The sequence below is a fragment of the Apodemus sylvaticus genome, chromosome 13, assembly GCF_947179515.1.
Source record: "Apodemus sylvaticus chromosome 13, mApoSyl1.1, whole genome shotgun sequence".
Lineage (NCBI taxonomy): Eukaryota > Metazoa > Chordata > Mammalia > Rodentia > Muridae > Apodemus > Apodemus sylvaticus.
Genome location: NC_067484.1, coordinates 277406 through 349494, shown reverse-complemented (window position 1 = coordinate 349494; position 72089 = coordinate 277406). Strand labels below are relative to the sequence as shown.

Below are 72089 nucleotides of genomic sequence, written 5' to 3'. Positions count from 1 at the left end.
GTGTGCATTCTTCAAAGAAAAACAAAGGCTGAGTGGGCCTTTGCACTAGCTTTTCTTTTCTCCCAGCTTCCTGGCAGCATCTTTTGGAAAAGAAATGTTTTGCAGCCAAGAGGTTCACTGTGAAAGCATCCTGCACCCCAGGCATAAACTTGCAGCAGCCTCCTTGGATAGCTCAGCAAGGGGACTTGGTGAAGGCTGTAATTTGGGAGGGAGTGCAGCCTAGTGCACCTGGGTGAGTTAGGGACACCATATGTTTCTGTGGTGACACTGGGGGTGCCTGGCCAGCTTATGGGCTCCATACATCCCAGCGCTAACTGTGGATGGGCATGCATAAAGCTGACTCTGCACTCCTTTGAGCACTCTGGCATTCTGGGCAAGGCCATAAACCTCAGCCAGGCTTCTGGAAAGGCTGGGCAGAGGTTCTCAGCCTGCTGTGTTGGGTGTTTGGTACTTTGAAGCAAATGGGAAGTCAGCTTCCCATAGAAGATCCAGGAGGTTCTCTCTGATACCTGACTCCCTGGTTGCAATCTTATTCCTCCTTCCCCGGGCCCCATTACTGGATCTCCGTGGCTGGGAGGAGTGATGAAGCTTTAGTATGCTCTGGGGCCACAGTTTCAAGGAAGCAGCAGATAATTACTAGACAGTCCAATTCCTCAAGCACTGAAACAACTAGGGCTAGGTGCTCTGAGCAAAAGGAGAGCTGTAGTTATGCTAGGGTTAGGTGCCTAGGTTTCAACATTCTCTGCTTGTTTTTAACTAGATCTCTGGTTTCCTGCCAGGATGGTCCTATAACACTGTGTGGTACCCAGGAGTGGGCTGTGGGCCGTGATGACAGCTCACCAAGTAGAGTAGGAATCAGTGCAGAAGCAGCCAGTACCCTCTGTGTAGCGCTCAGATGAGAAGGCCCATCTTTGGGAGAGCTGGGGTTTCCATAGTTACACCAAAATTGGGCATAGAACAAGTGTTACCCTCCACCCCATGCGCTGGTTATCCCCGAGTCATGGTTGTTCACATCCTACCAAAAAGGGATTATTCTTGCCTGAGGATGCTCACTGGACCATGTCTTGAGCCATGGGGAAAGTGACAGTCTCAGGTAACACTTCTGGAATACAGATGTGGCCAAGAGGGAGTTAACAAATCGGGAGGCAGGCCTCCCTGCCACCATGCCCAGGGCTGGATGAACTTGTGGGTGCCCTGTACCTTCTCTTGTAGAACACTGCAGTCTGCGACAGGTCAGGTGGGACAGTCTTTCTGTCTGAGGAGCTCACATGTTGACATGCAGAAGAACCCTGTGCATATGCAGGGCTGATGAGGCCTTCTGTATTGTCTTCTCCCCAGCAAATTCTTTTAGGCTTACTGGCTTTGGGAAACATTAATCGTAGGGCACAGGGGTCAAGAAAGGTAGTCGCAGAATTGGCTTCAGCGCTGGGGGACTGTAACACGTTTGATTTTTTTTTTTTTTTTGGACCTACACTGCAGCTGGCCCTGGTGGTGCTGTTCCCATCAGAAGAGGGGGGTGGGCCTCCTCTGTCTGTGTGTGGGGGAAGGGATCAGGGACTCTAGTCAGGGAAGGTGGACAGTGACTCTGGGCTAAAGGGCCTTTCTCCTTTAGGAGCAGGTGCCTCGAACTCAGGAATCTGCCTGCCTCTGCCTCCCAGAGTGCTGGGATCACAGGCGTGCGCCAGCACCGCCTGGCTACCCAAGGACCTTCTTGAAGTAACTTCATGAAACCCTGAGCACCCTCGATCCCATAACTTCCTACCCAAGCTGGGGTTTTTTTTTTGTTTTTTGTTTTTTGTTTTTTGTTTTGTTTTTAACTGTAATCCTTAGAAGTGGTGATGGAGATTTGGTTTTCTTTTGAGAGAGAGTCTCATGAAAACCAGGCTGTCTAGGAATCCACTCTGTAGTCAGAGATGATGACCTTGAACTCCTGACCTTCCTGCTTTGTCTCCCAGGTGCTAAATTACAAGTGTGTGTGCCCCCACTTCCAGCCCTGGAGGCTGAGGTTTAAAATAAGATGAATCCCATATAGACATGGATATATTCAGGCCCCAGTGATACTGCTCAGGGTTAGAGCTCATACCTCAACCAAGAGAGAGTTATATACATGAGGATTGAGGCTGGGTAAGTTGAAACATGTAGCCACCCTGACGGACTTGAACATCAGCGCATCCATCCATCCATCCATCCATCCATCCACCCATCCACCCATCCACCCATCCATCCACCCATGCATCAATCCACCCATCCATGCATCCATCCATCCATCCATCCATCCATCCATCCATCCATCTGCCCATCCACCCATCCACCCATCCACCCATCCATCCATCTACCCATCCATCCACTCACCCATCCATCCATCTACCCACCCACCCATTCATCCTTCTATCCACCCACCCACCCATCCACCCATCCACCTACCCATCCACCCATCCACCCACCCACCGGTCCATCCATCCATCCATCCATCCATCCATCCATCCATCCATCCATCTATCCATTTGTCCATCCACCCATCCACCCATCCATCCACACACCCACTCACCCATCCATCCATCTACCCATCCATCCACTCACCTATCCATCCATCTACTCACCCACACATTCATCCTTCCATCCACCCATCCACCCATCCACCCATCCACCCACCCACACTCCCATCCATCCATCCATCCATCTATCCATCCATCCATCCATCTATCCATCTGTCCATCCACCCATCCACCCATTCATCCACCCACCCACTCACCCATCCATCCATCCATCCATCCATCCATCCATCCATCCATCCATCCATCTATCCATCTGTCCATCCACCCATCCACCCATACATCCATCCACCCACCCACTCACCCATCCATCCATCCACCCATCTATCAACTCACCCATCCATCCATCTACTCACCCACCCATTCATTTTTCCATCCACCCATCCACCCACCCACCCTCCCGTCCATCCATCCATCCATCTATCCATCCATCCATCCATCCATCCATCTACCTACCTACCTACCTATCATTTGTTTTGGAAACAAGATCTTAGTATATATAGCCCTATCTGGCATGGAGCTCACAGAATTTCACCTGCCTCTGCCACAGTAGTGCTGGATCATTTGGTCTTGACCGTGTGAGGATGTGGCTATGTTGACCTCACTAATTTACATTCTAATCCCCACAGACACTTGCTATAGACTTTCATAAAAGGATGTCAAGTAAAGTGCGCTCCAGGAGACACAGCTAAGAAACTTTGGAGATAGGACACAGTTGGGGCTGTCTTCTGACTTGAGGCCACAAACCACTTTCTTTATTGTGTTTTGTTTGTTTGTTTGTTTGTTTTAGGTGGTTATGAATCTCAGCATGGAAAGGGCCTTTATCTGCACCAGCCTGTGTCCAATCTGTAGATAAGGAAGTTGGGAAGAATCCCCCCACCCCCTTTTCAGAGGCAGAATGGTCCTTGTTCTGTCTGAACATGCTGTGGCATTGGGTGGTGCCCCCCTGCCCGGGCATTAGTCTAGGGAATGTGTCTTTCCTGAATTAATGCAGCACCATTGTTCTGCCTGTTGCCTGTTTTCATGTCGTCCAGGAGCCACCAGCTCTAAGGTCTCCAAAATGCGGCTCAGACTTTTGCCTCAGAAACACGGAGGCAGGAAACAGAGTTGTCTGTGCAGGATGGATGCCTGAGGCTGGTCAGGGCTCTCAAGGGGACAGGCAGGCAGGATGCTGGGTGTCTAAGCAGGGAAGGGCCCTGGGGGGCCCTGGGGAGATTGAGGTTTCCTGCATTTGGTGTATTGGCCAGTCCAGTTGTTTCCTGCTAATAGAGTGGTAGACAATGTCACAGTGACTTACCTCTGCTGTCCCTGTGAACAATGGCAGCTTTGCCTGGGTGAGGGTAGGGGTGGGGGGAGGGGGGTGTCAGCAGGGCAGGGTTGTTATTCTTGTCACATGCTTGGTCCTGCTGGGAGGAGTCACTGTTCCTTGAGCCTCTTCCCCACTGGCTCCTCCTGGTACTCCCAGACCCCTGGTCTGGCCAGCTGCTTCTTTGTGGTCTGCTGTGCCTGTCCTCGCCCCATCTGTGTGCAGCTCACTGGGAGCTCCTGGACTCCACTCTGACCAGCTGCCCGCTGCCAGACTGGCCATGCTTACTGTCCTCCCTTGCCCTGGGGCTGAAGTTCAGGGTTTGGCATGCACCTCACGGTTTGAGGCCCTGCAGGCATTTGGGACTGGATAAGTGTCAGACAAGTGAGACAGCTGTGTGAGTCTTTAATCTCCTCCAGTGGCAGAGGATTAGACAATTTTTTGGTGGTTTTGTTATGTATTATAATTTTTTTGAAAGAACTATCATTTGTTTTGTATCTTCTAGGTTCTTATCACAGTGACTGAACACTTCTCACTTTCCATCACTAATCTTTCCAGTAATTCCAGAGGGAGGTAGCCTTACTGTCATGTCACAGACTAGGACTCTGCAATACCAGAGGCTGTGTCCAAAGTCCCAGATCTTTCTTACTTCAGATTCCTTGGACATGTGACTTTCTGGTAAGGACAGGTATATGAAGAGTTTAAAACTAGGTGGTGGCCCATCTGCAGTCCAAGCTACTTGGGAGGCTGAGGCAGGTGGATTTCTGCAAGTTTGAGGCCAGCCTAGCTTACATATTGAATTCCAGGACAGCTAGAGCTGTGCAGAGAGACTCTGTCTCACCCCTTCCCTCAAAATAAAAAATAAATAAATAAATAAATAAAAGCAGGTGGTGACCCACCTACAGTCCCAGCTACTTGAGAGAGTGAGGTATGGTTGCTTGACCTCACGAATTTATAGCCAGACTGGGCAGTAGAAAACTGTGACTCTGTCTCTTTAAAAAAAAATGGGGCTGGGGAGATGGCCCAGTGGTTAAGTTGTAAGAATTCCAAATTCTTTGTTTGCTTTTGCATAGGACCTGGGTTCAGTTCCCAATACCCACATTTAATTCAAAACCAGCTGTACCTCCAGTTTCAAACCCTCTTTTGATCCCCAGGGGCTTATATGTGATATACTTAACATCACTTAACAATGGAATTGCTTCAAGTTTCTTTCCATTTAGTTTGATGTTGGCTACCGGTTTGCTGTATATTGCTTTAATTATGTTTAGGTATGGGCCTTGAATTCCTGTTCTTTCCAAGACTTTTAGCATGAAAGGATGCTGAATTTTGCCATGTGCTTTTTCACCATCTAATGAAATGACCATGTGGTTTTTTTTCTTTGAGTTTGTTTATGTAGTGGATAGCATTTGATGGATTTCTGTATAATGAACCATCCCTGCATCCCTGGAATGAAGCCTACTTGATCATGTTGCATGATCATTTTGATGTGTTCTTGGATTCGGTGGGCAAAAATTTTGAGTAGTTTTGCATCGATATTCATGAGGAAAATTGGCCTGAATTTCTCCTTCTCTGTTGGATCCTTGTGTGGTTTTGGTATCAGCATAATTGTGGCTTCGTAGAACGAGTTGGGTAGTGTTCCTTCTGTTTCTATTTTGTGGAATAGTTTGAAGAGTATTGGTGTTAAGTCTTCTTTGAAGGTCTGATAGAATTCTGCACTAAAATCATCTGGTCCTGTGCTGTTTTTGGTTGCAAGGCTTTCTATGACCCCTTCTATTTCTTTAGGGGTTATGGGACTGTTTAGATGATCTATTTGATCCTGATTTAATTTTGGTATTTGATATATGTCTAAGAAATTGTCCATTTCCTCCGGATTCTACAATTGTATTGAGTATAGGCTTTTGTAGTAGGATGTAATGATTTTTTTGAATTACCTCAGTTTCTGTTGTTATATCTCTTTTGTCTTTTCCGATTTTGTTAATTTGGCTACTGTCTCTGTGCCCTTTTGTTAGTCTGGCTAAGGGTTTATCTATCTTGTTGATTTTTTCAAAGAACCAGCTCCTGGTTTTGTTGATTCTTTGTATGGTTCTTTTTGTGTTTACTTGGTTGATTTCAGTCCTGCGTTTGATGATTTCCTGCCTTCTACTCCTGGCTGAATTAGCTTCTTTTTGTTACAGGGCTTTCAGTTGTGACATTAAACTGCTAGTGTATGCTCTCTCCCGTTTCTTTTGGAGGCACTCAGGTCTACAAGTTTTCTTCTTACCACTGCTTTCATTGTGTCCCATAGATTTGGGTATGTTGTGCCTTCATTTTTGTTAAATTCTAAAAAGTCTTTCATTTCTTTCTTTATTTCTTCCATGACCAAGGTATCCAATCAATGCAATCCACTACATAAACAAACTCAAAGAAAAAAAAACATATGATCATTTCATTAGATGCTGAAAAAGCACATGGAAAAATTCAGCATCCTTTCATGCTAAAAGTCTTGGAAAGAGCAGGAATTCAAGGCCCATACCTAAACATAATTAAAGCAATATACAGCAAACTGGTAGCCAACATCAAACTAAATGGAGAGAAACTTGAAGCAATCCCACTAAAATCAGGGACTACGCAAGGGTGCCCTCTCTCTCCATATCTTTTCAATATAATGCTTGAAGTTCTAGCTAGAGCAATTACACAACATAAGGAGGTCAAAGGGATACAAATTGGAAAGGAAGAAGTCAAATTATCACTATTTGCAGATGACACGATAGTATACTTATGTGACCCAAAAAACTCCACCAGAGAACTCCTACAGCTGATAAACAACTTCAGCAAAGTGGCAGGTTTTAAAATCAACTCAAGCAAATCACTTGCCTTCCTATACTCAAAGAATAAGCAGGCTGAGAAAAAAGTTAGGGAAATGACACCCTTCATAATAGCCACAAACAATATAAAGTATCTTGGTGTGACTCTAACCAAACAAGTGAAAGATCTATATGACAAGAACTTCAGGTCTCTGAAGAAGGAATCGAAGAAGACCTCAGAAAATGGAAAAATCTGCCATGCTCATGGATTGGCAGGATTGATATAGTTACAATGGCCATCTGGCCAAAACAATATACAGATTTAATGCAATCCCCATCAAAATCGCAACTCAGTTCTTCACTGAGTTGGAAAAAGCAATTCTCAAAATTATCTGGAATAACAAAAAACCCAGGAAAGCTAAAACTATTCTCAACAACAAAAGAAATTCTGGGGGAATCAGTATCCCAGACTTCAAGCAATACTACAGAGCAATAGTGTTAAAAACTACATGGTATTGGCACAGGGACAGGCAAGTGGACCAATGGAATAGAATTGAAGACCCAGAAATAAATCCACACACCTATGGTCACTTGATCTTTGACAAAGGAGCTGAAAACATCCAGTGCAACAAAGATAGCCTTTTCAACAAATGGTGCTGGCTCAACTGGAGGTCAGCATGCAGTAGAATGCGAATTGATCCATTCTTATCTCCTTGTACTAAGCTCAACGCCAAGTGGATCAAGGACCTCCACATAAAACCAGACACACTGAAACTGATAGAAAATAAACTGGGGAAAACCCTTGAGGATATAGACACAGGGGAAAAGTTCCTGAACGGAACACCAATAGCTTATTCTCTAAGATCAAGAACTGACAAATGGGACCTCATAAAATTACAAAGTTTCTGTAAGGCAAAGTACACCGTCAAAAGGACAAAATGACAACCAACAGATTGGGAAAAGATTTTCGCCAACCCTACATCCGATAGAGGGCTAATATTCAATATATACAAAGAACTCAAGAAGTTAGACCCCAGGGAACCAAATAACCCTAATAAAAATGGGGTACAGACCTAAACAAAGAATTTTCACCTGAAGAAATTCAGATGGCCAAGAAGCACCTTAAGAAATGCTCAACATTTTCCCCAGTTTCTTTTTCCTTGATCCATTTGGAGTTGAGCTTAGTACAAGGAGATAAGAATGGTTCGATTCACATTCTTCTGCATGCTGACCTCCAATTGAACCAGCACCATTAGTTGAAAAGACTATCTTTTTTCCACTGGATGCTTTCAGCTCCTTTGTCGAAGATCAAGTGACCATAGGTGTGTGGGTTCATTTCTGGGTCTTCAACCTTATTCCATTGATCTGCTTGTCTGACATTGTGCCAATACCATGCAGTTTTTTATCACTATTGCTCTGTAGTAAAGTTTAAAGTCTGGGATACTGAATCCCCCTGAAGTTCTTTTACTGTTGAGAATAGTTTTAGCTATCCTGTTTTTTTTTTTTTTTTTTTTTTTTTTGTTATTCCAGATGAATTTGAGAATTGCTCTTTATAGCTCTATGAAGAACTGGGTTGGGATTTTTATGGGGATAGTATTGAATCTGTAGATTGCCTTTGGCAGGATGGCCATTTTAACTATATTAATCCTGCCCATCCACGAGCATAGAAGATTTTTCCATATTCTGAGATCTTCTTTGATTTCCTACTTCAGAAATCTGAAGTTCTTGTCATATAGGTCTTTCACTTGTTTGGTTAGAATCACCCCAAGATACTTTATGCTGTTTGTAGCTATTGTGAAGGGAGTCATTTCCCTAATTTCTTCCTCAGTCTGCTTATCCTTTGAATATATAAAGGCTACTGATTTGCTTGTGTTGATTTTGTAGCCAGCACTTTGCTGAAGTTGTTTATCAGCTGTAGGAGTTCTCCAGTAGAGTTTTTAGGGTCACTTAAGTATACTATCATATCATCTGCAAAGAGTGATAGTTTCCAATTTGTATCCCTTTGACCTCCTTATGTTGTCTAATTGCTCTAGCTAGAACTTCAAGAACTATATTGAAAAGATATGGAGAGAGGGGGTAGCCTCATGAGCACAGGGGAAAAGTTCCTGAATAGAACACCAATAGCTTACACTCTAAGATCAAGAATTGGCAAACGGGACCTCATAAAACTACAAAGTTTCTGTAAGGCAAAGGATACCGTCAAAAGGACAAAACATCAACCAACAGACTGGGAAAGGATCTTCACCAACCCTAAATCTGACAGAGGGCTAATATCTAATATATACAAAGAACTCAAGAAGGTAGAACCCAGAGAACCAAATAACCCCATTAAAAATGGGGTACGGAGCTAAACAAAGAATTTTTAACATCAAGAACTTCAGAGAGCTGAGAAATACCTTAAGAAATGTTCAACATCATTAGTCATTAGGGAAATGCAAATCAAAACAACCCTGAGATTTTACCTCACACCAGTCAGAATGGCTAAGGTCAAAAACTCAGGAGACAGCAGGTGTTGGCAAGGATGTGGAGAAAGAGGAACACTCCTCCACTGCTGGTGGGATTGCAAGATGGTGCAACCACTTTGGAAATCAGTCTGGCGGTTCCTCAGAAAACTGGGCATGACACTTCCTGACGGCCCTGTTATACCACTCCTGGGCATATACCCAGAGGATTCTTCAGCATGCAATAAGGACACATGCTCCACTATGTTCGTAGCAGCCCTATTTGTATTAGCCAGAAGCTGGAAAGAACCCAGGTGTCCTTCAACAGAGGAATGGATACAAAAAATGTGGTATATTTACACAATGGAGTACTATTCAGCCATTAGAAACAATGAATTCATGAAATTCTTAGACAAATTGATGGAGCTGGAGAACATCATACTAAGTGAGGTAACACAGTCTCAAAAGATCAATAATGGTATGCACTCACTGATAAGTGAATATTAGCTTAGAAACTTTGAGTACCCAAGACATAATCCACATATTAAATGATGTCCAAAAAGAATGGAGGAGTGGCCCCTGGTTCTGGAAAGACTCAGTGCAAGAATATAGGGGAATTCCAGAACAGGGAAATGGGAAGGGGTAGATGGAGGAACAGGGGGAGGGAAGAGGGCTTATGGGACTTGCGCGGAGTGGGGACCCAGAAAAGGGGAAATCATTTGAAATGTAAATAAAAAATATATCAATAAAAAAAAAAAAAGAAATGCTCAACATCATTAGCCATTAGGGAAATGGAAATCAAAACAAGCCTGAGATTTTACCTCACACCAGTCAGAATGGCTAAGTTTAAAAACTCAGGATACAGCAGGTGTTGGCTAGAATGTGGAGAAAGAGGAACACTCCTCCACTGCTGGTGGGGCTGTAAGATGGTACAACCACTGTGGAAATCAGTCTGGAGGTTCCTCAGAAAACTGGACATGAGACTTCCAGAGGACCCTGTTATACCTCTCCTGGGCATATACCCAAAGGATTCCCTGCATGCAATAAAGACACATGCTCGATTATGTTCATAGCAGCCTTATTTATAATAGCCAGAAGCTGGAAAGAACCCAGATGCCCCTCAAAGGAGGAATGGATACAGAAAATGTGGTATATTTACACAATGGAATACTACTCAGCAATTAGAAACAATGAATTCACAAAATTTTTAGGCAAATGATTTGATCTGGAAAATATCATCCTAAGTGAGGTAACACAATCACAAAAGAATACATATGGAATGCAATCATTGATAAGTGGATATTAATTAGCCCTGAAGCTCTGAACACTGAAGATACAATTAGCATATCAAATGATTCCCATGAAGAAGGAAGAAGAGGGTCCTAATCTTGGAAAGGCTTGATCCAGCATTGTAGGGGAGTACCAGGACAGAGAAAAGGAAGGGGGAAAGATAGGAGAATGGATGGAGAGAAGAGGACTTAAGGGACATATGGGGGGGGGGGAGGACTGGGAAAGGGGAAGGCTTTTAGTATGTAAACAAAGAATATAGAAAATAAATAAAAATTTAAATAAAAAGATACTAAATAATCTCTAAACCAAAAAATGCTGTCTTTTTTTCTACTGAATGGTTTTTATCTCCTTTGTCAAATATAAAGTGACTGTAGGTGTGTGGGTTCATATCTGGGTCTTCAATTCTATTCCACTGATCTTCCTGCCTGTCTCCTTGCCAGTACCATACAGTTTTTTTCACTATTGTTCTGTAGTAGAGCTTGAGGTCAGGGATTGTGATTCCCCCAGGAGATCTTCTGTTTTGAAGTATAGTTTTTGATATCCTGGGTGTTTTGTCATTTCAAATGAATTTGCAGATTGCTCTTTCTATCTCTATGAAGAATTGAATTGGAATTTTGATGGGGATTGCATTGAATCTGTAGATTGCTTTCCGCACAATGGCCATTTTTACTACATTAATCCTTCCAATCCATGAGCACAGGAGATCTTTCTGTCTTCAGAGATCTTCTATGATTTTTTTCTTCAGAGGCTTGAAGTTCTTGTCATACAGATCTTTAACTTGCTTGTTTAGGGTCACATTAAGGTAGGTAATATTATTTGTGACTATTGTGAAGGGTGCCATTTCTCTAATTTCTTTCTCAGCTTGTTTATCTTTTGAGTAGAGGAAGGCTACTGATTTGTTTGAGTTAATTTTATATGTAGCCACTTTTCTGAAGTTATTTATCAGCTTTAGGAGTTCTCTGGTGGAAGTTTTGGGGTTGTGTAAGTATATCATCTGCAAATAGTGATACTTTGACTTCTTCATTTCCAGTTTGTATACCTTTGACATCCTTTTGTTGTCTAATTGCTCTGGCTAGGATTTTGAGTACTATATTGAATAGATAGGGGGAGAGTGGGCAGACTTGTCTGGTCCCCGATTTTAGTTGGATTGCTTCAAGTTTCTCTCCATTTAGGTTGATGTTGGCTACAGGTTTGCAGTGTATTGGTTTCACTATGTTTAATTATGGGCCTTGAATTCCTGATCTCTACAAGAATTTTATTATGAAGGGATGCTGGATTTTGTCAAATGCTTTTTCAGCATCTAATGACATGACCATGTGGTTTATTTCTTTGAGTTTCTTTATGTATTGGATTACATTAATGGATTTCCGCATATTGAACCATCCTTGCATCACTGGGATGAAGCCTACCTGATTGTGGTGAATTATAGTTTGGATGCATTCTTGGATTAGGTTGGCCAGAATTTTATTCAGTAATTTTGCATCAATGTTCATAAGGGAAATTGGTCTGAAGTTCTCTTTCCTTCTTTGGTTTAGGTATAAATATTATTGTGACTTCATACAATGAGTTGGGTAGTGTTCTTTGAGTTTCTATTTTATGGAATAGTTTGAAGAGTATCCGTATTAGCTCTTCTTTGCAGTTCTGATAGAATTCCCCGCTAAACCCATCTGGTCCTGGGGCTTTTTTCTTTTTTCTTTTTTTTCTTCAGTTGGGAGACTATTAACAACTGCTCCAATTTCCTCAGGAGTCATTCAACTATTTAGATGGTTTATCTGATCTTGTTTTAACGTTGGCATCTAGTATGTATCTAGAAAAATTTCCATTTCATCCTGATTTTTAAATTTTGTTGAGTATTGGCTCTTGAAGTAGGATCTAATGATTTTGTTGAATTCCCACAGTTTCTGTTTTGATGTCTTCCATTTCATTTCTGATTTTATTAATTTGGGTAGTGTCTCTGAGCCCTCCTTTAGTCTGGCTAAGGTTTTATCTATCTTGTTGATTTTCTCAAAGAACCAGCTCTTGGTTTTGTAAATTCTTTGTATATTTCTTTTTGTTTCTATTTGATTGATTTCAGCCTTAAGTATGATTATTTTTCGCCGTCTACTCCACTTGGGTGTATTTGCTTCTTTTTGTTCTAGAGTTTTCATGTGTGTTGTCAAGCTGTTAGTGTAAGCTCTCTCCATTTTCTATTTGGAGGCACTCAGAGCTATGGCTTTTCCTCTTTGCACTGCTTTAATTGAGCCCCATAAATTTTGGAATGATGTGTCCTCTTTTCATTAAATTCTAAAAAGTGTTTTAATTTCTTTCTTTATTTCTTCCTTAACCAAGCTATCATTTATTAGAGCATTGTTTAATGTCCATGTATATGTGTGTTTTCCATTTTTGTTTGTTTGTTTGTTTGAACTTAAAACCAGCCTTAGGCCATGGTGATCTGATAGGGTGCATGAAATTATTTCAGTATTTCTGTATCTGTTGAGGCCTGTTTTGTGACCAGTTATATGGTCAAGTTTGGAGAAGGTACCATGAGGTGCTGGAAAGAAGATATATTCTTTTGATCGAGGGTGGAATATTCTATAAATATCCGTTAGATACATTTTGTTCATAACTTCAGTTAGTTTCACTTAGTTTCTGTTTCCATGATTTGTCCATTGCTGAGAGTGGGGTATTGAAGTCTCCCACTGATATTTTGTAAATTTGGTTTTGTCATGGAATGTCTTGTTTTTTTCTGTCTATGGTAATTAAGAGTTTTGCTGGGTATAGTAGCCTGGGCTGGCATTTATGTTCTCTTAGGGTCTGTATGGCATATACCCAGGATCTTTTAGCCTTCACAGTTTCCAGTGAGTCTGCTGTAATTCTGATAGTTCTGCTTTTATATCTTATTTGACCTTTTCCCCTTACTGCTTTTACTATTCTTTCTTTGTTTAGTGCATTTGGTGTTTTGATTATTATGTGTCGGCTGGAGTTTCTGTTCTGGTCTAGTCTATTCAGAGTTCTGTAGCCTTCATGGGCATCTCTTTCTTTAGATTAGGGAACTTTTCTTCTATAATTTTGTTGAAGATTTGCTGGCCCTTTAACTTGTAAATCTTCTCTCTCATTTATTCGTATAAGCCTTATGTTTGGTCTTCTCATTGTGTCCTGGATTTTCTGGATGTTTTGGGTTACAGGCTTTTTGCATTTTGCATTTTCTTTGTCTGTTGAGTCAATGTTTTCTATGTTATCTTGAGCTCCTTTCAGATTCTTTCTTCTTCTCCTGCATTCTGTTGGTGATGCTTGCCTATATGACTCCTGAATTCTTTCCAAGTTTTTCTATCTCCAGAGATGTCTCACTTTTTGATTTATTGTTTCTACTTCAATTTTTAGATCTTGTGTAGTTTTATTCAGTTCCTTCACTTGTTTGTTTGTGTTTTCCTGTAAATATTTAAGGGGATTTTTTTTTTGTTTCCTCTTTATGGGCTTTTACCTGTTGACGTATGTTTTCCTGTGTTTCTTTTTTTTAATTTTATTATATATTTTCTTTTCTTTTCTTTTTTTAATTTACATTGCAAATGATTTCCCCTTTTCTGGGTCCCCACTCCCCACAAGTCCCATAAGCCCTCTTCCGTCCCCCTATTCTTCCATCCACCCCTTCCTACTTTCCTGTTCTGGAATTCCCCTATACTCTTGCACTGAGTCTTTCCAGAACCAGGGGCTACTCCTCCATTCTTTTTGGACATCATTTAATTTGTGGATTATGTCCTGGGTATTCAAAGTTTCTAGGCTAATATGCACTTATCATTGAGTGCATACCATGATTGATCTTTTGAGACTGTGTTACCTCACTTAGTATGATGTTCTCCAGCTCCATCCATTTGTCTAAGAATTTCATGAATTCATTGTTTCTAATGAATGAATAGTACTCCATTGTGTAAATATACCACATTTTTTTGTATCCATTCCTCCGTTGAAGGAACCTAGGTTCTTTCCAGCTTCTGGCTACTACAAATAGGGCTGCTATGAACACAGTGGAGCATGTGTCCTTATTGCATGCTGAAGAATCCTCTGGATATAGGTCCAGTAGTGGTAAAACAGGGTCCTTAGGAAGTGACATGCCCAGTTTTCTGAGGAACCGCCAGACTGATTTCCAAAGTGGTTGCACCATCTTGCAATCCCACCAGCAGTGGAGGAGTGTTCCTCTTTCTCCACATCCTTACCAACACCTGCTGTCTCCTGAGTTTTTGACCTTAGCCATTCTGACTTGTGTAAGGTGAAATCTCAGGGTTGTTTTGAATTGCATTTTCCTAATGATTAATGATGTTGAACATTTCTTAAGGTGTTTCTCAGCTCTACAAAGTGTTTCATGTGAAAATTCTTTGTTTAGCTGCGTACCCCACTTTTTAATGAGGTTATTTGGTTCTCTGGGTTCTACTTTCTTGAGTTCTTTGTATATATTAGATATTAGCCCTCTGTCGGATTTAGGGTTGGTGAAGATCCTTTCCCAGTCTGTTGGTTGATGTTTTGTCCTTTTGACGGTGTCCTTTGCCTTACAGAAACTTTGTAGTTTTATGAGGTCCCATTTGTCAATTCTTGATCTTAGAGCATAAGCTATTATTGTTTTATTCAGAAACTTTTCCCCTGTGCCCATGTCCTCAAGGGTCTTCCCCAGTTTCTTTTCTAATACTTTCAGTGTGTCAGGTTTTATGTGGAGATCCTTGATCCATTTGGAGTTGAACTTAGTACAAGGAGATAAGAATGGATCGATTCACATTCTTCTGCATGCTGACCTCCAATTGATCCAGCACCATTTGTTGAAAAGACTTTTTTTTTCCCACTGGATATTTTCACCTCCTTTGTCAAAGATCAAGTGACCATAGGTGTGTCGGTTCATTTCTGGGTCTTCAATCCTATTCCATTGATTGGCTTGCCTGATATTGGACCAATACCATGCAGTTTTTATCACTATTGCTCTGTAGTAGAGTTTAAAGTCTGGGATATTGAATCCTCCTGAAGTTCTTTTACTGTTGAGAATAGTTTTAGCTATCCTGGGTTTTTTGTTATTCCAGATGAATTTGAGAATTGCTCTTTCTAGCTCTATGAAGAACTGGGTTGGGATTTTTATGGGAATAGCATTGAATCTGTAGATTGCCTTTGGCAAGATGGCCATTTTAACTATATTAATCCTGCCCATCCACGAGCATGGAAGGTTCAGATCCATTTTCTGAGATCTTCTTCGATTTCCTTCTTCAGAGATCTGAAGTTATTGTCATATTGGTCTTTCACTTGTTTGGTTAGAGTCATCCCAAGATACTTTATGCTGTTTGTAGCTATTGTGAAGGGGGTCATTTCCCTAATTTCTTTCTCAATCTGCTTATCTTTTGAATATATAAAGGCTACTGATTTGCTTGCTTTGATTTTGTAGCCAGTCACTTTGCTGAAGTTGTTTATCAGCTGTAGGAGTTCTCTAGTAGAGTTTTTAGGGTCACTTAAGTATACAATCATATCATCTGCAAATAGTGATAGTTTGACTTCTTCCTTTCCAATTTGTATCCCTTTGACCTCCTTATGTTTTCTAATTGCTCTAGCTAGGACTTCAAGAACTAAATTGAAAAGATATGGAGAGAGGGGGCAGCCTTGTCTAGTCCCTGATTTTAGTGGGATTGCTTCAAGTTTCTCTCCATTTAGTTTGATGTTGGCTATCGGTTTGCTGTATATTGCTTTTACTATGTTTAGATATGGGCCTTGAATTCCTGTCCTTTCCAAGACTTTTAGCATGAAAGGATGCTGAATTTTGTCAAATGCCTTTTCAGCATCTAATGAAATGATCATGTGGTTTTTTTTTCTTTGAGTTTGTTTATGAAGTGGATAGCATTTATGGATTTCCTTATATTGAACCATCCCTGCATCCCTGGGATGAAGCCTACTTGATCATGGTGGATGATCATTTTGATGTGTTCTTGGATTCGGTGGGCAAGAATTTTATTTAGTATTTTTGCATCAATATTCATAAGTGAAATTGGCCTGTAGTTCTCTTTCTTAGTTGGATCTTTGTGTGGTTTTGGTATCAGGGTAATAGTGGCTTCGAAGAAAGAGTTGGGTAGTGTTCCTTTTTTTTCTATTTGGTGGAAAAGTTTGAAGAGTATTGGTGTTAAGTCTTCTTTGAAGGTCTGATAGAATTCTGCACTGAAACCATCTGGTCCTGTGCCTTTTTTGGTTGGAAGCCTATCTATGACCCCTTCTATTTCTTTAGGGGTTATGGGTCTGTTTAGATGGTCTATTTGATCCTGGTTTAATTTTGGTAATTGGTATCTGTGTAAGAAAATGTCCATTTCCTCCAGATTCTCCAGTTCTGTTGAGTACAGGTTTTTGTAGTAGGATCTGATGATTTTTTGAATTTCCTCGGTTTCTGTTGTAATATCTCCATTTTCATTTCTAATTTTGTTAATTTGGATACTTTCTCTGTGCCCTTTGGTTAGTATGGCTAAGGGTTTATGAATCTTTTTGATTTTTTCAAAGAACCAGCTTTTGGTCTTGTTGATTCTTTATATGGTTCTCTTGGTTTCTACTTGATTGATTTCAGCCCCGAGTTTGATGATTTCCTGTCTTTTTCTCCTCCTGGGTGAATTAGCTTCTTCTTGTTCCAGGGTTTTCAGTTGTTCCATTAATCTTCTAGCGTAAGCTCTCTCGAATTTCATTTTGGAGGCACTCAAAGCTATGAGTTTTCCTCTTAGCACTGCTTTCATTGTGCCCCATAGATTTGTGTATGTTGTGCATTCATTTTCATTAAATTCTAAGAAATCTTTGACTTCTTTTCTTTATGTCTTCCTTGACCAAGGTATCATTGAGTAGAGTATGGTTCAGTTTCCATGTGTATGTGGACTTTCTGTTGTTTTTACTGTTATTAAAGACCACTTTTACTCCATAGTGATCGGATAGGAGGCATGGGATTATTTCAATCTTCTTATATTTGTTGAGGTCTGTCTTCTGACCAACTATATGATCTATTTTGGAGAAGGTACCATGAGGTGCTGAGAAAAAGGTATATTCTTTTGCTTTTGGCATGAAAAGTTCTATATATGTTAACTCCAATTGGTTCAAAGCTTCAATTAGTTTCACTGTCTCCCTGTTTAGTTTCTGTGTTCCTGATCGGTCCATTGGTGAAAGTGGAGTGTTGAAGTCACCCACAATTATTGTGTTAGGTGCAATGTGTAGTTTGAGCTTTAGTAAAGTTTCTTTTATGAATGAGGGCGCCCTTGTATTTGGGGCATAACTGTTCAGGATTGAGAGTTCTTCTTGTTGGATTTTTCCTTTGACCGGCAAGTAGTGACCTTCCATGTCTCTTTTGATGACATTAGGTTGAAAGTCAATTTTTTCTAAAATTAGAATGGCAACTCCGGCTTGTTTCCTGGGACCATTTGCTTGTAGAATTGTTTTCTAGCCTTTTACTCTAAGGTAGTTTTTGTCTTTGACATTGAGGTGTGTTTCCTGTATGCAGCAAAATGTAGGGTTCTGTTTACGTAACCAGTCTGTTAGTCTATGTCTTTTAACTGGGGAATTGAGTCCATTGATGTTAAGAGATATCAAGGAGTAGTGGTTATTGCTTCCTAACATTTTTGATTTTAATTTTATACGTGTGTGATTATCCTCTTTGGGATTGATGAAAGAAGCTTAATATCCTGCTCTTTCCAGGGTATAGTTTCCCTCGTTGTAATGGTGCTTTCCTCCTATTATCCTTTGTAGGGCTGGGTTTGTTGAAAGATATTGTGTAAATTTGATTTTGTCACGGAATATCTTGGTTTCTCCATCTATAGTAATTGAGAGTTTCGCTAGGTATAGTAGTCTCGGCTGGCATTTGTGTTCTCTTAGAGTCTGCATGAGCTCTGCCCAGGATCTTCTAGCTTTCATGGTCTCTGGTGAGAAATCTGGTGTAATTCTGATAGGTCTTCCTTTATATGTTACTTGCCTTTTTTCTCTTACTGCCCTAAGTATTCTTTCTTTGTTTAGTACATTTGAGGTTTTGATTATTATGTGACGGGAGGTATTTCTGTTCTGGTCCAGTCTGTTTGGAGTTCTGTGGGCTTCTTGTATATTCATGGGCATCTCTCTCTTTAGGTTAGGGAAGTTTTCTTCCATAATTTTGTTGAAGATATTTGCTGGCCCTTTAAGTTGTAAATCTTCACTCTCATCAATACCTATAATCCTTAGATTTGGCTTTCTCATTGTGTCCTGGATTTCCTGGATATTTTGGGTTACAAGCTTTTTGCATTTTGCATTTTCTTTAACTGTTGAGTCCATGGTTTCTATGGTATCTTCGGCATCTGAGATTCTTTCTTCTATCTCTTGTATTCTGTTGTTGATATTTGCGTAAATGGTCCCTGATTTCTTCCCAAGGTTTTCTATCTCCAAAGTTGTCTCCCTTTGTGCTTTCTTAGTTGTTTCTACTTCTCTTTTTAGATCCTGGAAGTTTTTGCTCAGTTCTGTCATTTGCTTCTTTGTGTTTTCCTCTAATTCTTTAAGTGATTTTTGGTTTCCTGTTTCATAACTTCTGCCTGTTGATCACGGTTCTCTTGTATTTCTTTAAGTGAATTTTTGCATTTACTCCTTATTGACTTTTGTATTCTCCTGAATGTCTTTCAATGATTTTTGGTTTTCCCTTGAAAGGGCTTCTAATTTTTGATCCATTTTCTTCTGAATTTCTTTAAGTATGTCCTTCACGTGTTCCTGTACTAGCATCATGACCAGTGATTTTAAATCCAAATATTGTTTTTCTGGTGTGTTGGGGTATCCAGGAATTGCTAATGTTGGAGAATTGGGTTCAGATGCTGCCATAATGCCTTGGTTTCTGTTAGCAACCTTCCTACATTTGCCTTTAGCCATCTGGTTCTCCCAGGAGTTAGATGGTCTTATTGTCACTGGCTGGTGCTTCAACCTACTGTGGATCTTTAAGATTATCTCTGCACCACTGGATGACTGGGTTTCTTCTGGCACAGATTACTGATATGCTGGCTTCGTCTTTTGTGCCTTTGGAGCCCTTCTCAGTCTTGCCTCAAGCAATGCTATACTTAGGTTGTCAAGGTCAACCAGATGTTCTCTGTCCGCTCTATTATGGAGGGAAGAAGTTGTGGTGGGGGTCACTCCCTCTGTTGATTCTCACATAGTTTTCCTGTGTTTCTTTAAGAGATTTTTGTGTTTCCTCTTTAAGGGTTTTTACCTGTGTACCCATGTTATCCTGTGTTTCTTTAAGGAATTTTTGTGTTTCCTCTTTAAGGGCTTCTGCCTTTTGATCCATGTTCTATTGTATTTCTTTAATGGAGTTATGTATGTCCTTCTTGAATTCCTCTATCAGCATCATGAGGTGTGATTTTAAATCCAGCTCTTGCTTTTCTGGTGTGTTGGGGTGTCCAGGATTTTTTCTTTTGTGAGAAATGGGTTTTTTGATTGTGCCATGTTGCCTTGGTTTCATTGGTAATGATCTTGCATTTCACTTTTTTCATCTAGTTTTCATTGGTCTTGCTCTCTCTGATTTTGATTTATCTGTCCTACAAGTCTGTGTATATGTACTCCTGGGATTCCCGTTGTCTCTGTGCACACAGGTATGTAGGTTCTACTTGGAGACCAGCTCTCCTGTGCTCTCAGGCCTCTCTGTACTTCATATGACCCAAGTGCTGCTAGTTCTCTAGGAAGTATCAGGTGATGGTGTTTTCATGCTGGCAGACCTGGCAACATTCTGCTACAGCAGTAAGTGCAAATGCCCTGAGAGGCTGGTTCTCAAATGCCCTGAGTGACTTGTTCTCAAATGCCCTGAGTGGCTTGTTCTCTAAGAAGTATCAGGAGATGTGGTCTTCACTATGGCAGACCTGGCAAGGTTCTGCCACAGCAAAATGGGCAGGCGTTGGTGGAAGGGGGAGAATGATCAGAAGGGAATTGCTATTTGGAAGGGTGAGGCTTTTGGTGGGTGCTGGGTAGTGAGTCCTGCCAGATCACTGGTGGCAGCTCTGGGCCTCCAGAGGTGGTGGTGGGGTTTCTTTCCTACTGCCCTGAGTGGCTGGTTCTCTAGGAAGTATCAGGAAATGGATTCTTCACTGTGGCAGACCTGGCAAAGTGAGAGAAGGATTGGAAGAGGAGTGCTATTTAGAAGCTCACAATAAATTTTTGTTACTACTTGATGAATAGGGAAAAAATAAAAGAAGCCATGGTAATGCAAAGTGCTCATGGATCAAAATATTTATTTTTCTTTTTTTCCTTTAATCAGATATTTGCTTTATTTACATTTCAAATCTTATCCCCTTTCTGAGTTACTCCTCCAAAAACCCCCTATCCCATCTGCCCTCCTCCTGCTCACACCTCCCCCAATTTCCTTGACTTGCATTCTCTCCTCTTCTGAGGAATCAAGCCTTCACAGGACCTCTCCTCTCATTGATGTCTGAAATGGATCCATGCACAGACGGCTGTGGCACTGCCCAGCCCATGGGTGCAGGTGGAGCCTGGATGGACCCTGTGCCAGCTGCTTTGCCACTCCCCTGTTCCCTATGCTTCTGGCTGTACCCACCTGCTCTGTCTCCGGAGAGAAGATGGTGGTCAGTTAGTAACTTTTATATGGAGTAATAATGAGCATGCTCAGAATCAAGCCAGGAGAAAACACCCAATCATGATAACCTAAGAGTCAAATGCCTGTCAGTCCCACCTTAGCTCTTTCCTGCTGAGCCTCTCAGCCTTGCCTTCCTGCCATCTTCATTTCTTTCTGTCAGCCACTGATCTGCAGAAACACTTTGAGGAAAACCCAGGGCCACACTGGGCTGGGATTCAGGAAGGAGATTCTCACTGTTCTCTCCATTCTCCATCACACTGTGTCCCGATCCTGTAGCAGGCTGCTTGCAGGATCCCCTCTTCCCACCACACGCCCACTCCCTGCGTACTCCACTTCTTGGTGCAGACTTGATACCCCTACCTCTTTTCCACAGCCCTTCTTAGCATTTCCTCCTAACCGATCTCACTCCCTTTCTCCCACACACTGACTTACAGAAGGGTTCTTTACCAAGGACTCCACAGTCTCTACAGCTGCCTAGGATCTAGAGAGGGCAACAGAAATCAAAGAGAAAACCCACCCAACAAAGACAAGACCAGATATCAACATCAAGAAAGACCTCAAACATCATAAATCCACATGCTCAAAATACAAACATGAATTAACAAAACATTACGTTCCCACCATGACCCAGTATAGTAGGCCTGAGATTTGCAATATAGTGGAAGCAGTAGACAAGGACTTCAAAATAACTATTATGGATATGTTCAAGGAATTTGAAGAGAATATAAGTAAATCCTTTGATGAAGTCTGTGAAAACACAAAGAAATAGTCGGATAAAATAATGAAAACAATTCAAGATATAAAGTTAGAAATGGAATCACTAAAGAAAATCCAAACTGAAGTAAAAGTTCAAATGAAAAATTAAGGATTTCAAGCAAAAATCTTAAAGGTTAACTTCACCAACAGAGTATAACGCAGAGAAGAAAGAATCTTGGGAGTTGAAAACAGAAGAAATGGATAGCTCAGTTGAAAAATATATTAAGTCCTTTAAAAATACTGGCATTAACCCTGCAGAGACTTGATGTACTAGAACAGGGAGATATGCAGTGGAGTCCCCACACTCACAGCAGAGAAGGGTAGTGAAAGGGGAAAGGATTGTGTGAGGAGGGGTCAGGAGGAGGACATAATCAGGGTATAAAATGAATAAATAAATTAGTTAATGCAACACATTCAGGCATAAAATATCCAGGAATCCAGGACATTATGAAAAGACCAAATCTGTGAATGACAAGGATAGGGAAGGAGAAGAAACCTAACTCAACATTACAGAAAATATTTTTTAAAAAACCATAAAAAATGTCAAGTCTAAAGAAGGAAGTTCCTATCAAGATACAAGAATCACAAAACTCCAAATATACAGGACCAGAAAAGAAATTCCCCACAAGACATACTGAAAACACTAAGTGTGCAAAACAAATAAAGAATTTTAAAAGTTGTAAGGGGGAAAGACTAAGTACCATATGAATACTGCCTATTAGAATAACACCTGAGTATTCAATGGACACTCTAAAAACCAGAAGGACTACAAGCTGTAAGAGACCACAGATGTTGGCTTAGATTACTTTACTCAGGAAAAACTCTCAGGTACAATAGAAAAACAATTCATTATAAAAAATTTAAACAGTTTCTACATACAAATTAAGCTTTAACCTGACAACTTTAGTCACACCCAAGAAGACACAAGAAATAAATAATACTTGTTCAGGACATCAAAGTATTGGTACGCCGTAACAACCAAAACGAGGAATCAATAAACACTGCTCATTGATAACTGGCAATGTTAATGATCTCAATTCCTCAATTAAAATAGACTCAGATTAACAAACTAGATTATGAAACTGAATTCATCCTTCAGGTACTTTTAAGACCTAACTAAACCTCACAGTCAAAGATAGACATTACCTCAGAGTAAAAACATAGAAAAGGATATACCAAGCAAATGGACCCTAAAAGCAAGCAGGCATAGCCATTACAATATCTGACAAAGTGGACTTCAAACAAAATTAATCAGAAGAGATAGGGAAGAATACTACAAGCTTGTCATAGAAAAGTCCACCAAGAGGACAATTCTAAACATTAATGCACCAAACACAAAGGCATCCAAGGCCATAAAAGAAAAAATAAACTGACTGCTTAAATTGCATATTGACTGTCACACAGTGACAGTGGATGACTTCAATACCCCACTCCCACCAATACACACAGGTCACCCAAAAAAATTAGTTAAGTAATGTCATAAATCAAATGAACCTAGCAGAAACCTACAGAACATTTTACCCAAACACAAAAGAATACACTTTCTTCTCAGCAACTCATGGAACATTCTCCAAAATTTACTGCGTACACAAATCAACTGGACATAAAGCAAGTCTAAACAACAGATATATGTCCCTTCCCCCCACAGCATTTACCTGTGACCCTCCTGGCTGGCAACCCCACCTTTCCCCAGGCATTATCTCTGGCCTATTCAAGCTACAACATTCCTGGCCTATAGCCTCCACCCTTCCCCTGGCGATATCTCTGGCCCTTGTTACATTGGGAACAATACAGCTGCTTTCACCTCAGCGCAGCTCCACCTGGAGACCAGCAGAAAACTGCTTGACTGAAAGCAGACAACCAGCCGAGAAGAAGATCCAACGAACTCTCGGCCATTTGGGGGGCAGGGTGGTTTTTCCAAAGATAATAAATATTGGCTAAATGATAGTAAAGTCAGTCTCTATGGGCAACTGTCCTCTTGACTCATTTCTCTTTCGCCCCCTTCCCGTTAACCTCAGAATTCTCTTCCAGGTATTCCGGTTCGTATGTGGCTGCTGGCGGCAACAGATATAAGAAAATTAAAATAATATCCCAAATCCTATCTGACTACCATATCATTTGAACAATGATAAACAAAAGAAAGCATACAAAATAGTGGAAACTAGGGCCAAGCTATGGTGGTGTACACCTTTAATTCTAGACCTTGGAAGGCAGAAGCAGGATGATCTCATTGAGTTCAAGGTCAGCCTGGTCTACAGAATGAGTTCCAGGGCAGACAGTATGAGATAAAAAATCTTGTCTCAAAGTATAATAATAGTAATAATAATAATAATAATAATAATAATAATAATAGTGGTGATGATGACTGAAACTGAACAACTAGATGAAAACTGACTCAATACAGGAATCAAGACTTTTGAAAGGTTTCAACATTGAATAAAAATGAATACTCAGCAAACACAAACTTGAGGGATACAATGGAGGCAGTTCTAAGAAGCAAGATCATAGCACTAAGTACCTAAATAAAAAACCTGGAGTCTTCTCATACAAGTAACTTAGTAGCACTCTTCAAAGTTCTAGGACAAAAAGAAGAAATAACACCAGAAAAGAGTATAAGTATCTGCAAGAAAAAAAATCAAACCCAGTGCTGAAATGATGAACTAGGAACAAGAGCAAGAATACAAAGAATCACTGAAATGAAGAGTCAGTTCTTTAAGCATAATCAACATTGACAATTTTTTTGTTTTGTTTTTTTGTTTTTGGTTTGTTTGTGTTGTTGTTGTTTTGAGATAGGTTTCTCGGGCCTAGCATTTGCTTTCCTAAAAGTAGCTCTGCAGACCAGGCTCGTCTCAAACTCAGATGCACCTGCCTCAGCCTCCTGAGTGTTGGGGTTAAAGGTGTATTTCACCATTGCCCAGCTAACATGGGCAACTTTTACAAAAAGCAATGAAAACGTGTAAAGAGAAGATCCAAATTAATAAAATTAGATATAAGGGTGCTGGAGACATGGCCCAGTGATTCACAACACTGGCTGCTCTTCCAGAGGACCTTGGTTTGATTGATCCCCAGAACCTACATGGTGGCTCCCAATCATCTGAAACCAGTTCCAGGGAATCCACAGCCCTCTTCTGAATCCATGCGCACTGCATGCATGTGGTACACAGATAACTTGCTGGCAGCATTTAAACAGACACACACAATATTAATAGTAATGATGCTAGTATTACTACTAATACTAATATAAAGGAAGACTAAAGAACCAGTGTAATCACTTGTACCCTTTCAGATAATAGTATAATAAAAGCAGAAATAAGTAGCAAGAGAAATTTCACAAAGATTTGAAGATCGAATAATTGAATTTCGAATGAACGGTGTGGATCATTGCAGAAATCAAGAGGGAAATGTAGAAATTTCTGGCATTAGATGATAATGGCTGTGATAATTTTCACATCTGCTTGAAAACTTTTAATGATTTTCTAGATAGTAAAGTTTCCTTTTTTATGTAGTTCAACTTGGGAAAATGCACCTCTTCAGGCAGAGAATGAGCTCTTGTTTACTTGGCTTAATCAGTTACCATGAGAATCACATTGTATCTGGGAGAGTAATGTTTTCCTTGGAGTGCATTAAAATGATGCACAGTAAACAAGGTCATTGACGCCATGGGAGGGAGAGTCCTCCTACCCCGTCCCTTATTTAGTCATGGCTCCTGTTGGGCAGCCTTTCCAAGACACTTCGTGCCTGTGACGCTTCATGTCTGGGATTCACCCTGCCCTGTACAAGGGTTTGTAGCACTCCACACTCAGAGCGAGAGGAGGTATGGCAACCTTCCCACTGTGTCTCTCTTCTCCTCTAGTCTACCATTCCTTTCCTACACCTTTCAGTACCTTACACTTTCGTGGTTTGGTTTTGTATTTCAGATATGCTTTTCTCCTATTTTTCTGTCAAGTTAGGATATCCACTTTTTATTTTTTTTGTACATTACTTCTCTTGGACTCCATAAATGTACTTTCTTCTTTAATGTTTTTATTCATATGTTTTATGTGTATGTTGGTTTGCCTACATGTATGTCTGTGAAGCACATGAGTGCAGTGCTGCAGGACCAGCAGAAGGTGTCTGATCCTCTAGAATTGGTCGTACAGACAGGTAAGAGCCTCCCTATGGTGATGGGAAGGAGCCCAGGCTCTCTGGGAGACCGGCCAGTGCTCTTAACCACTGATCCATCTCAACCCCCCATGTTTTCCTTTGTTACTAATTTTGCATCTGATCCAATGATTCAGTCTCATGAGAACAACACCCATCTGGAGTTTTACAATTCTAAAATCTTTTAAGGATTTTTTTTAATAGAATTTTTACGTTTCTCTTAAAGCCCCACATTGCCACAGGTGGGCATAGTGTAATCTTTTAACAGGCATTTGGAGTTTCCCAGCTCTGTATACAACATTAGATCCTGGAGGTGTGTCTTTCCTTAGGGACAACAGTGCAGTTTCACCGAGGAATGTTAGCTTATTCTCTACGCTATTGCAGTTTTGTTTTTACTGTATGTCTGTTGCTTGCTATTGTTCTACTTTTATTTATTTAACTCCTTCACCTTAGATTTCATTTTAAATTTCCTTTTAAATATGCTATCATTTTCTCACATCTCGTATCTATTTTACACATCCATCCCTATAGGAGACACACTGCAGTTTATTTTAGTAATGGATTTTTTCATTATGTGATTGCCAAGATTTGCATTCATTTTTATCTTGCTGGGAATCAGGAGGATTTTCACTTTCTTTTGTGTGAGGTATGTGCATGTATGTGTGTGCTCACTTGTTCATGCATGTGTAAGGATAGACATTGGCATCATGTGTCTTCTTCTGTCTCCTCCAAATTGTTTGAGACAGGACCTCTCGCTCAACCTGGAGTACATCAGTTGTCTAGATTAGCTGGTCAGTGGGCTTCAGGGCTGCACCTGTCACCACCCTGCCCAGCCCAACACATTCAACCTTACATTGTGGCTTGATAACTGAACTTACTTTCTGCAGCTTGCATGACAAACACTCAGAGTTGTCTTTCCAGCCCTATGATGTTTCTTTATAACACAATATTATGGTCATAGAATTTTATTGAAAAGCAAACTAAACCATTGATGATCCTTTCTTTAATGTTGGTTTCATGGACACATTTATTCCTTAATGCATACGTGCCTGATGGCAAATGATTTCTGCTTTACTGTGACTGGGGCTTTCTCTAGCTCAAGTTTTTACACCCCATTGTCTCTTTTATCTTTTGGCTTGGTGAAATACTAGATAACTTTGTTAAGATTTTCTATCAAGGTGACCATTTCAGCACATACCTTCACTTATAACACCAGGGATGCAGAGGTGGCCAGATGTCTGTAAGTTCAAGGACAGCCTGGTTTATATAGTGAGTTCCAGGACAGCCAAAGCTACATGTATGTAGTGAAACCCTGTCTCAAAAAATTCTCTCATATTGGTTATGATTGTTATACCTCCTATAATATTTTAAGCTTGATTATCTATAGATGATATTACACGTATTTCTATGCTGAAATTTAAGTTTTATCTTGCTGCAGAAAAAGGGTTGTTAACATGCAGAAAATGTGTTTCTGTAACCTTTGTTTTGTGAAATATAATTCATTTATGGTGAAAATTTCCTGTTACTTAAGTTAAAATTCTTCCTCCATTTTTTTATTTTGAATCTTTCTACATTTTCCTGAGTTGAATCTCATAACAGACAGTGTATGCGATGTTGTAGACTAACTTTTCTGATATTCATTGGGACACTCCAGCTGCTGATCATATTCAAAAGGGACCTTTCCCCTCTTAATTTATCTTGATGTATTTGCAGTGGTCTCAAGCAGTGAGTCTTTCAGCACTTAGCTAGAATGTGGATCTTTTTCCTTCTTTGTCCAATATGCCAACATGCAGGAAGTTTCATTTACAGAAAAAAAGAACATTTCCAATTTTGCTCTCAGTAAAATTTAAATAGCCTGTTGTAAATCATATGTGTCATCTGTATTTTGTGGACTGCGAATGTGAGTGAATTGAAATTCTCACCCTTATTTTCCATACCTACATGTGTTTTTGTACAACTGGATAGCTCATCACTCACTTTTTGGACCACATCTGTATATTTGTTATGGTTTAATTTTTTTGTGATTTTTCTTTATGCTTGAGGATTTCACACATTCATACAATTAAATATGACAGTATGATAATATTTATTTGAATTCATCACTCTTTTAGCATGTGGAAAGTTAGTTCTTTCTTTTTCTTTTCTTTTTTTATTTTGCTATTTCTGTTTATCAGTATTTAAATTCCATTTTCTTGAATGTCAAAAATAGTGCATGCTAATTTTATGTTATTTTATTGTTCATTGATGGTACCTACCTGTGTTAGTCATAGAGTGAGTCTGTTCCATTCTGTTCAGATGATAGTCTGGTATTTTATCCAATACTTCTTATTCTTAACAGAAGCAAATACTAAAGACATGGCTAGTGGAGGGAATTTTCAGGACTGTGCTAGTAGACAAATGAATGCAAAATTGGAACATCTGAAGGTAGATACAGAAAGAACAAGGAGAAAGGATGAGTAAAAACAAATTTCTGGTGAACACTGAGAAGGGAAATATCAATCTGGGATAAAACTTGGGAAGCTGTGAGTGAATCCAAAGAAATAAATGTGCGTCTAAAAACTCCAAAAGGCAAGGAGAGCTGAGATGAGTTTTCAAAGCTTAGAGGATGGTGGGTACTATTTGAATATATAAGGTATATTAGCAGTACCCAATTAATTACTCAAATCAGTCTCTCTGGTGGCATATTCCTCACAACCTGCCCCAAAGTTCTAGGTTCTCAAATGAAAAACAGTTAGCCTTTTTATTTTAATATGCCTCAAAAACTCAACACCTGTGCTACTTCCTAACCTCCACGTGGCTACTCCACCTCCCTCTGATATTCCCAAGTTATTACGTACTAAATTCTGTATTCCATCTTTGCTGCCCTGCACCCAGTTGAGCCCCTCTTGGGGGCTGCTCTCCTCCTGGTCTGATATGGCAGCTATGCTCTTTGTCCTGCATATTCTCAGGCATGACTCCTTTAAATTCCTTCTCCACACATGGTGGGTCTCCTTCCCCCTTCCCCTCTCTCCCTAGTCTGGGAATTCTAGCAGTCTTGCCTCTGCCTCCCCTGCCCAACCATTGGTTACCAGCAAGTTAACTTATCAATCACAACTAACTGGGGGCAGGGTCCCTCAGTGTCTTAGGTAGGGACCTGCAGATTCTGTGCAAACAAAGTTGGGTACCAAAATAAATACAATATAAAGAGCATTAGACCAAACCTACTATATTTCCCACATCTTGCCCATTTTCCACTCTTTTATTAGATATTTTCTTTATTTACATTTCAAATGTCATCACTTTTCCTGGATTTCCCTCTGAAAACACCCTATCCCATTCCCCAAACCCCTGTTCACCAACCCACCCACTCCTGCTTCTGGGCCCTGGCATTCCCCTACACTGGGGAATCGAGCCTTCTCAGGACCATGGGCCTCTCCTCCCTTTGATGTCTGCTACATATGCACCTGGGTCCTTCCATGAGTACTCTTTTGTTGGTAGTTTAGATCCTGGCAGCTCTGGGGTACTGGTTGGTTCATTTTTCTGTTTCTCCTATGGGGCTGCAAGTTTCTTCAGCTCCTTGGGTCCTTTAGTCTAATGATTGGCTGAAAGCATAGACCTCTGTATTTGTCATGCACTGGCAGAGCCTCTCAGTAGACAGCTATATCAGGCTCCTGTCAGCAAGCACTTGTTAGCATCCACAATAATGTCTGAGTTTGGTGACTGTATATGGGATGGATCCCCAGTTGGGGAAGTCTCTGGATGGTCTTTCCTTCAGTCTCTGCTCCACACTTTGTCTATGTATCTCCTCCCATGGGTATTTTGTTCCCCGTTCTAAGAAGGAACAAAAAAAATCACATATAATTGGCCCAGGGAGTGACCCTATTAGGAGGTGTGTCACTGTGTGTGTGGTCTTTATTTATTTATTTATTCGATATATTTTTTATTTACATTTCAAATGATTTCCCCCTTTTCTGGCTCCCCACTCCCGAAAGTCTCATAAGCCCTCTTCCCTACCCTTATTCCCCCATCCACCCCTTCCCACTTCCCTTTTCTGGAATTCCCCTATACTGCTGCACTGAGTCTTTCCAGAATCAGGGGCCACTTCTCCATTCTTCTTGGACATCATTTAATATGTGGATTTTGTCTTGGGTATTCAAAGTTTCTAGGCTAATATCCACTTATTAGTGAGTGCATACCATGATTGATCTTTTGAGACTGGGTTGCCTCACGTAGTATGATGTTCTCCAGCACCATCCATTTGAATTTCATGAATTCGTTGTTTCTATTGGCTGAATAGTATTCCATTGTGTAAATATACCACATTTTCTGTATCCATTCTTCCATTGAAGGACACCTGGGTTCTTTCCAGCTTCTGGCTATTACAAATAAGGTTGCTATGAACATAGTGGAGCATGTGTCCTTATTGCATGCTGGGGAATCCTCTGGGTATATGCCCAGGAGGGGTATAGCAGTGTCCTCTGGAAGTATCATGCCCAGATTTCTGAGGATCTGCCAGACTGATTTCCAAAGTGCTTGTACCATCTTGCAATCCCACCAGCAATGGAGGAGTGTTCCTCTTTCTCCAAATCCTCACCAACACCTGCTGTCTCCTGAATTTTTGTCCTTAGCCATTCTGACTGGTGTGAGGTGAAATCTCAGGGTTGTTTTGATTTGCATTTCCCTAATGATTAATGATATTGAACATATTTTAAGGTGCTTCTCAGCCATCCCAAGTTCTTCATGTGAAAAATCTTTGTTTAGCTCTGTACCCCACTTTTTAAAAGGGTTATTTGGTTCTCTGGGATCTACCTTCTTGAGTTCTTTGTATATATTAGATATTAGCCCTCTGTCGGATTTAGGGTTGGTGAAGATTCTTACCCAGTCTGTTGGTTGATGTTCTATCCTCTTGACAGTGTCCTTTGCCTTACAGAAGCTTTGTAATTTTATGTGGACTTAAGACCCTCACTCTAGTTGTCTGGAAGTCAGTCTTCCACTAGCAGCCTTCAGATGAAGATGTAGAACTCTCAGCTCCTTCTGCACCATGTATTTTCCTGGATGCTACCATGTTTCTGCCTTGATGACAATGGGCTTAACCTCTGATCCTGTAAGCGAGCTCTAATTAAATGTCTTTTATTAACTTGTATTGGTCATGGTGTCTGTTCACAGCAGTAAAACCATAACTAAGACAGAAGTTGGTACCAGGGATTGGGGTATTGCTTTGGTAGATATGACCATGCTTTTGTTTAGTAGAATATGGATTTGGGGACTTTGGATTTGGAAAGCCATGAAATGCTTTAAATGGGGTTTAATGGGCCAGCCTAGTAGGAATATGGAAGAAGTGGTGCTGAGGGTCATTTGAACTGTGTAGACCTGATGGCCCAAGAGGTTTAGTGGAGAATATCTTTAATATGTGGCCTAGAGACTGTTTTTGTGATGTTTTGATGAAGAACATGGCTGCTTTTTGCCATTGTTTGAAGAGACAGCCTAGGGCTAATGTAAAGAGATTTATACTACTTGCATCTTCAAAGGAAGTCTCAAAAAAGCCCAACAAAGACTTTGCTCTCTGGTTAAGTTGGATGAAGAGAATTTTGAACAAACATATCAAGCAGAGAAAGGAAAAGTACAACATATATAGTTTGAGTATTAAAGGGGCTCAAGGAAGTGAAATGGAGCTGAATTCAAAGATATTAAATTGAATTAAGGGAGTGGTGACCTTGGGGCAAGATTCCACTCAGCTAAATTTAGGTCCCGGCTTGGTAGTACAAGCCTTTAATCCCAGGAGGCAAAGATAAACAGATCTCTGAGTTCAAGGCCAGCCTAGAACAGAGCAAATTCTAGGTGAAGAAAAACTTAAATCTAGGCTTGGTGGATCACACCTTTAATCCCAGTGCTTAGGAGAGAAGTATGCAGATCTCTGAGTTTAAAGTCAGTCAATGGAGGAAGATACAGGTCAGCCAACTTAGGTAATGAAGGAGCTGGGAAAAAGGAAGCTAGCCATAATGTAATAGAAGGGGGCCAAAGTTTCAGTTCCTGCAAGCAGCAGAACACAGCACCTTTGACCATGTGTCTCTGGCTTTATATTTAAGAGGAGACTATTTGCAATTGATTCTGGTTAGCTGAAGCTAAGAAATATGTGGTGATTAAGAAAAGACCAGCACCACTTAGGTGAAATCTTCTGGGAAGTGTTTTCTGAGAGCACAAAGAAGCTATAGTCCAGAGATAGCAAAGGTTGTACCTCATGCTGCATCTGTACTTGGTAATGTGTAAGAGTCATCCAGGTGGTACTGGTTTTGAAGACATGAAAGCATCAATAAATGGTGCTGGTTCAATTGGAGGTCAGCATGCAGAAGAATGTGAGTTGATCCATTCTTATCTCCTTGTACTAAGTTCAACTCTAAGTGGATCAAGGACCTCCACATAAAACCTGACACACTGAAGCTAATAAAAAAGAAACTGGGGAAGACCCTTGAGGACATGGGCACAGGGGAAAAGTTCCTGAACAGAACACCAATTGCTTATGCTCTAAGATCAAGAATTGACAAATGGGACCTCATAAAATTACAAAGTTTCTCTAAGGCAAAGGCCACCATCAAAAGGACAAAATGGCAATCAACAAATTGGGAAAAGATCTTCACCAACCCTACATCAGATAGAGGGCTAATATCCAATATATACAAAGAACTCAGGAAGTTAGACCCCAGAAAACCAAATAACCCTATTAAAAATGGGGTACAGAGTTAAACAAAGAATTTTCACCTGAAGAACTTCAGATGGCAGAGAAGCATCTGAAAAAATACTCAACTTCATTAGTCATTAGGGAAATGCAAATTAAAGCAACCCTGAGATTTCATCTTACACCAGTCAGAATGGCCAAGATTAAATATTAAGGAGACAGCAGGTGTTGGCGAGGATGTGGAGAAAGAGGAACACTCCTCCACTGCTGGTGGGGTTGCAAATTGGTACAACCACTCTGGAAATCAGTCTGGCGGTTCCTCAGAAAACTGGGCATGTCACTTCACAAAAGATCCTGCTATACCACTCCTGGGCATATACCCAGAGGATTCCCCAGCATGTAATAAGGATATATGCTCCACTATGTTCATAGCAACCCTATTTATAATAGCCAGAAGCTGGAAAGAACCCAGGTATCCCTCAACAAAAGAATGGATGCAAAAAATGTGGTATATATACACAATGGAATACTATTCAGCCATTAGAAACAATGAATTCATGAAATTCTTAGACAAATGGATGGAGCTGGAGAACATCATACTAAGTGAAGTAACCCAGTCTCAAAAGTTGAATCATGAAATGCACTCACTAATAAGTGGATATTAACCTAGAAAACTGGAATACCCAAAACATAATCCACACATCAAATGAGGTACAAGAAGAAAGAGGAGTGGCCCCTTGTTCTGGAAAGACTCAGTGTAGTAGTATAGGGCAAAACTGAACAGGGAAGTGGGAAGGGGTGGGTGGGAGGACAGGGGGAGGAAAGGGGGCTTATGGGACTTTCCCAGACTTTTTTTCATGAAGGAGTTTTGGATTTTGTTAAATGCTTTCTCACCATCTAATGAAATGACCATGTGGCTTTTTCCTTGAGTATATTTATATAGTGGATTTCATTGATGATTTCTGTATATTGAACCATCCCTGCATCCCTGGAATGAAGCTTACTTGATTGTGACGAATGATCATTTTCATGTTCTTGGATTTGATTGGCAAGAATTTTATTGAGTATTTTTGCATTCATAAGGGAAATTGGTCTGAAATTCTCTTTTTTGTTGGGTCTTTGTGTGGTTTTGATATTAGCGTAATTGTGGCTTTATAGAATGAGTTGGGTAGTGTTCCTTATGTTTCTATCTTGTGGAATAGTTTGAAGACTATTGGTATTACGTCTTCTTTGAAGGTCTAACAGAATTCTGCACTAAAACCATCTAGTCCTGCCCTCATTTGTTTGGGAGACTTTCATTGACTGCTTCTATTTCTTTAGGGGTTATGTGTGGTGCAATATTGGCTTTGCCCTATTATGAATGTGGTTGCCCTTTCATATGGAGCATAGAAGTTCAGAATTGAGAGTTCTTCTTGGTAGATATTTCCTTTGATGAGTCTTAAGTGTCCTTCCTTTACTTTTTCGATGACTTTTGGTTGAAAGTCCATTATATATGATATTGAATGGCTACTCTAGTTTGTTTCCTTGGACCATTTGCTTGGAGAATTGTTTTCCAGACTTTTACTCTAAGGTAGTGTTTGTCTTTGACACTGAGGTATTTTCGTGCAGCAAAATGCTGGGTCCTGTTTATATATACAATCTGTTAGTCTATGTCTTTTTATTGGAGAATTGACTCCTTTGATGTTAAGAGATATTAAGGAATAGTGATTGTTGTTTCTTGTTATTTTTGATGTTGTTTTTATATTTGTGTGGTTATCTTATCCTGGGTTTGTTGAAAGAAGATTACTTTCTTGCTTTTTCTAGAGTGTAGTTTCCCTTTTTGTGTTGGCATTTTCCATCTGTTATCCTTTGTAGTGCTGGATTTGTGGAAAGCTATTGTGTAAACTTGTTTTTTTTTTTTTTTTTTAATCATGGAATATCTTAGTTTCTCCATGTATGATAATTGAGAGTTTTGTTGAGTATAGTAGTCTGGGTTGACATTTCTGTTCTCTTAGGGCCTGTATGAGATCTGCCCAGGATGTTCTACCTTTCATGATCCCTGGTGAGAAGTCTGTGTACTTCTTATAAGTTTGCCATTCTATGATACTTCATCTTTTCCCTTTACTGCTTTTAATATTCTTTTTTTGTTTAGTGCATTTGATGTTTTCATTATTTTTTCTGTTCTTGTGCAGGTGGAATTTCTGTGTTGGTTCAGTCTATTTGGAATTCTGTAGTCTTCGTGTATGTCCATGGGCATCTCTTTCTTTAGGTTAAGGAAGTTTTCTTTTATAATTTAGTTGAAGATATTTACTGGCCCTAAGTTGGAAATCTTTGCTCTCTTCCATACCTATAATCCTTAGGTTTGGTCTTCTTATTGTGTCCTTGATTTCCTGGATGTTTTGGGTTAGGACCTTTTTGCATTTTGCATTTTCTTTGACTGTTGTGTCAATGTTTGCTATGGTATTTTCTGTACCTGAGATTTGCTCTTCTATCTCTTGTCTTCTGTTGTTTTATATATATATATATATATATATATATATATATATATATATATATATATATATATATATATATATATATATATATATCTGTTTCTGACTCCTGATTTCTTTCCAAGTTTTTCTATTTCCAGAGTTGTCTCCCTTTGTGATTTCTTTTTAGTTTCTACTTCCATTTTTAGATTCTCGATGGTTTTGTTCAGTTCCTTCACTTGTTTGTGTTTTCATGTAATTCTTTAATGGATTTTTATTTTCCTTTTTAAGGGTTTCTACCTGTTTACCCATGTTCTCCTGTATTTATTTAATGGAGTTATTTACGTCCTTCTTGAAGTCCTCTTTCATCCTGATGAGATGTGATTTCAAATCCATCTTGCTTTTCCAGTGTGTTGGGGTAACTAGGGTTTGCTGCTTTGGGAGAACTGGGTTTGGATGATGCTATGTCACATTGGTTTCTGTTGGTACTGTTCTTATGTTTGCCTTTTGCCATCTGGTTATCTCTGGTGTTAGATGTTCTTGCTGTCACTGACTGTGGCTTATCCATCCTGCATGCCTGCATATCAGTACTACTGGTACACGACTTCTTTCTGTGCTTGCAGGCGTGTAGGCACACCTAGGAGACCAGCTCTCTTGCGGCAGTATTTGTGTATGTAGCTCTGTGGCCCAGGATCAGCTTTGGGTGCAGATGGAAATTGGAAGACTCCTGTCCCAGGTTTCCCCTGGGTTCATGTGTCCTCGGGGTTCTGGGCAGATTTCTCAGAGCAGCAGGGGTGGTTATATCTATGCTTTCAGGCCTCTCTGAACTCCTGGGAGGCTTACTCTCTCCCTGAGCCACCTGTGTATGGAGCCCCATGGCAGAGGATGGTCTCCAGCTGCAGACAGAGGCTGGAAGGCTTCCACCTGAGGGTTCTGGCCAGATTCCTCTGAGGGGTGATCCTACCTGTGCTCTCAGACCTGCCTGCACTCTTGGGAGGCTAGTTATCTCCCTGTGCCACCTGGGTATGGAGCCCTCCATCTTGCCCATTTTAAAAGAATCCTTTCTCTCAGATATAAATTGAACATAACTATGTAAATTATATGGTATGATATACACTAAACACCTAGTCTATCAATTTTGTCTATTTAAATATAGTATTCTATCATCTATCCTAACCTAATGAGATTATAATTTTGTGTCTGAATTATGTTGATTTTTAACTTGTATTATCATCTGAAAACCATCAGGTCAAATCTAGAACATCTACTTTAATCCTAAACAAGTTACGTGTGATTATGAGACTATAACCTAGTCTTCAAACCTTCCAGAAATCTGAGAGTAAATATTACCTGACTATGTATGAAGCACAAAGACATAGCTTCCAACTTAAATAGCTGACTGCCTTGACAGTCTCCTATATTCCTCATAACATTGCATCATCTGTGTTTAGCCTTCTGGCCCAGAAACATATGACAGACCTTATGCAAAGTAGGAATTATGAATAACTATTTTATCCTGTCTTTGCAGAGCTAAGCTCTTGACTATCCTGCATCATATGTCATTTCCTGGATAGTATTTTTTGTCTGTAGATGAATTATAGAAATTTTTGCCCAGTGGCTGGCTTGTCACAATCGTAGTAACTCTATATGGAAATAATAATGTTCAATATCTCTTCTGAAGTAGGATGGGTGTACTCAGCAGAGCAGACCTGTGTCCTAGTCAAAAGATTTATTAATAAATGATTTTAAGTCTTACATTATGTGGATCACTGACATTTTTGAAAGCCATCTATCTACATATATAGCATAACTGAATTATCAAATATTGATTACTCCTATGTATTTACTCCTTGAATAATATTGAAAACACTTCACTGTAATTAAATCAGAGTCTTATATCACTATAACTTTATTATCTGACTTGTATTACACAATCATATTAAACAGTTTGTAATAGTAAATTTTAGAAGGACTGTGTTTAAACCTTGTGCTCTTGAATGAGTTGTGGGAATGTATCACTAAATTTACACTTAAAGAAACCATTTTATAACCATAATCTTACATTAATGAAAATCTCTACATTTTGACATAAAATTGAAGTCATATTTTCTTAAATTGGTGCAAAATTTATATATTGATACAAGTTTAAAATATCATTGGTATAAATCTTTATATATTGATACAAAATTTGAAATTAATTTTGTTACTTAGATAATCATTGTGCCTATACATCACATTCTTTGAGTAATTCCAATGTTGTTCCCTTACACTGTACTAGGTACTCATAGTGATTCATGGTGTGTAATGAGAATTCAGACCAGCACATTGGAAAAAGTTTAATAGATATTGTCAGGACAAAATAGACTGTTGAGGAATCCAAAGATATCCAGCAATGACTAAAGGTTTGCATTTCAGGTAATAAAAATAATCAGATCAGTGAATGAATGTGTCTAAAGTTAATATACAGCAACTGTACATACATACACCCAAATCCACAGAACACAGGTGGCATAACAATATTTTGAAGTTCAAGATCAAAGTTCATGAATCTTGTGTCATTGTCATCCTCTGTGTAACTATGGCTTTGAGAACTCTGCCTCTATAACACAAATACAAAAGAACCTTCACGTGCAAATAGCATCCTGACTTTGTAATAATAAGATATTCAACTCTTTGTTAGAGTGGGTTTATCAGTCAAAAATAGCTCGATTGATTTGGTCACCAAATATCACAGAAAACACATTTTTTTTTTGTGAAGATGTGCTCAATACAATGGGATATGTAGTCTCACCCTAGCCTTTGTGTTCTGCCTTAGAGTTCCCAGCTCTAAGTTGTGAGCAAAATACATAGATAAAATGAATTGATATGCCTCAGAACATTGCTAGTCAGCATGTAGTATAGAATGAGAAGCAAAGAGTCCCACAAGGAAAATCTAAGAATTTAGATTTCAGTCATCACTAAGTTGATAGAAATGTATGTGCATCCCAAATACCAAAGATTAAGTACAAACATTAATATATATGTGTTTGAAGCAAATGTTGTTGTAAACATACAGACACTAATACTTAGGCTAAAGAAAAATATTGACTCATGAATAGAAATTTATTGGAGCTGGAAGGATGGCTCAACAGTTAAAGGCCAGTAGCTGCTCTTCCAGAGATTCAAGGTCTGATTCAGAGGCATGATTATTATGCACAGACATGCAGGTGAAACACTCATACATATAGAAAATATAATTTTTAAATCCCTCATAACATGCAAATTTGACTTTCACATAGGTGAACTCATCCTTCTGCCTGACATAACAGAATTAAGGATGTTTGTATAGATTTGACTCTTTACTACTCTCAACACCTAATTCTAACTTCTAAGATGATGAAGAATTCTAGGAATGCAGTTACTAAAGTGTCGTATCTAGACCTAACATTTGAAAGGAATTGTATGTTTCTTCAGTCAGTTGTGGTGCACAACTTAGATCCCAGCACTTAGGAGGTAGAGGTAGTTGGATCTTTGTAAGTTCAAGGCCAGCCTGGTCTACAGAGCAAGTTCCATACAGAGCAACACTGAGAATCCCTGACTTGAAAAAGAAGAAGCAAAGAGAAAGAGAAGGAAGAGGAAGAGGAAGAGGAGGAAGAGGAAAAGTAGGAGGAGGAGGAAGAAAGGAAAGAAAAGAGTTGGACATTTCATCACTTCTCTTTGCTCCTGAGCTGTCATTCAGTATATTTTTCTACAAACGCCATTTTAAAATTGTTTTAAAATACAGTCCATTTATTTGGTACTCTAGACCTAACAAACCTGAGCCACTTTAACACCATGGTTCCAAGTAACACCATCTTCCAGATATTTCTCATATTCCAGCTTTGTCTTGGTGTCATAGGGAACTCATTACTGTTAATGTTATATATATACAGTTTCTTCCTCAGGCCTCATGTCAAAAAGTTGATAGATTCAGTTTTAACGCACCTTACAATAGTTAATATGTTGATGATCATATCCACATTGATTAAAAATATCATGTTATCCTTTGGAGTACCCAATTTTCTGGACGATGTTGGTTGTAAGGCAGTTTTGTTTTCATTCAGAGTCAGCCGGGGTCTGTCCATCTGCACCACCTCTGTACTAAGCACATTCCAAGTCATCACCATCACTCCCAGCAGTTCTAAGTGGGCCTCCTGGCTTAAGCCTAGACTCTCCACATGGATTCTTTCTTCCTTACTTTGTTCCTGGCTTATTAACCTAGTCATCTATGGGTATATGGTTGACTTGGTAATAGCCCAAACCAATAAAACTCATGCTGGTCTTGGATATTTGGATGGTTACTGTCAAAATAAGTACTTTGGGGACCACAATTCATGGTCATTTAATACCATTATTATCATTCATGATCTCTTCTTTGTGGCCATCATGATGTGGGCCAGCCTCTACATGTTGATTTTCCTCTACAGACACCACAAGAGAGCTCAGCATCTCCACAGCCCAAGCCTTTCCTCCCAGCCATCTCCTGAGCACAAGGCCACTCACAGCATCCTGTCTCTGGTGAGCTGCTTTGTGTTAATTTATTGGTTGAACAACTCCATCACCCTTTATGGCTTTTATACAAAAGGAAAAATTCCAAGATTGGAGTCGATTAATGCGATTTTTTACAGCATGCTACCCAACCATCTGCCCTTTTTTACTCATGAAGAATAATAAAGTTATTTTGCAATTCATTTCTTCATTTTCTGTATTGCGAATGACCTGTTTTCAAAGTTCACTCCATGCCTGAACTGAAAACCACACTTTCTCATTATTACACCAGTGTCTTAATGATTTTTTTGTGGAATAAAGAATTTGAATGTGGACCTTGTATACATGAAATGATATTAGCTATAATTCAGACACTATGAAAAATGCAGGAATTTAACATTTTTCTTGAATAGGACTCCATGTGCATAATTTTAATAATTTTAATATTTATTACTCACTCAAACTATGACACTTTGTAAAAAATGAACATATTTAAATATTTTCAACAATATTTTTTCTGTTTTTTTTCTATTTAAATACTTCTAATCAAAATTTTGAAATATCATTTGGAGCTTGGGTTATGTGTTTTATGGTGCTTTCTGTTCTAAGAAACACCTTTTAAACATTGAACAAATTTCTGTTTCTTAACTGCCAACTACCCGAAATACTGCTGTGGGTGGGACTCTTATGTGTAACGAATAGTAGTTATCCAATGGCTGTCCTTTTACCATAGCTGACTTTGAGTCATCAATAATTATTTTTACTATTTTATTATTTTTGTTATTTCTTTTATTTTTGAAATTATGGCATAGTTAGATAATTTTCCTCTTCCTTTTCCTTCTTGCAGACTCTGCTGTGTGCTTGTTCTTGCACTCTTTCAATTTCATGGCCTCTTTTTTCCTTAATTGGTGTGTGTGTATGTGTGTGTGCAAGTGTGGAGGTATTCCTAAATACATAAATGCTTCCTACTCTTTATATTGTGGAAACAATTAATGAAAAAAGAGGCCATGAATTTTAAAGGATAACTTCCAGTTGTTTCTACACAAGCAGGAGAGCCTGAGTGTGAGCCCCAGCACCCAGGTAAAGACCAAGCCACAGGGGCTTGTGTTTGTAGCTGTAGATATAGGAATCTGAAGACAGCAGGATTTCTGGTTTTGCCAGGACAGTCAGCATAGACTAACTGATGATACTCAGGACCCATGGGAGATCTTGTCTTGGGAGGGAACAAGGAAGAGGGCTCATAAAGGATGTAAGGTTGGAAAACAAGAGAGAGCTCTGTGAGCGTGAACTACTGGACAGAACATTGCTGTTGCAAGCAGAAACTCACGGTACCTATAGTGACCTTCACAAGATCAAGACACTTAAAAATCCCAGCATTGCATCCTATGGCTGATGGAAACAGATGCAGAGACTCACAGACAAACATTAGACTAAGTTTAAGAGTCTTGTGGAAGAGTGAGGGGCAGCATTGAGGGAGTGGAAGGGGTCAAGGCCACCATAAGACCAACAGAGTCAACTAAGTGGAGCCCATGGGGACTGAACCACCAAGGGAGCAGCATGCAAGTGCTAGATCTAGACCTGTGTCACATGTGAAGCAGATGCATAGCTTGGTTGGTCTTCATGAGCTCCCCTAACAATTGGGGCAGGGCTCTCTCTGACTCTTTTGCCTGACTTTCTATCCCCTTCCCTTAGCTGGACTGACTTGTCAGACCTCAGAAGCAGAAGTTGTGCAAGATGATGTGCCAGAGTGGTTTGGGATCCATGGGAGTTTCTTCTTCTCTGTGGAGAAGTGGAGGAATAATTGGTGGAGTGCTTTCTGAGGGTATGACTGACAAAGACGCTGAGATCAGAACATAAACTAACTAACTAACTAACTAACTAACTAACTAACGAAGGAAAAATTCAGCATGAGGATATCTCATATGTCACCATCCCCTAATAATAAGGTATTGACATCTCTTCTGACCTCTACTAGCGCAGCTACACATATATACATTCAGGCAAAATATTCAAATACAGGAAATAAAAAAAAATATAAGAAAGAGTTCTCCCAATCAGCACTTGGAGGGACTTCCTGCCACCATGTTCACTCCCAGACGGAGAGGACAGGCAGCTCTAGGTACATAGAGATATCCCAAGTTTAACATCACTTGGAACACAGGCCACCAGACTTCTGCCTGCACCCAAAGCCTGGGCAGCTCTGCAGTTCAGTTCTGTGCCAGCCCTGACATGGGTTGATTGCTCTGCAGAGTAATCACCACTTGGAGGGGCTCTCTGCTGCCATCCTTGCTCCCAGATGGACAGGACAGGCAGCTCCAGGTACACAGAGACAACCCCGAGTATAACATTGCTTGGGGCAAGGCACACCAGGGCTCCAATGGCACCCAAGAGTAGGGCAGCCCATCAGCAATCTGTGCCAGGGGAAACCCAGTCATCCAGAGGAACAGAAATAGCCTTACAGGCTCACAGGGAGTTCAAGCACCAGACAGTGACAACAGCACCAACTAACACCAGAGATAACCAGATGGCAAAAGACAAATGTAGGAATGTTACTAACAGAAATCAAGGCAACGTGGCAGCATCCAAACCCAATTCTCTGACAACAGCAAGTCCTGGGTACCCCAACGCACCAGAAAAACAAGATTTGGATTTAAAATTACTGGTCATGATACTGTTAGAGGAACAGAAGAAGGACATAAATAAATCTGTTAAAGAAATACAGGAGAAAATGGAACAAAAGATGTAATAAGCCCTTACAAGGGAAACACAAAAATCATTTAAATAAATTCAGGAGAATATGGGTCAACAGACAGAAGCCAATAAAGACAAAATGCAAACAATTACTTAAAGAACTACAGGAGAACTTGGGACAACAGGCAGAAGTCATGAAAGAGGAAACACAAAAATCTCTTAAAGAATTACAGGAAAACACAAAGAAAGAAGTGAAGGAACAGAGTAAAGTCATCCAGGATCTAAAAACAGAATTAAAAACAACTAAGAAATCACAAAGGGAGACGATTTTGGAGATAGAAAACCTTGGGAAGAAATCAGGGGTCATAGATGCAAATATCAGCAACAGAATACAAGAGATAGAAGAATCTCAGATGCTGAAGATACCATAGAAACCATGGATTCAACAGTCAAAGAAAATGCAAAATGCAACAAGCTTGTAACCCAAAGCATCCAGGAAATCTAGGACACAATGAAAAGACCAAACCTAAGGATTATAGGCATAGATGAGAGTGAAGATTTACAATTTAAAGGGCCAGCAAATATCTTCAACAAAATTCTGAAAAACAGCTTCCCTAATCTAAAGAATGAGATGGCCATGAACATATAAGAAGCCTACAGAACTCCAAACAGACTGGACCAGAACAGAAATACCTCCTGTCACATAGTAATCAAAACCCCAAATGTACTAAACAAAGAAAGAATATTAAAGGCAGTAAGAGAAAGAGGCCAAGTACCATATAAAGGAAGACCTATCAGAATTACACCAGACTTGTCACCAGAGACCATGAAAGCTAGAAGATCCTGGGCAGATCTCACACAGACTCTAAGATAACACAAATGCCAGCCAAGACTACTATACCTAGCAAAACTCTCAATCACCATTGAAGGAGAAACCAAGATATTCCATAATAAAACCAAATTTACACAAAATCTTTCCACAAACCCAGCCCTACAAAGGATAATAGGTGGAAAACACCAATACAAGGAAGGAAATTACACCCTGGAAAAAGCAAACCTTGTTTCATCAAACCCAAAAGAAGATAACCACTCAAACACAAAAATAACATAAAAATTAACAGGAAGTAATACTCACTATTTTTTAATATTTATTAACATCAATGAACTCAATTACCCAATAAAAAGACATAGACTAATAGACTGGATACATAAACAGGACCCTACATTTTACTGCATACAGGAAACACACCTCAATGTCAAAGACAAACACTACTTCAGAGTAAAAGGCTGGAAAACAATTTTACAAGCAAATGATCTCAGGAAACAATCTGGAGTAGCCATTCTAATATCAGACAAAATTGACTTTCAATCTAAAGTCATCAAGAGGGATATCTTGCTGGTCAAATGAAAAATCCACCAAGAAGAACTCTTAATTCTGAATATCTGTGCTCCAAATGCAAGGGCACCCTCATTCATAAAATAAACTTTACTAAAGCTCAAAGCACACATTGTACCTAACACAATAATTGTGGGTGACTTCAACACTCCACTCTCCTCAGTGGGACAATCAGGAAAACAGAAACTAAACAGGGACACAGTAAAACTCATTGAAGCTTTGGACCAATTGGATTTAACATATATAGAACATTTCATCCTAAAGCAAAAGAATATACCTTTTTCTCATCACCTCATGGTACCTTCTCCAAAATCGACCATATAATTGGTGACAAGACAGACCTCAACAGATATAAGAAGATTGAACTAACTCCATACCTCCTATCATATCACTATGGAGTAAGAGGGGTCTTCAATAGCAACAAAAAGCCAGCATGTACATGGAAGCTGAAAAAATACTCTACTCAAATGATAGCTTGGTCAAGGAAGAAATAAAGAAAGAAATCAAAGAGTCTTAGAATTTAATTAAAATGAAGGGACAACATACTCAAATCTTTGGGACAAAATGAAAGCAGTGCTAAGAGGAAAACTCATAGCCCTCAGTGCCTCCAAAAAGAAACTGGAGAGAGCATACACTAGCCGCTTAATGGCACACCTGAAAGCCCTGGAATAAAAAGAAGCTAATTCACCCAAGAGGTGTAGGAGACAGGAAATCATCAAACTCAGGGCTGAAATCAATAAAGTAGAAACCCAGAGAACCATACAAGAATCAACAAAACCAGGAGCTGGTTCTTTGAGAAAATGAACAAGATAGATAAACCCTAGGCCAGACTAACCAAAGGGCACAGAGACAGTATCCAAATTAACAGAATTAGAAATGAAAATGAAGATATAACAATAAAACCTGAGGAAATTCAAAAAATCATCAGATCCTACTACAAAAGCCTATACTCAACACAACTGGAAAATCTGGAGGAAATGGACAATTCCTAGACAGATACCAAATACTAAAATTAAATCAGGATCAAATAGATCATCTAAACAGTCACATAACCTCTAAAGAAGTAGAAGGGGTCATAGAAAGTCTTCCAACCAAAAAAAGCATAGGACCAGATTATTTTTCTTGCAGAATTCTATCAGACCTTCAAAGAAGACCTAACACCAATACTCTTCAAATTATTCCACAAAATAGAAACAGAAGGAACACTACACAACACGTTCTATGAAGCCACAATTACACTGATACCAAATCCACACAACGATCTGACAAAGAAGAACTGCAGGCCAATTTCCCTTATAAATATCGATGCAAAAATAAACAATAAAATTCTTGCCAATTGAATCCAAGAACACATCAAAAAAATCATCCACCATGATCAAATGGCTTCATCCCAGGAATGCAGGGATGGTACAATATAAGGAAATCCATCAATGCAATCCACTACATAAACAAACTCAAAGAAAAAAAAAAAAACACATGGTCATTTCATTAGATGCTGAAAAAACATTTGACAAAATTCAGCATCCTTTCATGCCAAAAGTATTAGAAAGAACAGGAATTCAATGCCCATACCTAAACATAGTAAAAGCAATCTACAGCAAACCAGTAGCCAACATCAAACTAAATGGAGAGAATCCTGAAGTCATCCCACTAAAATCAGGGACTAGACAAGGCTGTCCACTCTCTCCATATCTTTTTAATATAGTGCTTGATGTTCTAGATAGAGCAATTAGACAACATAAGGAGGTCAAAGGGATACAAATTGTAAAGGAAGAATTCAAACTAACATCAAAATGACAGGACATAACAATCACTATTCCTTAATATCTCTTAACATCAATGGACTCAATGCTCCAATAAAAAGACAGACTAACAGACTGGATACATAAACAGGACCCTACATTTTGCTGCATACAGGAAACACACCTCAGGGTCAAAGACAAATACTACCTTAGAGTAAAAGGCTGGAAGACAATTTTATAAGCAAATGGTCTCAGGAAACAAGCTGGAGTAGCCATTCTAATATCAGATAAAATTGACTTTCAACCCAAAGTCATCAAAAGAGACTCTGAGGGACACTTCTTGCTGGTCAAAGGAAAAATACAAGAACTCTCAGTCCTGAACATCTATGCTCCAAATGCAAGGGCACCCTCATTCATAAAAGAAACTTTACTAAAGCTTAAAGCACACATTGCACGTAACACAATAATTGTGGGTGACTTCAACACTGCACTTTCCTCAATGGACTGATCAGGAAAACAGAAACTGAACAGGGACACAATGAAACTAATTGAAGCTTTGGACGAATTAGATTTAACAGATATATATAGAACATTCTATCATAAAGTAAAAGAATATACCTTTTTCTCAGCACCACATGGTACCTTCTCCAAAATCGACCATATAATTGGTCACAAGACAGACCTCAACAAATATAAGAAGATCGAACTAATCCCATGCCTCCTATCAGATCACTATGGAGTAAAAGTGGTCTTCAATAGCAACAAAAACAACAGAAAGCCCACATACACGTGGAAACTGAACAATATTCTACTAAATGATACCTTGGCATGTTTCTATCCCATATTTCAATTAATTTAGAATTGTTTTATATGTCTACTGCTTTACTCTTTAATTTTTCCATGAAAATTATCAATTTTAACATGTTTGTCTGAAACATTTTCCATGTAAATCTTTAATTTTATCATAAAGTGTTTTCATTTCCCTTGACATCCCTTTTCAATAAATAAAAGAAATTAAAAAAAAAAAGAGTTCTCTTCCAGCCACCATTTGCAGCAGGGAGTCATGGGGCTTCACCATCTTTAGGGCAGGGCCCACCAGGATAGAGGGTTCTCCCAGCAGTGCTTTCACTTCTGAGCACAGAGGTGAGATTTCCACCTTCTCTCTGGAGGGGAACAGTTAGGAGCATTCCAGGGCATACAATCAGTGGAGTTACTGGGACAGGATTCTTCTATTCACCATTTGCAGCAGGGAGCCAGGTGGCTCCACAGTCTTCTGTAAACAGACCCTGCCAGAATAGAGTTGGTCTCCCAGGATTACACACACAGGCTTACAGGCCCACAGGAGGGACAAACTCCATCCAGAGACAGGAAGATCAACTAACACCAGAAATAACCAGATGGTGAAAGATAAGCTCAAGAACCCTACCAACAGACACCAAGGCTACTTGGCAACATCAGAATCCAGTTCTCCCACCACAGCAAGTGCTGGATACCCCAAAACACCAGAAAAGCAAGAGTTAGATTTAAAATCATATCTCATGATGCTGATAGAGGACTTCAAGAAGGACTTAAATAACTCCCTTAAAGAAATACAGGAGAACATGGGTCAACAGGTAGAAGCCCTTAAAATGGAAACACAAAAATCCCTTTAAGAATGACAGGAAAACACAGACAAATAAGTGAAGGAACCAAACAAAACCATCCAGTATCTAAAAATGAAAGTAGGAAAAAATGAGGAAATCACAAAGGGAGACAACTCTGGATATATAAAGCCTTGGAAAGAAATCAGGAATCATAGATGCAAACATCAATAACATTATACAAGAGATAGAAGAGAGAATATAAGGTGCTGAAGATACCATAGAAAGCATTGACTCTATAGTCAAAGAAAATGCAAAATGCAAAAATCTTGTAACCCAAAATATCCAGAAAATTCAGCACACAATGAGAAGACCAAACCTAAGGATTATAGGTATAGAAGAGTGTGAGGATAACATGTGTTTCTATATATTTCTTCAATTTTATCAGAAATATTTTCCATGCAAATCTTCAATTTTATCAGAAAATATTTATAATACCACTTTCAATCGACTTAGAAATATTTTGTGCCTACAGTTTTATCTGTATAAAGTAGCTAATTTTAACGTGTTTTTCTACATATTTCTTGAATTTAATCAGAGATATTTTCCATGTACATCTTCAGTTTTATCAGAAAATGTTTTTAATTCCTCGTTCAATCAACTTAGAAATATTTTTATGGCTTCCATTTTATCTGTGTAGTTTTCCATAATAATCTTCAATTTTAACATGTTCTATATTTTTCTACAATTTTGTCAGAAATATTTTCCATGTAAATCTTCAATTCTATAATAAAATGTTTCTACCTCCTTTTACAATCAATTTAGCGGTGTTCTTTATGTCTATCATTTTACTCTTTAATTTTCCATAAAAATTGTCAATTTTAACTTGTTTTTCTTTGTATTTTTTCAATTTTGTCAGAAATGTTTTCCATGTAAATATTTAATTTTATCATAAAATGTTACTTCCTTTTTCAATAATAACAAGAGAAAATCTCTATAAGATCCAGTTTTAAGGCATTTTATTATTTAGTGAGTGACGGGGAAGGGCCCATCACACTGTGAGTAGAAGCATCCCTGGACTGGTGGTCCTGAGTTCTGGGAGAAAGCACTCTGAGCAAGCCACGAGTAGCAAACATTCCACGGCCTCTGTATCAGCTTCTGCCTCCAGGTTCCAGCCCCGCTTGAGTTCCTGTCCTGACTTTCTTCGATGATCAACAGTGACGTGGAAGTGTTAGCCAAATAAACCCTTTCCTCCACAAAAAAAGAAAAGAGTTCCAAGGGGCTCAATAGATGGCTCATCCTTTAAGAGCACCTTCTCTCTTCAGAGGATGCAGGTTCAGTTCCCAGAACCCATGTGCAGGCTCACAGCAGCCAAGTTTGTTTCTGGTTCTTTGTTTTTGTTTTGGAGAAAGAGAGAGAGAGAGAGAGAGAGAGAGAGAGAGAGAGAGAGAGACAGAGACAGAGATAGACAGAGACAGACAGAGACAGATACAGAAAGAGAGTGAGAGCAAGAGCAAGTATGCATCACAGTCAGTGGGTAGGAATGTAGGAAGAATCTTGGAGGAGTTGGTAGAAAGGAAAAAAATAATCAAAATGTATGAAAAAAAGCTATGTAGAGAAACCCTGTCTCAATAAACCAAAATAATGATGATTATGTTATTATTATTATTATTATTATTATTAATTTTATGATAATGATGATAATAGTGATGATGATGATGATGTTTCAAACCAAGCAGGGATGAGAGAGAGGCTCCTGAAGACCCAGTTGTACATTGGCAGTTGATGGCTACTATGAGAGGAGAGTCATTTTCTTTAGACCTCTGGCCCCCAGCAGACTGCTCAAGCCCCAGGGAATGGCTTCAGACCCATGAGCATATGACCACACTGAAGAGGTGAAATGAGTTATAAGAAAGCACATGAAGTTAAAAAAGAGATGTGTTGGGGGATGCTGACAGAAGTTGGACAGAGTTGGAATGGGAAGTAGACATTTTCAATACATTGTATACTGTTTTCCAAAAATAAATAAAATGGTTTTTGATAGTTTTGATTTTGTTTTTTGGGTTTTTTTGTTGTGGTGGAGGTGGTTGTGGTTGTTGTTGTGGTGGTTTGGTTTGGTTGTTTTTTGTTTTCATTTTTGGTTGGCTTCTTTTGGGGTGGGAAGGTTTGAGGTAGGGTTTCATTATGTACCTGTGACTGTCTTGGAAATTATTGTGTAGACCAGGCTGGCCCGGAACTCACAGAATCCACCTGCCTCTGCCATCCAAGTGTAAAGGTGGATTAAGGTTCTTGAATTAAAGGTATGGGCTCCCACCACACCCACCATAAAATGTTATTTTAAAAATAAATAAATATGAAGAATTGAGTTGGAATTTTCATATTTATCACAGGCAAGTGGATGGAACTAGAAAATATCATCCTGAGTGAGGTAACCCAGTCACAAAAGAACACACATAGTATGCACTTACTGATAAGTAGATACTATCCCCAAAACTCACAAGGCCCATGATACAACACACAGACCATATGGAGATTAGGAGAAAGGAAGACCAGAGTGTGTATATTTCAGTCCTGCATTGAGGGGGGAACCAGGTTGATCTCAGGAGGTCAAGGGAGGGGGTGATGAGGAACTGGGGATAGCCACTGGGGGGTCCAGACATCACAGAAATGAGAGGCTCCCAGGACTCAACAGGGATGATTTTAGCAAAGAAGGGTAGATAGAACATTTAGAGACCACCTCCAGTAGACAGGCATGACCCCCTGTGGTGGGATAGGGCCACACACCCATCTCAAAGGTTTTAACCCAGAAATGTTGGCATCCAAAGGAAGAACAGGGACAAATGGAGCAGAGACTGATGTTTGGGCCATCTGAGGACTGCCCCACCTGGACATTCATCCTCTCTGCAGACACCAAACTTTATACTGTTGCCATTGCCAGGAGGCACTTGCTGACAGGAATCTGGTACGGCTGTTCCTTGAGAGGTTTAGCCAGAAACTAACCAATACAGATTAGGATGCTTGGAGCCAACCATCAGGCTGAGCTCAGGGACCCTGGTGGGGGAGCTGGCAGAAGGACCAGAGGAGCTGAGGGGGGATTGCAATCCCATAGAAAGAACAATATCAGCTGGCCGGACCACCCTGTGCTCCCAGGGATTAGACCACCAACCAAGGAATGTACAGGGAGGGATCCATGGTTCCAGAGACATAGGTAGCAGAGAAAGTTCTTGTCTGACATCAATGTGAGGAGCAGCCTTGGTTCTGTGGAGGTTTGATGCTCCAGTTTAGGGGATGCTGGCAGTGTATGGCCGGAGAGGGAGAGTGGGTAGGGGAGCAGCCTCATAGAAGCAAAACTGAAGAAGCAGAGGGAGGTTGTGGGATAGGAAGTTTGTGAGGGGTAACCTGGAAATGAGATATCATTTGAGATGACAAATGGAATAAATAAAAAATATCTATAAATATTATTATTTTTACTCTCCCTTTTAAATTTGTTTATTTTTAGTTTTCGATTATTTTTATATTTTTATTAGATATATTCTTTATTTACATGTCAAAATTTGTCCCATTTCCTGGTTCCCCCCAGAGAATCCTCTAAGCAATCCCCCCTCCCCCTCTTCACCAATTAACCTACTCCCGCTTCCCTGTCCTGGTATTACCCTACACTGCTGCATCCAGCCTTCTCAGGACCAAGGGCCTCTCCTCCCTTTGATGTCCAACAAGGTCATCCTCTGATGCCTATGAAGCCACGGGTCCCTCCATGTGTACCCTTTGGTTGATGGTTTAGTTCCTGGGAGCTCTGGGGGTACTGGGTAGCACACATTATTATTCCTCCTATGGTGCTGCAAACCCATTCAGCTCCTTGGGTCCTTTCTCTAGCTCTTCCATTGGGGACCCTGTGCTCAGGTCAATGGCTGGCTGAGAGTGTCCTCCTCTGTATTTGTCATGCACTAGCAGAGCCTCCCAGGTGACAGCTATATCAGGCTCTGGTCAGCAAGTACTTGTTGGCATCCACAATAGTGTCTGGGTTTTGTAACTGTATATGGGGTGGATCTCTATCTAGGTGGGGCAGTCTCTGGATGGTCTTTCCCTCAGACTCTGCTTCACACTGTATCTCCTCCTGTAGGTATTTTGTTCCCCCTTCTAAGAAGGACCAGAGTATCCATACTTTGTTCTTCCATATTTTTGAGATTCATTTTGTCTGTGAGTTGTGTCTTGGATATTCCAAGATTCTGGGTTAATATCCACTTATCAGTGAGTGCATACCATGTGTGTTCTTTTGTGATTGGGTTACCTCACTCAGGATGATATTTTCCAGTTGCACACATTTGCCTAAGAATTTCATAAATTAATTGTTTTTAATAACGGAGTAGTATTACATTGTGTAAATATACCACATTTTCTGTATCCACTCCTCTGTTGAGGGACATCTTGGCTGTTTCTAGCTTCTGGCTATTATAAATAAGGTTGCTATGAACATAGTGGAGCATGTGTCCTTATTACAGACTGGAGAATCCTCTGGGTACATGCCCAGGAGTGGTATAGCAGGGTCCTCCAGTAGTATGATGACCTACTTTTGAAGAAACCACCAAACTGATTTCCAGTGTGGTTGTACCAGCTTGCAATCCCACCAGGAGTGGAGGAGTGTTCCTTTTTCTCCACATCCTCGCCAGCACCTGCTGTTTCCTGAGTTTTTGATCTTATGGATTCTGACTGGTGTGAGGTGTAATCTCAGGGTTGTTTTATTTGCATTTCCATGATGACTAAGGATGTTGAACTTTTCTTTAGGTGATTTTCAGCCATTTGATAATCCTCAGTTGAAAATTCTTTGTTTAGCTCTGTACCCCATTTCTAATATGGTTATTTGGTTCTCTGGAGTCTAATTTCTTGAGTTCCTTGTATATATTGAATATTAGCCCTCTGTCAGATGTAGGGTTGGTAAATGTCTTTTCCAGCTTGTTGTTTGCTGTTTTGTCATATTTACAATGTCCTTTGCCTTATAGAAATTTTGAAAAAAATAAATTAAAAAAAAGAAATTTTGTAATTTTATGAGGTACCATTTGTTAATCTTGATCTTAGAGCATAAGCTATTGGTGTTCTGTTTAGGAAAATTTCCTCTGTGCCTATGTGTTCAAGGCTCTTCCCCAGTTTCTTTTCTATTAGTTTCAGTGTGTCTGGTTTTATGTGGAGATCCTTGATCCACTTGTACTTGAGTTTTATACAAGGAGATAAGACTGGATTGATTTGCATTCTTTTACGTTCGGACCACTGGTTGAACCAGCACCATTTGTTGAAAGGCTATCTTTTTTACTGGAAGCTTTTAGTTCCTTTGTCAAAGATCAAATGTCCATAGGTGTGTGGATTCATTTCTGGGTCTTCAGTTCTATTCCATTGATCTACCTTCCAGTCACTGTACCAATACCATGCAGTTTTTAACACTATTGCTCTTAGTACTGCTTGAGGTCTGGGATACTGATTCCCCCAGAAGTTCTTTTATTGTTGAGAATAGTTTTTGCTCTCCTGTGCTTTTTGTTAATCCCAAGGAATATGAGAATTGCTTTTTCTAACTTTATGCATAATTGAGTTGGAATTTTGCTGGGGATTGCATTGAATCTGTAGATTGCTTTTGGCAAGATGGCCATTTTTACTATATTAATCCTGCCAATCCATGAGCATGGGAGTTCTTTCCATCTTCTGAGGTCTCCTTTGATTCCTTTCTTCAGAGACTTTAAGTTCTTATCATACAGATCTTTCACTTGTTTGGTTAGAGTAACAGGAAGATATTTTATATTGTTTGTGATTATTGTGAAGGTTGTCATTTCCCTCATTTCTTTCTCAGCTTGTTTATCCTTTGAATATAAGAAGGCTACTGATTTGTTTAAGTTAATTTTATATCTGGACACTTTGCTGAAGTTGTTTATCAGCTGTAGGATTTCTCTGGTGGAATTTTTGGGTTGCTTAAGTATACTATCATATAATCTGCAAGTAGTGATATTTTGACTCCTTCCTTTCCAATTTGTATCATTTGACCACCTTTTGTTATCTAATTGCTCTGGCTCGAATTTCAAGTACTATATTGAAAAGATATTAAGAGAGAGGACAGCCTTGTTTAGTACCTAATTTCAGTGGGATTGCTTCAAGTTTCTCTTCATTTAGTTTGATGTTGGCTACTGGCTTACTGTATATTGCTTTTACTATGTTTAGATATGGGCCTTGAATTCCTGATCTTTCCAAGAGTTTTAACATGAAACAATGCTGAATTTTGTCAAATGCTTTTCAGCCATCTAATGAAATGACCATGTGTTTTTGTTGTTGTTGTTGAGTTTGTTTATGTAGTTAATTACATTGATGGTTTTCCTTGTATTGAACCATCTCTGCATCCCTGGGATAAAGCCTACTTGATTGTGGTGAATGATCATTTTGATGTGTTCTTGATTTTTGCATCAATATTCATAAGGGAAATTGGTCTGAAGTTCTCTTTCTGTGTTGGATCTTTGTGTGGTTTTGGTATAAGTGGAATTGTGATAGATGGGTAGAGATGAGATGGGTAGTGTTCCTTCTGTTTCTATTTTGTGGAATAGTTTGAAGAATATTGGTGTTAGGTCTTCTTTGAAGGTCTGATAGAATTCTGCACTAAAACCATCTGGTCCTGTGCTCTTTTTGGTTGAGAGACTTTCAATGACTGTTCCTATTTCTTTAGGGTTAATGAGACTATTTAGATGGTGTATCTGATCTTGATTTCACTTTGGTATTTGGTATCTATCTAGAAAATTGTCCATTTCATCCAGATTTTCCAGTTGGATTGAGTATAGGCTTTTGTGGTAGGATCTGATGATTTTTTTTTAAATTCCTCAGTTTCAGTTGTTTTGTCTCTCTTTTCATTTCTAATTTTGTAAATTTGGATACTGTCTCTGTGCTCTCTGGTTAGTCTGGCTAAGGGTTCATCTATCTTGTTGATTCTCTCGAAGAACCAGCTGCTGGATTTGTTGATTCTTTGTCTAGTTCTTTTTGTTTCTACTTGGTTGATTTCAGCCCTGCGTTTGATGATTTCCTGTCTCCTACTCTTCTTGGGTGTATTAGCTTCTTTCTGTGATAGAGATTTCATGTGTGCTGTTGGGATGCTTGTGTATGCTCTCTCTAGTTTCTTTTTGGAGGCTCTCGGAGCTATAAGTTTTCCTCTTAGCTTTCATTGTGTCCCATAATTTTGGGTATGTTGTGCCTTAATTTTCATTAAATTCTATAAAGTTTTTGATTTCTTTCCTTATTTCTTCCTTGACCAAGGTATAATTGAGTAAAGCATTGTTCAGCTTCTATGTGTTTGTGGACTCTCTGTTTTTATTATTATTATTATTATTATTATTAATTTTTTTTTTGCTATTGAAGACCACCCTTAATCTGTAGTGATCTGATAGGGGGCATGGGATTATTTCAATCTTCTTTCATCTGTTTAGGCCTGTTTTGTTACCAATTATATGGTCAATTTTGGAGACGGTACCATGAGGTGCTGAGAAAAAGTTATATTCTTTTGATTTAGAATGAAATGTTCTATACATATCCGTTAAATCCATTTGGTCCATAACTACTTTTACTACTTTACTTTTTAGTAGTTTCACCGTGTCTTTCTTTAGTTTATGTTTCCCTAATCTGTCCATTGATGAGAGCTGTGTGTTGAAATCACCCACAATTATTGGGAGAGGTGCAATGTGTGCTTTGAGCTTTGGTAACGTTTCTTTTATGAATGTGGGTGCCCTTGCATTTGGAGCATAGATGTTCAGAATTGAGACTTGTTCTTGATAGATTTTTTCTTTGATGTGTATGAAGTGTCCTTCCATTTTTTTGGTGACTTTTAGTTGAAAGTCCATTCTATACAATACTAGAATGGCTACCACAGCTTGTTTTCTGGGACCATTTGCTTGGAAAATTGTTTTCTAGCCTTGTACTTTGAGGTAGTGAGTGTCTTTGTCACTGAGGTGACATGCACCATTCCTGTATGCAGCAAAATGTTGGGTCCTCTTCATGTATCCTGTCTGTTAGTTTATATCTTTTTATTGTGGAATTGAGTCTATTGATGTTAAAAGATCCTAAGGAATAATGATAGTTGTTTCTTGTTATTTTTGATATTATTTTTATGTTTGTATGATTTTCTTCTTTTGGGTTAGTTGAAAGAAGATTCCTTTCTTGCTTTTTTTTAGGGTGTAGTTTCCCTCCTTGTATTGGAATTTTCCATTTATTAGTGTTTGTAGGGCTGGATTTCTGGAAAGATATTGTGTAAATTTGATTTTATCTTGGAATATCTTGGTTTCTCCATCTATGGTGATTGAGAGTTTTGCTGGGTATAGTAGTCTGGGTTGGCTCTTAGGGTCTGTATGAGATCTGCCAAGGATCTTCTAGCTTTCATTGTCTCTGGTGGGAAGTCTATGGATGCTGGGATTTGAACTCAGGACCTTCAGAAGAGCAGTGCATGCTCTTAACCACTGAGCCACCTCTCCAGCCCTCTCCTGTATTTCTTTAAGGGAGTTATTTATGTCTTTCTTGAAGTCCTCCATCAGCATCATGAGGTGTGATTTTAAATCCAGATCTTGCTTTTCTGGTGTTTTAGGGTATCCAGAACTTGCTGTTTTTGGAGAACTTGGTTCACATGGTACCATGCTGCCTTGGTTTCTGTTGGTAATATACTTGCATTTGTGTTTTGCCATCTGGTTATCTCTGGTGTTAGCTGGTGTTGCTGTCTCTTACTGTGGCTTATCTGCTCTGAAAGCTTCTTTTTCTGTGCTCCTGGGAGACCTGTTCTCTGTGTGCACAGGTATGTAGGTACTCCTGGAAGAACAGCTCTCTTGTGGTGGTATTTTTGTATGTAGCTCTGTGGCCCTTGATCAGTTCTGGTTGTGGAGGGAAATCAGAAGACTCCTATTCCAGGCTGCTCCTAGGCTCTTGTGACCTCAGGGTTTTCAGCTGTTTACTCTGAGCAGCAGGGGATGTTCTGCCTGTGCTATCTGGTCTCTCCACACTCCTGGGTGATCAGGTACCTCCCTTCACCACTTGGATATGGTGCACTGTGGCAGAGGATGGTCCCGAGCCAGAGACAGAAACCGGAAGGCCAAATGTTAGGTTTTTAAAAATCGGGGTTTTCAACAAATTGGGAAAAGATCTTCATCAATCCTTCATCAGATAGAGGGCTAATATCCAATATATATAAAGAACTCAAGAAGTTAGACTCCAGAAAACCGAACAACCCTATTAAAAAATGGGGTACAGAGTTAAACAAAGAATTCTCACCTGAAGAACTTCGGATGGCGGAGAAGCATCTGAAAAAATGCTCAACTTCATTAGTCATTAGGGAAATGCAAATCAAAACAACCCTAAGATTTCATCTTACACCAGTCAGAATGGCTAAGATTAAAAATTCAGGAGACAGCAGGTGTTGGAGAGGGTGTGGAGAAAGAGGAACACTCCTCCACTGCTGGTGGGGTTGCAAATTGGTACAACCACTCTGGAAATCAGTCTGGTGGTTCCTCCGAAAACTGGGCACCTCACTTCCAGAAGATCCTGCTATACCACTCCTGGGCATATATCCAGAGGATTCCCCACCATGTAATAAGGATACATGCTCTACTATGTTCATAGCAGCCCTATTTATAATTGCCAGATGCTGGAAAGAACCCAGGTATCCCTCAACAGAAGAGTGGATGCAAAAAATGTGGTATATCTACACAATGGAGTACTATTCAGGCATTAGAAAAAATGAATTCATGAAATTCTTAGGCAAATGGATGGAGCTAGAGAACATCATACTAAGTGAGGTAACCCAGACTCAAAAGGTGAATCATGTTATGCACTCACTGATAAGTGGTTATTAACCTAGAAAACTGGAATACCCAAAACATAATCCAAACATCAAATGAGATACAAGAAGAAAGGAGGAGTGGCCCCTGGCTCTGGAAAGACTCAGTGAAACAGTATTCGGCAAAACCAGAACGGGGAAGTGGGAAGGGGTGGGAGGGAGGACAGGGGAAGAGAAGGGGGCTTACGGGACTTTCGGGGAGTGGGGGTCTAGAAAAAGGGGAAATCATTTGAAATGTAAATAAATTATATCGAATAAAAAAATATAAAAAAAATCAATTCATTAAAAAAAAAAATCGGGGTTTTGAGGAAAGATTCCAAGAATTGATTTCTGGCTCCCCCATGCCCATGCATGAATGTGCATATGAACACACAGACCCAAAAACAACTCCACTGGTGCTGGTCATGGACGTTCTCATGCTTATTGTGAAACCAGGAAGATTGGTTTTACAGCAATCCAGCATATCCATTTTTAGACATAACTTGTATTAGCGGTTTACCTTTACCACTTGTGTGCTGTACCTACAGAAGCCAGAAGAGGGTGCAAGGTCCTCCTGTAACTTGAATTACAGATGATTGTGAACAAGATATTGTGAGTGCTAAGTAGTGAATCATATCCAATGCACAAGCAACAAGTGCTTTTAACTGCTGAGCCACTTGTCCCACCATGAGGATTATCTCTTAAAATACTGATGAGAAGTCTCTCTCAGGCCTCTCCTCCAGCTGTCTACTGGACATAAGCCACACCCAGCAGGCTGTTGCTGGGTTCTTTTAACAAATGAATAACTTTGTCACTAGTAACTGGTTTTATACAACTGAGAAAGATTCAAGATTGGGGGGAAATTAATGCAATTTTAACAATACACTCTATTCACAAAAGCTAGGAAATAGAATCTAATTAGTTCTTCACACACTGATGAGTGAATTTTTTTAAAGATGTAGGTAAATGGATGAACACGAACATTCTCTTTGGAAGGAATTGCAAAGAGTGCTAATGTCACCAGGAACAAGGTGGAGTTGCTGGTGGTGAAGGCTCTCCCAGTGGCCTGGGGAGAGGCAGGATAGATGAGGTAGAGACATGGGTTCATATGACCTTCACGTGCAGCTTTAAGGGCTGCATTTGCAACAGATCGAGTGTTGCTAGTTAAGGTTGAAGCTAACCTGTCCAGATAGCTCCCCTGAGCTCAGCACAAAGCGGAGGACTCTCTTTCCCTGCAGGGCTTCCTCCTCTCTACCTGACAGGAAATCCCAACCCCCACACTCTTCCTAAGGAATGTCATATAATCCTTGGCAAAATTACAAGTTCAACTTCCTGGAAAGCCTCTACATGAAAATGAGGAATCCACAGAACCCTCAACCTCAGCCAATGAAACTCCACCCTAAAAAGGACCCCTTCCCACTTTCCAAGGATTATAAATTCCTTGTTTACCCCTAATAAAGAGCACAAGCTGTTTTGCTGACTATGTTCTAAGAGAGCTGTTTTCTGAAAGCTGTAACATGGACATCCCCAACCCCACACACATTGCCTCCACTTTCCATCCCCCAACCTGACCCCAGCATTTATTCCAGACTTTCACCCTTTCTTTCCTGATGTGTAAAAAAGACTCAGGCCCCAGAACTCAGTTCCTCTCCATCTTTCCCCACTTGGTGTGCAGCAGCGAGCACCCGGAAACCCAAGGGGAAGAGGCAAAAATGGAACCACAGTCAAAGGAGTGGAGGATTGTATGGAGCTGTGGTGCACCAGGTTCAAGACATCCTCACCTAGTCCCCAGTGTCCTATACCCACTCCCTAACCCAGAAAAGCATTTCTGTGATCCCTGAACATCAGCAGAGATCTGTATAAACCAGAATAGAGGTTGGGATCCTGCTGAGAATCAAAGCTGTCCTTGCCATAAAAGCAAAAGACCGTCCCTGATAAGGTGTGGTTACTTGGAGAAGGCACCTGTGCGAGGTGCTCAAAGCTCACCAAGGTGATTACTCAAGGAAAAATGGGTGAGAGAACAGAGTGGTCTCCACCATATCTGCCGGAGTGGACCTTTTCTGACATTGTTTGAGAATGTGTCTTTTCTTTGTTCAAAACCTATATTGAGAAATAATAAATTAATAATTTAATGATGCAGCCAGGTGTGATGGTGTACAACTTGAACTCCAGCACTTAGGAGGAAGAGGCAGAGAGGCAGAGAGGCAGGAAGTGAGTTGGAGTCCAAGTCCATCCTGGTATACAGAGTGAGCTCAAGGCTTGACATCCAGGACTCCACAAAGAAACTCTGACTCAAAAAAAAAAAAAAAAAAAAAAAAAAAGGCTTGGTGATGAACCTGAAGCGTGTAAGCTTTTATGAGGTGGGGTCACTCTTTGCCTGTTTTGTCTTTTCAAGACAGGGTTTCTCTGTGCAGCCCTGGCAGTCCTGGAACATAATGTAGACCAGGCTAGCTTCAGAGATTCATCTGCCTCTGCCCTTGGAATACTGGGATTAAAGGTGTGAGTCACCACTACCCAACTGTAATTTTGTTTTTTTTTTTTCCTGACTTTCTGTCATATATATCATCATTGTGTTTGTATACTTCCTACTGCCTTCTCTAATTCCCTTCTCATCCCCATTGACCCCATTTTTCTTCCCCCCTGAATCAGAGTCTCACTGCAGCATTGGCTGGCCTTCAACTTGCTGTTATAGAACAGTATGACTTTGAACTTACAGAGCTCTCTGTTTCTGCCCCTGTCCCACCCCTGCCCCTGCCTGCCCCTGTCCCTGTCCCTGTCCCTGCCCCTGCCCCTGTCCATGTCCCTGCCTCTGCCTCTGCCTCTGCCTCTCAAATACTGGGAATAAAGCGACCCACTACACCCAGCCACCCCTTCTCTTTTGCTGTCTTTTTTTTTTTTTTTTTTTTTGTATTCAGGTCTTGAGTAATTGAACACCACTATAGTTCATGGTTGTCACAGCCATGTCATAACCAGGAGACAGCATTTTATGACATTGTTCCTTTGGACCTTACAATCTTTGCACCCTCCTCCCAGTGTTTCTGGGTCTTGAAGAAGATATAATAGATGTTATGTTTAGGATCCAGACTTAATGGTCAGTTATTCTAAGCACTTTGAACACTTGTGAATCTCTGTATTAAACATCGACCTCTGATAAATTTCTGTGATCTGGGCTGGACTGAGACTTGCCTGTGGGTATAAGCATAAATACTTGGAAGGCAGAGTGACTAGTGTGTGTTTCACAAAACTGAACAATCTTAGAGTCAAACTCTATTTTTTGAGCACAGATGTAATACAACCATGACTAATCCATGTACTATATGACCAAAATAAAACTCCAAGCACAGTGTCATATCCTCTATGGAACCTTAAAACCTTAAGAGAGGAAGGCACAGTGGTCTCCAGTAGAACAGTTAGAGCATTCCTTGTGGCCTTGCTTGGAGGTCAGCTTTTGTTTTTAACAGCTGTGATAAGACTCACCACTGTCTTAAAACTTTCAATGACTTCCTCACTCCTCCAGTTTACTTTTTGATATGGTTCATCTTGGGAAAACGCACAGCTTCAGAAATAGATTTTACACTCTTACATGTTAAAGTTATCTGGGAGAGAGATGTTTTCCTCTGGGTACATCTAAGTAATGTGCAGTAAACAAGTTCATTGACCCCCATGGGTGACAAGATGGTCCAGGTCCACTGGGAGAAAGAGTCCTGTCATCCTGTCCTTGATTTAGCTGTGTCTCCTAGCCAGGCTTTCTGAGACACATCCTATCAGTGGGATTCGCACTGCCCTGAAGGGCTCCCAGTGCCCAGAACTCAGAGCCAGAGAAAGTTTCACACTGATCCTCTTCCCCAGTCTGTCCTGTCTTAGATTTTGGAATTTTTTCTTCAGATTACTTTTTTTCTATTTTTCTTTCTAAGTAATTAAATTGTACCTTTCTTGTGTTTCTTACCAATCCTTGTCTTTAGTTCATAATATTTTCACTGTTTTGCTACATTTATTTATTTATTTATTTATATTTGCAGCTGTTGAAGACATCTCCACATGCCCTTTGTCCTTGTGTTTCCACCTAAACTACCTCCACTTTCATTAGAGTTAAATCTCGTTTGGCATATGCAATGTAGTAAAGTACATCTGTAATGTTCCTTTGAACACTGGAGCTACATGCTCATTAGTGTTTACACTTTACCCATCAATTACCACTGTTATGTTTGTGTTTTTGTTAAATTATGGACATGCTATTAGGTAACTGAAATGTAATGTTTTGGTCATGATTTATGACATATTTGAAATAATAATAGAAAACCATATGCATTTAGTGTATTTAGTCCAATTTCGAGTTTGCTGTTGTTGTTATTGTTGTTGTTGTTGTTGATGATTCATTGAATCTTTATGAGGTCTTATTCACAGATACACGTCCTATCTGTATATTGTATTATGAATGTGATTACATGTACAAGCATGACTTTCACGACATTTGCCCATAATTCCCTGCTGTATCACTCTACCACTTCCATTTCTCACACATGGCTAAGTCTCCCCATTGGGTTTGTGAATTTCTCCTCCAGATTCCACATATGTGTCATGTTTATCTGTGTGAGAGTGCTTTATTCCACATAACACAATGATCTGCAATTCTGTTAATTTCCCTACAAATAATAAGAGTGATAGAAAAAAATTTCTCCAAGAATGTGCTCAACACTGGGCCTTTCATAGTAGCAACTTGTCTCTGTGTTCTTTTTTTTAAAATTTATTGATATATTTATTTACATTTCAAATGATTTCCCCTTTTCTGGACCCGCACTCCCCGAAAGTCCCATCAGTCCCCTTCCCTCTCCCTGTTTTCCCACCCAACCCTTCCCACTTCCCTGTTCTGATTTTGCTCTATACTGCTTCACTGAGGCTTTTCAGAACAACATAATCCACACATCAAAAGAGGTACAAGAAGAACGGAGGAGTGGCCCCTTGTTCTGAAAAGTCTCTGTGTTCTTGATAATAGAAGCTCTACACAGGGATTGGGACCCCAGAATAACCCAAAGGTTAGACTCAGAAACAAATCCCAAGTGAAAAAAATCTTTCATTGAGAATTGTTTTTAACATTGAAATATGTCTGTGCAGTGTGTGCATGTTGGTGCCACAGAGGCAGGAGGAAGGCTCCAGATCCCCTGGAAATGTGCTCACAGTGGTTAGCTTCCACATGAGTACTGGACTCTGCTCTGGGTTCTCTGGAAGAGCAGCTGGTGCTCTTAACCACAGAACCATCTCTCATCCCTGTTGTGAAATCAAAAATAAATACCTTGGAAGTGTTTAAGAGTATGACTCTCCAAAAGTGTTCAGATATGTATGTTACTGTCTACTTGGGAAAGATTAGAACTTTCAAATGGGACTTTAAAAATATATAGTGTGGGCTAGAGAGATGGCTCAGCAATTAAGAGCACTAGATGTTCTTTCAGAGGTCCTGAGTTCAATCCCCAGCAACCACTTGGTGGCTCACAACCATCTGTAATGGAAACTGATGCCCTCTTCTGGTGTGTCTGAAGATAGCTACAGTGCACTCATATACATAAAAGACAAAAATAATTCTTTAAAAAATTATATGCTGTGACTAGTGAATAAAAGCTCTTTATAACATGCAAGTTTGCCTTCCAGGTCATTAACATGCTGCTTCTTAATATAATAGCACTCAGAAGATTTTTGCTTTGAGCCCACCTGCTTCAATACTTTCTATCTTTTGAGGCTCTCGAGACTCCCTGAAATGCAGTTCCCAGAAGTATAGCATCTGGACCTGAAATACTAAGGAGTTGGACATTTTTCTAAACTTCTCTCCTCCTGATGTGTCTGTTAGTATATTTTCCCACAAACCTCAGTATGTAACTAGCTTTATACGTCAATCTGATTCATTTTCTCTGAAGGCCTGACTGGGATGTTGTTTCCAAGCAACATCCTCTTAGGGGTTTTCTTCTTATCTGAGTTCTGTGTGGGTATCATAGGGAACTCATTGCTCTTCATGCTGTATGTGTACACATTCTTGGTCAAAGCTTGCTTTAACAGACCCATTGATCCCATTTTCATGCACCTGATGATAGTCAATATATTGACAATCATATTCTCTATTAAACCATATATCACGTCATCCTTTGGAGTGCCCAATTTTCTAGATGATACTGGCTGTAAGGCAGTTGAGTATGTCTACAGAGTCACCAGGTCTATGTCCACCTCTACCACTTTTATCCTAAGCACATTATAAGCCATGACCATCACTCCCAGTAATTCTAAGTGGGCATGGCTTAATCCTAGACTCTGTAAATGGACTTTTTGCTCCTTCCTGTTTTCCTGGCTTGTCAACATAGTCATATACATGCACCTCATTAAGACCATGATAGCAAAAACTAATTACACTGATATTGATTATGGTTATTCTCATGTTTACTGTGTAAGTCTTCCACCCAAGTACCCAAACCCAAGATTATTCCTGAGTATTTTCATAACAAGTGACCTGCTCTTTCTGGCCATTATGGTATGGACCAACCTCTACATGGTGACCCTCCTCTACAAGTACCGCAAGAGAGCCCAGCATCTCGGCAACCCAAGCCTCTCCTCCAAGTCGTCTCCTGAACGCAAAGCTCCTCACACAATCCTGTTGCTTGTAAACAGCTTTGTGTTCTTTGATTTGTTGAATAACTTTGCCACTCTTTATGGTAAGTTTTATACACATGAAAGAATGCTAAGTTTGGGGGCAATGATCACAATTGTGGCATTATTTTACCCTATACTCTGTCCATTTCTACTGATGAACACTAATAAAATTCTTTCACTGTGTATTTATTTCCTACCAATACTGAAAATTACCTATTTTCAAAAAACAGTTGGTGCCTGATATGATGCCCAGATGTTCTTTTTAACAAATATATCTTTCTAGTGATTTTTGTGTTATATTGGAAGCTGTGTGGCTCTTAAGTCCTTGGTATGGTCCCAGTTATAATTGTCACAAGTTGTACATTTTCAAATTTTAGATTTTAATATTTTTATCAATAAAATTGCATCCACACCATTCAACAACTTTCATATTTACTGTCCATTGAAATTATAATACTTTAGAGCTTGTAAAATAAAAACTCATCTTGTTAACCTCCACATAAATACCATCATAAATACACACATAAATTTTGTACACAAGAGCAGACACACAAACCTATACACACAAAGATAAATAGATAAAAATAGATAGATAGATAGATAGATAGATAGATAGATAGATAGATAGATAGATAGATAGATAGATGATAGATAGGCAGATAGGTAGGTAGATAGAGGATAGAGTTTTCAAAGATTTTTTTTTATGTTGACACTTAGAGAAGTATTTATTTTACTTGTTGTCTTAGTCAGGGTTTCTATTCCTGTACAAACATCATGACCAAGAAGCAAGTTGTGGAGGAAAAGGTTTATTCAGCTTACACTTCCATGCAGCTCTTTATCACTAAAGCAAATCAGGACTGGAACTCAAGCAGGTCAGGAAGCAGGAGCTGATGCAAAGGCAATGGATGGATGTTTCTTACTGGCTTGCTTCCCATGGCTTGGTCAGCCTGCTCTCTTATAGAACCCAAGAGCACCAGCCCAGGGATGGCACCACCCACAAGGGACCCTCCCCACTTGATCACTAATTGAGAAAATGCCCCACTGATGGATCTCATGGAGATACTTCCCCAACTAAAGCTCCATTCTCTATTATAACTCCAGCCTGTGTCAAGTTGACACATAAAACCATCCAGTACAATTGACCCCTTGTCAACTTGACACATAAACACATTACTATTAAGCCTCAACCTGTACTTTCTTATTCATCCCCAAGATCTAAATAACTTCAAAAGTTCCATAGTCTTTACATATTAAAAGTTCAATCCCTTAAAAATGCCCAATATCTTTTAAAATTCAAAGTCTTTTAAAAATTCAAAGTCTCTTAACTGTGGGCTCCACTAAAATACTTTCTTCCTTCAAGAGGGAAAAATATCAGGGCACATCACAATCAAAAGCAAAACTCAAACTCCAGTGATTCAATATCTGGGATCCAATTCATGATCTTCTGGGCTCCTCCAAGGGCTTCTCCAGCTCTGCCCTTTGTAGCACACAGTAGTTCTTCCAATGGGGGTGCAACCGCCCCCCCCAAATCTTCCAGTCTGCCCTCCAACTCCTCCATTGTGTGTTCAATGGTTGGTTGCTAGTATCCGCCTCTATATCTGTAAGGCTCTGACAGGGCCCCTCCAAAAGACAACCATAACAGGTTCCTTTCGATACTCACTTCTTGTAATCTATAGTAGCTTTCTGGTTTGGTGACTTTATAGGATGAATCCATAGGTAGGACAGTCTCTGGATGGCCTTTCCTTCACTTTCTGCTCCATACTTTTTCTTCATAGTTGTTCCAGTGAATATTTTGCTCCCTTACTCCGAGGAACCAAAGCAACCCCACTTTGATCTTCCTTCTTCTTGAGCTTCCTGTGGTCTGTGAATTGTAACTTGTTTATTTGAAGCTTTTGGGCTAATATCCACTTACCAGTGAGTGCATATCATATGTATTCTTTCGTGATTGGGTTACTCACTTAGGATGACACTTTCTAGTTCCATCCATTTGCCTAAGAATTTCATGAATTCATTTTTTAAATAGCTGAATAGTATTCCATTGTGTATATATACCATAATTTCAGTATGCATTCTTCTGTTGAGGCACATCTGGGTTCTTTCCAGCTTCTGGCTATTATAAATAGGGCTGCTATGAACATAGTGGAGTATGTGTCCTTATTACATGTTGGAGCATCTTCTGGGTATAAGCCCAGGAGTGGTATAGCTGGGTCCTCAGGTAGTACTATGTCCAAATTTCTGATTTCCAGAGTGGTTTTACCAGCTTGCAATCTCACCAGCAATGGAGAACTGTTTCTCTTTCACCACATCCTCTTCAGCATCTGCTTTTTCCTGAGTTTTTCCTCTTAGTCATTCTGACTGGTGTCAGGTGGAATCTCAGGGTTGTATTGATTTGCATTTCCCTGATAACTAAGTATGCTGAAAATTTCTTTAGGTGCTTCAGAGCCATTCGAATTTCCTCAGTTGAAAATTCCCTGTGTAGCTCTGTACTCCACTTTTTTTTTGTAAAGTTTTTTTTTAAATTTTTTTATTCGATATAATTTATTTACATTTCAAATGATTTCCCCTTTTCTAGCCCCCCATTCCCCGAAAGTCCCGTAAGCCCTCTTCTCTTCCCCTGTCCTCCCACTGTACTCCACTTTTTAACAGGGTTATTTGACCCTCTGGAGTCTAACTTCTTGAGTTTTTGGTATATATTGTATATTAGTCCTCTATCAGATGTAGGATTGGTAAAGATCTTTTCCCAATTACTTCCTTGCCATTTTGTCCTACTGACCTTTGCCTTATAGAAGCTTTTCAGTTTTATGAGGTTCCACTTGTTGATTCATATTCTTAGAGCATAAGCCATTGGTGTCCTATTTAAGAAAATTTCCCCTGTGCCTATGTGTTCAAGGTTCTTCCCCACTTTCTCCTCTATAAGCTTCAGTGTATCTGGTTTTATGTGGAGGTCCTTGATCTACTTGGACTTGAGCTTTGTACAAGGGGATAAGGATGGATCGATTTGCATTTTTCTTTTTTTTATTGAAAAGGGAAGTAAAAACACTTTGTGATAAAATTAAAGACTTACATGGAAAATATTTCAGATAAACACATTAAAATTGACAATTTTCATGGAAAATGAAAGAGTAAAGTGTTAGACATGTAAAACATTTCTAAATTAATTGATGGAATAGAAACATTTTATGATAGAATTGAAAATTTACATGGAAAATATTTCTGATGAAATTGTAGAAAAATGTAGAAAAGCATGTCAGAATTGAAGATTATCATGGAAAACTTTATATAGATATAATAATGGTAGGTATAAAAGTATTCCTAAGTTGATTGAAAGTGGAATTATAAGTATTTTCTGATAAACTTGGAGATTTACATGGAAAATATTTCTGATAAAATTGAAGAAATAAATGGAAAAACATGTTAAAATTAAAGATTTTCATAGAAATTATACAGATAAAATGATAGGCATAAAGATAATTCTAAGTTGATTGAAGCTGGAATTATAAACCTTTTCAAATAAAATTGAAGATTTAGATGGAAAATATTTCTCACAAAATTCAAGAAATATATAGACAAACATGTTAAAATTGACTATTTCATGGAAACTTTTACATATAAAATGGTAGATATAAAAACTCTTTCTAAATTAATTGAAGGTGGAATTAGAAACATTTGTGATAAAATAGAGGAAATATATAGAAAGACATTAAAATTGAAGATTATCATGAAAAATAATGCAGACAAAATGGTAGACATAAAGGAAGCATAACTAAATTAATTAAAAGGGGAATTACAAACATTTTCTGATAAAACTGAAGATTTACATGAGAAATATTTCATTAGTCTATGTCTTTTTATTAGGGAGTTGAGTCCATTGTTGTTAATAGATATTAGGGAATAATGACTGTTGCTTCCTGTTATTTTTTATGCTATTTTTATGTTTGTGTGGGTATCTTCTTTTGGGTTTGTTGGAAGATTACTTTCTTGCTTTGTCTAGGGTATAGTTTCCCTCCTTGTGTTGGAATTTTCCATCAATTATCCTTTGTAGGGCTGGATTTGTGGACAGATATTGTGTAAATTTTGTTTTATCATGGAATATCTTGGTTTCTCCATCTATGATGATTGAGAGTTTTTCTGGGTTTGGTAGCCTGGGATGACATTTGTGTTCTCTTAGGATCTGTATGAGGTCTGCCTAGAATCTTCAAGCTTTCATCATCTCATAGGTCTGCCTTTATAAGTTACTTGCCCTTTTTCCCTTACTGCTTTTAATATTCTTTCTTTGTTTAGTGAATTTGGTGTTTTGATTATTATGTGCCAGGAGGACTTTCTGTTCTGGTCCAGTCTGTTTGGAGTTCTGAAGGCTTCTTGTATGTTCATGGACATCTCTTTCTCTTATTTCCAAGGTTTTCTATATGTAGAGATGTCTCACTTTGTGATTTCTTTATTGTTTCTACTTCCACTTTTAGATCCTCGATGGTTTTGTTCAGTTCCTTCTCTTGTTTGTTTGTGTTTTCCTGTAATTCTTTAAGTGATTTTTGTGTTTCCTCTTTAAGGACTTTTTTACCTGTTGACTGCTGTTCTCGTGTATTTCTTTAAGGGAGTCTTTAAGTTTTTCTTCAAGCCCTCTATGAACATCATGAGGTACGATTTTAAATCCAACTCTTGCTTTTCCGGTATGTTGGGGTATCCTCGACTTGCTGTAGTAGGAGAACTGGGTTCTGATGTGGCCATGTGTCCTTGGTTTCTGTTGGTAGGGTTCTTGTGCTTGCCTTTTGCCAATCTGGTTATCTCTGGTGCTAGTTGGTATTGTTTTCTCTGGCTGGAGTTTATTCCTCCTGTGGGCCTGTAGGCCTGTAGGACTGTGTCCTTATTCCTCTGAGGTCAAAAGTGAAAGCACTGCTGGGAGATCACTCTCTTCTTGTAGGCTATGCACAGAAGGCTGTGGAGGTTCCTGGCTCCCTGGTACAAATGGTGGAGGGAAGATTTCTGACCCAGCTGTTCCACTGATCTTGTGCCCTGTGTGCTCCTAGCTGGTCCCCTCCAAAGAGGCAATTTGGATTTTTCTTCATGCTGACCTCAAGTTGATCCTGCACTTTTTTTGTTGTTGTTGTTGTCAATTCGAAATTTACTTATTTAAAAAAAAAAAAAAAAACAAATGCTGGCATTGTCCAGAAAATTTTAACAGGTTTATTTAGAATTGTTATAAAGTTGAACTGTTGAAATTTGTTCACTGGATCCTGCACTATTTGTTAAAAATTCTGCTTTTTTTTTTGTTTTTTGTTTTTTTTTTTTAACCACTGGAAGTTTTTAGCTCCTATGTCAATTATCAAGTCACCATGGGTTTGTGGGTTCATATTCTATTGCATTGATCTTCCTGTCTGTCTCTGTACCAATACCATACAGTTTTTGTCACTATTGCTCTAAGGTCAGGGATGGTGATTCCCCCAGGAGATCTTTTGTTTTGGAGAATAGTTTTCCTATTCTGGGTTTTTTTGTTGTTCCAAATGAAATTGCAGATTGCTCTTTCTAGCTCTATGTAGAATTGATTCAGAATTTTGATGGGGATTGCATTGAATCTGTAGATTGCTTTTGGCAAGATGGCCATTTTTACTATATTAATCCTTCCAATCCATGAGCATGGGAGATCTTTCCATCTTCTGAGAGCTTCTATGATTTCTTTCTTCAGAGTCTTGAAGTTGTTGTCATACAGATCTTTCACTTGCTTAGTTAGAGTCACAGCAAGGTACGGAATATTATTTGTGACTATTGTGAAGGGTTTCATTTCCCTAATTTCTTAGCTTGTTTATCATTTGAGCATAGGAAAACTACTGATTTGGTTGAGTTAATTTTTTTCTTTTTTTATTATTTTCTTTTATTTTTTATTCAATATATTCTTTATTTACATTTCAAATGATTTCCCCTTTTCTGGCTCCCCACTCCCCAAAAGTCCCATAAGCCCTCTTCCCTCCCCCTGCTTCCCCATCTACACCTTCCCACTTCTCTGTTCTGGTATTCCCCTATACTGCTACACTGAGTCTTTCCAGAACCAGGGACTACTCCTCCGTTCTCCTTGGACATCATTTAATATGTGTATTATGTCTTGAATATTCAAAGTTTCTAGGCTAATATCCACTTATCAGTGAGTGCATACCATGATTGATCTTTTAAGACTGGGTTATCTCACTTAGTATGATGTTCTCCAGCTCCATCCATTTGCCAAAGAATTTCATGAATTCGTTGTTTCTAATGGCGGAATAGTACTCCATTGTGTAGATATACCACTTTTTTGTATCTATTCCTCTGTTGAGGGACACCTGGCTTTTTTCCAGCTTCTGGCTACTACAAATAGGCTACTATGAACATAGTGGAGCATGTGTTCTTATTGCATGCCGGGGAATACTTTGGGTATATGCCCAGGAGTGGTATAGCAGGGTCCTCCAGAAGTGTCATGTTCAGTTTTCTGAGGAACCACCAGACTGATTTCCAAAGTGGTTGTACCATCTTGCAATCCCACCAGCAGTGGAGGAGTGTTCCTCTTTCTCTACATCCTTGCCAACACCTGCTGTCTCCTGAGTTTATGACCTTAGCCATTCTGACTGGTGTGAGATGAAATCTTAGGGTTGTTTTGATTTGCATTTCCCTAATGATTAATGATGTTGAGCATTTCTTAAGGTGCTTCTCAGCCATCCAAAGTTCTTCATGTGAAAATTCTTTGTTTAGCTCTGTACCCCACTTTTTAATAGGGTTATTTGGTTCTCTGGGTTCTACCTTCTTGAGTTCTTTGCATATATTAGATATTAGTCCTCTGTCTGATTTAGAGTTGGTGAAGATCTTGTCCTTTTGACAGTGTCCTTTGCTTTACAGAAACTTTGTAGTTTTATGAGGTCCCATTTGTCAATTCTTGATCTTAGAGCATAAGCTATTGGTGTTCTGTTCAGGAACTTTTCCCCTGTGCCCATGTCCTCAAGGGTCTTCCCCAGTTTCTTTTTTATTAGTTTCAGTGTGTCAGGTTTTATGTTGAGGTCCTTGATCCACTTGGAGTTGAGCTTAGTACAAGGATATAAGAATGGATCGATTTGCATTCTTCTGCATGCTGACCTCCAGTTGAACCAGCACCATTTGTTGAAAAGGCTATCTTTTTTCCACTGGATGCTTTCAGCTCCTTTCTTGAAGATCAAGTGACCATAGGTGTGTGGGTTCATTTCTGGGTCTTCAATCCTATTCCACTGATCTACTTGCCTGACATTGTACCAATACCATGCAGTTTTTAATCACTACTGCTCTGTAGTAATGTTTGAGGTCTGGGATACTGATTCCCCCAGAAATTCTTTTACTGTTGAGAATAGTTTTAGCTCTTCTGGGTTTTTTGTTATTCCAGATGAATTTGAAAATTGCTCTTTCTAGCTCTATGAAGAACTGAGTTGATTTTGAGAACTGATTTTGATGGGGATTGCATTGGATCTGTAGATTGCTTTTGGCAAGATGGCCATTTTAACTATATTAATCCTGACAACCCACGAGCATGGAAGATTTTTCCATTTTCTGAGGTCTTCTTCGATTTCCTTCTTCAGAGATCTGAAGTTCTTGTCATATAGGTCTTTCACTTCTTTGGTTAGAGTCACCCCAAGATACTTTATGCTGTTTGTGGCTATTGTGAAGGGTGTCATTTCCCTAATTTCTTTATCAGTCTGCTTATCCTTTGAGTATATGAAGGCTACTGATTTGCTTGAGTTGATTTTGTAACCAGCCACTTTCTGAAGTTGTTTACCAGCTGTAGTTCTCTGGTAGAGTGTTTTGGGTCACTTAAGTATAGTATCATATCATCTGCAAATAATGATAGTTTGACTTCTTCCTTTCCAATTTGTATCCCTTTGACCTCCTTATGTTGTCTAATTGCTCTAGCTAGGACTTCAAGAACTATATTGAAAAGATATGGAGAGAGGGGGCAGCCTTGTCTAGTCCCTGATTTTAGTGGGATTGCTTCAAGTTTCTCTCAATTTAGTTTGATGTTGGCTACCGGTTTGCTGTATATTACTTGACAGGAATTCAAGGGTTGAGTTAATTTTATATCTAGCCACTTTGCTGAAGTTGTCTTTCAGCTTTATGAGTTCTCTGGTGGAAGTCTTGGGGTTGCTTAAGTATACTATCATATCATCTGCAAATATTGATATTTTAACTTCTTCCATTCCAATTCATTTACCTTTGATGTCTTTTTGCTGTCTAGTTGCTCTGCCTAGGACCGCAAGTACTATATTGAATAGTTAGGGAGAGAGTGGGCAGCCTTTTCTGGTCCGAGATTTTAGTGGGATTGTTCAAGTTTCTCTCCATTTAGCTTGATGTTAGCTACCGGTTTACAATATATTGCTTTCACTACATTTAGGTATGGGCCTTGAATTCCTGATCTCTCCAACACTTTTCTCATGAAAGGATGCTGAATTTTGTCAAAAGCTTTTTCAGCATCTAATGAAATGACCATGTGGTCTTTTTCTTTGATTTTTTTTTAATGTAGTGTATTACATTGATGGATTTCTGTATATTGAACCATCCCTGCATCCCTGGGATAAGACCTACTTGATTGTTGTGAATTAATGTTTTGATGCATTCTTGGATTTGCTTGGCCAGAATTTTGTTGAGAATTTTTACATCAATGTTCTTAAGAGAAATTTGTCTGAAATTCTCTTTGCTTGTTTGTCTGTGTTTGGGTTAGGTATAAGCATTATTGTGGCTTCATAGAATTAATTGGGTAGTGTTCCTTGAGTTTCTATTTTGGTTGTGACAGCATGCACAAGACCTATACCCACTCAA

At 39.4% G+C, this 72089-nt stretch overlaps 1 protein-coding gene and 1 pseudogene across 1 annotated transcript; both read left to right on the top strand.

Moving 5' to 3' along the window:
* The first annotated feature begins 38744 nt into the window (after window positions 1-38744).
* On the top strand, window positions 38745-39620 carry LOC127664080 (vomeronasal type-1 receptor 2-like). Its single transcript, XM_052155969.1, has one exon. It carries the CDS (start codon window positions 38745-38747, stop codon window positions 39618-39620), a length of 876 nt encoding a protein of 291 aa, XP_052011929.1.
* A 22957-nt stretch (window positions 39621-62577) lies between these two features.
* Window positions 62578-63531, top strand: LOC127664117 (vomeronasal type-1 receptor 4-like; annotated as a pseudogene).
* The last annotated feature ends 8558 nt before the right edge of the window (window positions 63532-72089 follow it).

What these genes read in the sequence shown, in the direction of transcription:
- LOC127664080 (XM_052155969.1), top strand. Translation starts at nt 38,745, where the DNA reads ATGGTTCCAAGTAACACCATCTTCCAGATATTTCTCATATTCCAGCTT.